The following is a 72089-nucleotide window of genomic DNA, read 5'->3' as shown; positions in this document are numbered from 1 at the left end:
AAATTTGGGAAACTAGTTTTTGGTAATGATTTGTAAAACTCCAACTTTGGCATATTTATAAAACAACTGCTTCAGATGATTGTTAGATTGCTACTCAATTAATTCAAGCTGCAAATCCGACCTCACTGTTTCACAAATTACGTTGAAAGGCATGATAAAAATATCCTATTCTGTTTGAATGGCACTGAAATCTTGAAATATGTGAAGTACAATTCACCTATATTAGATTCCGTATGTCTGCTCCTCGAGAAAGACAAACGCTCGTTGGCGTAAAATCTACGGCTATTCTATAAAGAACTTCTAATTTCAAAATTTTACCAATTGAAGCTGTCTGCTAGCTATTTCCATCAATTTATGTTTTGTAGAAGAAAAATAGAGAAAGTAAAAAGGTCATCAATACTTTGTTAAAAAAGAACAAAAATAGCTTTTAACAAAGTAGACAAGAAAATGGGTGTATAATGTAACTTGTTTATAATCGCCACGGATAGGCAAGATAAAATTCTATCCGCGTGCCGGATAAAACCTTCCGGCGGGCCACAGTTGGCCCGCGGGCCGTAGTTTGCCCATCCTTGATTTAAAGGTTTTTACTTGTACTGTGTTTATTACGTTTTTGTTGTTGTAGTTAATTTACGTCGCACTAGAGCTGCACAATGGGCTATTGGCGACGGTCTGGGACACATCCCTGAGAATGATCCGAAGACATGCTATCACAATTTTGATCCTCTGCAGAGGGGATGGCACCCCCGCTTCGGTAACCCGACGACCAGCACGCGAAGTCGAGCACTTTACGGTAGAACAGTTTAACGAGGACCAATACCGCACACCCTCGGTCCCTACGCAGACTAATCCAAGTGGTCACCCATACGCACACTGACCGCAGCCAGTGATGCTTGATTTCGGTGTTCTGCTGGGAACCGTGTCTTAACGATCAGTCCACTGCGAGACTATTACGTTTTTGATTTTGTTTGTTTTCTTAATTAAAAGTTTAAGAGAATTGTTCTTATTTATTTATTTTTTTATTATAACATAATTCTACGTTACATTTTAAGGTAAAGTTATTTAAATCAGCGTCTGATCTTATTAATCGTTTTACAATTATTATTTTTGGGTGCAAATTACATTGGTATACTCTTATGAATTACGGGTAAAGAGATTCGTGAAATGATTCAGAACTTAACTCTCAGCTTCATGCACAAAGTGATAAATGCGAAAATTGTATTTAAAATACATCCGTCCGTTTTTCAAGCTAAAATATTAAATTACGGTTGTGAACTCACCTCATTTCTTTTAACAATACACTTTTAATTTTAAATGTTATTTCAAAAAAAATGATTACTTAGAAAAATGATTACGTTTATGTTTAAAACATTAAATTACAGTTGTGAACTCACCTCATTTCTTTTAACAATATACTTTTAATTTTAAACGTTATTTCAAAAAATGATTACTTAGAAAATTGATTACGTTTATGTTTAAAACATTAAATTACAGTTGTGAACTCACCTCATTTCTTATAACAATATACTTTTAATTTTAAATGTTATTTCAAAAAATGATTACTTAGAAAAATGATTACGTTCACTAATAGATCTCAATAGTATCATAAGGGAAATATTTGGATGTGGAAAGTGGCTGCACAAGTGATCATACTTTTTTATACACATTTTTAGCTGAATAATTTCAACTGTTTCATGCCAAGAAACAGCAATTATAGGGGTTGGTGAGCGTCAACGAGCAGGATGCTTAGCCAAACTAGAGTAGTATTAATTTTGTTACCAATTTCGAGTTTTTGATTTCAATAAGAGTTTAATTTGGAGTTTTTGAGCCCTGTAGTAATTGAAAATGACGTAATAAAAATAGATTAAAAAGGACAGTGATGGAGAAAAAAAAAAACAAAGCTACAAAATGCACATTTTACAAATAAAATTTATAAAAATTTAAATCAATACTTTTCGCATAAGACTTTTTTCCTTCCTTTTTTTCGCAGTTCATGCTTCTTATCTTAGCAGACAGTGACGCAATAGTTCGTAAAAACTCGAGTTTTCATGCGATAATTAAAAGTTATTTAGTTTTCAGAAATATTTATTTTTTTAAAAATAAATGTTTATGTCCATAAAAAGAATCTTAATCTATAAAAATAACGCTTTTTAATTACTTTATAAATGAGTAAAGTAAGAAGATTAGAATAATTATTAAGTTCCACTAAATTCGGATGAAACATAATTTTATATTAATGCGGTTTTAATCATATTGTAGAGTTTATCGAAGAACTTTATTAATTACATATCTATGAGTCTAATTGAAACATTATTCAATAGTTAAATTAATACAGTGTTTAAAATGTAAATTAATACAATACCCAATAGATAATTTTATGCATTACCTCAGAGTTAATACATTTAAATTGCTGATTTAGATAAACAAGTGCCCTTTCTTTTTTTAGGTAATCAAATATCGAACAAAATAACTTTATGAAAATAATTAGTTTATCTTTTTTTTTTAAATACTAAAATTGATATTTAATGCATACGAGAAAAATATTATATATATTTTTTAGTTTCTTTGCAATACTTCTATGCGCAGTATGCTAATATTGTAAAAAATTCATGCAATGTAAATCATATGGCGAGAAAAAAAAACATTAAAATGAATAAATAATGATATTACACTTTTATTATGTCGAGTGTATAGTATCTTGTTTTATCAATAATTTCGATTTTCATAAATTGCTATAAATAGTACATTCGCAAATTATGAGCATTTTTAATTTATACGTTTCAAATTTTTATTTTACTAGAAACAAATAAATAAATAAAACTAAGCTTACTTTGCTAATACTCTTTTATTTATTAAAAATATAAATTTCTTTTAAATACTTCAGTTATCATTCAATCCTTACATTTATTCATAAATCTTACAAATCAATTTTCTAAACATAAACGTCGCATTAAGCAGCAAGATCATAAAAATCTGTACTTACTTGTCCAAAACGACGCTCTTTTCAGATAAATAATCCACAAGAAGGGATCACAACATAAACAAAAGAATACAAAGTTATTTTTTTTTTGCAGAGAAAACGAAAGCAGGACAAACGGCTTTCTCCTCACTGGTTTACATTCAACACTTTCACTGGTCACTTCCTCAGAAGTGACATTTTGTCAGGGTTCTGGCATGGAGAGGATCAATGGGTTAGTAGCGCCATCTGTTATGGAAGGGAAGAACTATTTAATTCTGAACACAAAGGATTGAGAACAATGAAATGTCGCTTTGATGAGCATAGTAGCGTATTTATTATTTTTTTTTATAGAACAGAAAACAATGAGTAGTAGTTGAATGTGGTAGAGATCAGGTAAATTAAAACTGAGTAGTTGAATGGAAGTATTAATGTATAGGTGGTGTAGGTGTAGGAGTCTTGGGATTGTGGAATAATTTAAATTATAAAACAAAATCATGTAATTTATAATTTAGTATAATAAGCGGATATATATATATCCACTATTGGAATCAAAACATGAATTAATTTTTTAGGGATCAGATTTAAAATATTCTAGTAAAGTTATTAGACTATTAAAAAATATTTTAATAGAATAAAATTCTGCTTCATAGTAACCACTGGACCTTGGTCATCAGGCTGATTATTCATGGAATTCAAACTTCTAAATCATTTTTGAGGATCATTTAAAAAAAATAATTTTGCATAGGGCACACAATGGTGCCGTTTATTTGAGCTGAAATGCAAGAAAAAAAGTTGGGATTCTCCACTTTCTTAACCTGCTTGCGGCTTGCCCTACGCAGACAAAAAAACAAACAAAAAGGAGGGGGGAAAAGTTCGTAAAAATATAACCTTGCACTTCCTAACCCTTTCTCAAGCTAGTTATTTTCCTTTATTTATTGTTCACTAGATGGCGCCACAGTAGAAAATATAAATAATACAAAACATTAGTAATAAAATTATCTTTTTTTAATGTAAAATTATAATTAGTAAAAAAAGTCTTTTTTTTTGTTTAAAAAAAGAAGGAAAAAAAAGCGAATGGTATTTTGTATAAATGAGGAAAACCAAAGATGAAAAAAATAATTTATTTTGTAGAATAGTAGAGGCCATTGGCGTAAATTTTAAAATTTATTGGGGGGAGGGGGACTACCTTATAGCGCCATTATATATACACACCCTATGCCAAAAAATGTAGCAATAAATTTGATACTTACAACTATTATTCCGGTTACTATACGCAATAATTGCACACAATTTTGTCAATAAAGCTTAAATACTTTTAGAGATATGTAAATTTTTATAAGAAAATAAATTTTTTTCTTCTTCCTTTTTTTTTGAAAATATTCAATAAAATTAAACAAATTCATTATTGTTCCTGTAAAATTTGAGTGAAATTCGTTAAAAACTGCACGAGATATGATTAATTAGAATAGTTTCTTTTTATACAGCACAAGTGCGGAAAAAATTTCTTAATGAATTTTACTTGACAACTAATAAAAATAGCGTTTAGTTTAGAATATTAAATAAGGAAGAAGACTTAGAAAAAGAAATTACGTAAAAAGATTTGTTGCAGATTTTCATGCTGCATCCCACATCGCCGAAAATTTTTTATTTCCATCTGAAAATGTATAAAAAGTATCTATTTGCAAAATTTTTCCTTTGTTAGAAGCGCAATTAAAATGGAAAAAAATAAAATAAATCTAATATGAATTGTAAAAAGACATACTTTCGTAATAATTATAAATCTTAAACACGTTACTATTTTAATACACAATTTGCTGTAGATAATTGTTTGTAGACCTATTTTACAATTAAATGATTTTTTAAAATTTTTTATTAGTTTTCTGTTGTTTTTTTGTCAGTTCCGTCCTAAGTTTGTTTATTTATCTTGAGGATAGTCTTTCACCAATAAATTCACTTATCTAATACAACTTTAATTTTAAATTGTAAATTTCCACATGCACTTTAAAAATGCAAAGACTCAAAAACATGAGAGAGAAAAATACCAATATAAAATTAAGACTTCAGTATTGCTTATTATTTATTTTTTATAATTGTTCTGTCAATAGCAAAACATTTGAAAAATGTTGCAAAATTTCCTTAAGTTGGGAATTTTTTTTTTCATTATCTTGGATGTGCCCAATTCTGTCAACATGACTCTGACAATGCAGCGCCACATTACAATAATCAGTCTCAAAAATTCAAGATTATTTGGCAGTTTTGCTGTTTAAATTTTTATATTTAGGTCCAATTATTACTTAGATATTTAAATTTTATATTTAGGTATTTAAATTTTTATTTTAGGTTTTTGTTTTATTTTTCTTTAACTTTACTTTGTTTTCCATTTTTGAAATTCTCATTTTTGTTTATTTTTTTTGTCAAAAACTTTATTTTCTACAACATTTTTATTATTTTATTGTTATTTGATTTGACATTTCATCTTTTCTTTCTTTTATATTTTTACTTTCGTTATTACTTTTTTTTATACTTTTGTTTTCTTTATTTGTATTTTTATTGCAATCATTAACCTAGATTTCCGGAAAAATGTTTAAAGACAAGTTGCTTTTAGAATCAGAAAAGGTGATCAATCTTCTCAGATTTTACATTGCAACCTGTTTAACACAATCAATCACTAATTGAAATCCAATGCAAGTTTTCAAACTTAATATGGTATTAGGTAAATCAGTTTTTAAAACTTAAAATTCAATAGATCGAGCTATTTTTAAAAATTTTTTTTGATCTGAAGTGCAAGTTTGGTTGAGTTGCAAAATACCTTTTGTTTGCTTTACAGTTGCTAATTTTTTCTTTCTTTTTGGACATTTCAATAATTTTAGTTTGGATATTTTTCACAGTATTCTTTTTGTCGACAATTTTATTGGTAGTTCCATTAGTCACATTAGGATATCTGACATTTCTAATGTTTTCCTTCCTATTTTGAACGTATTTTGAGTGTATCCAGATTCCATAGTACACTATCTGGCTAATAGTATCCGGACACCCAGTTTTTCTTCCTATTTTGAACGTATTTTGAGTGTATCCAGATACTATAGTACACTATCTGGCCAATAGTATCCGGACACCCAGTTTTCCTTCCTATTTTGAACGTATTTTAAGTGTATCCAGATACTATAGTACACTATCTGGCCAAAAGTATCCGGACACCCAGTTTTCCTTCCTATTTTGAACGTATTTTGAGTGTATCCAGATACTATAGTACACTATCTGACCAAAAGTATCCGGACACCCAGTTTTCCTTCCTATTTTAAACGTATTTTGAGTGTATCCAGATACTATAGTACACTATCTGGCCAAAAGTATCCGGACACCCAGTTTTCCTTCCTATTTTGAGTGTACCCAGATACTATAGTACACTATCTGGCCAAAAGTATCCGGACACCCAGCTTCCTTCCTATTTTGAGTGTATCCAGATTGCATCACTATCTACCAGATACACCAGGTACACTATCTGGCCAACAGTATATCCGGACATCCAGTAGTATGGACTTACAGCGTCCTGAGGCACATATTAATAGGATGTTGGTCTCCCTTTTACAACGATGACAGCCTGCACACGACTGTGAAGACTTTCCACCAGTTTTTGATAGGTGGTCATAAGGAATTGACTTCCATCACAGCTGAAGTGAGTGCTTTCTGTGAGGATGGTCGATTTGGCTGGCTACGTAATCCGATCTCTAATTCGTCCCAAAGGTGTTCTATGAGATTTAGATCGGGGCTCTGAGAAAGTCAATACAATTTTTGAACACCCATTTCGCCAAACCACGTCTATGCAAGCATATGTGAATGGAGAAGTTATCCTGCTGGAAGAGAAATGCGCCGAAATATTGCCATAGAGTTGAGAGTGCAGAATTGTTCAGAATGTCCATATACATCTCAGATTTTATGTTTCCAACCACAGCAACATTTTGCATGACAAAAATAATTTTTTTAACATTTTCTCGTACCTCGTTTCTTTCGCAGAGAACAAATTACACAATCTAATTCATTTGAATGCGCGATATTCTGGTTCAATATCTTAAAGCGATTTTTTTCGAGCCTGCAAAATTAAGAAACGTTGGTTTTAAGACATCTAATTTCGCAATTTAATAAATTTTATTGCACGATATTGTGGTTTAACCTTAAACCAATTTTTCTGAGCTTTCAAAAATTAAGGAATAATAATGAATTTTGGATATCTAATTACGTAATCTTATTAATTTGATTACGCGATACTATCAACCTTAACACTAGAAAGATTGAAGCTTAGTGTACAGGTATAGGACAAAATAATAGGAACAAATGTGAAAGAATGGAGTCGTTCTCGACCGTCCAATAAGCGGCGGGCACGTGTCACAAGAATGTGCCACCTAGTGGTGATGAAAGGCAAGTTATCTGTCTAGCATTTGGCAGTGTGAGATTTGCATGAGAAAAATCTGTTTTTAGCAAAACGAGATTATGTCCGACCTCTCTGACCTTAAAAGAGGCATGATAATTGGCTGCTCGCCTGGCTGGAGCGTCCGTGTCCAGAACAGCGAACCTTGTAGGTGTTTCAAAGACCACTGTATCAAGGACTCTGTCGGCATACACAGAGTTAGGTAAAGTGTCTTCGGCGAGGCACAACAGCGGCAGGAAGTCGAAGTTGTCAGACCGTGATAGACGGGTGTTGAAGAGGATAGTCGCTCGAAAACGCANAAACAGCATTTTCTGCGAACCTGATTTCTAGCAACAAGTACTAAAAGCATCAAACGAAGTGTCTTGTTATAAGTCGCTACTCGCCAGGTTGGAATTGTATTAGTCTAGTTCCTTTGGAAATAATTTATATTGTTGTTTTACCGAAGTTTATGAATTTAGTAAGCATATTTAAAACTCAGTTTATTAATTAAACTAAAAGGTAAATGTTATTCTTAGTAAGTGGAAGTAGTTGTGCTTTTTTCATATTATACCCAATTGTCCAGAATGTCCATATACATCACAGATTTTATGTTTCCAACCACAGCAACATTTTGCATGACAAAAATAATTTTTTTGACATTTTCTCGTACCTCGTTTCTTTCGCAGAGAACAAATTACGCAATCTAATTCATTTGAATGCGCGATATTCTGGTTCAATATCTTAAAGCGATTTTTTTCGAGCCTGCAAAATTAAGAAACGTTGGTTTTAAGACATCTAATTTCGCAATTTAATCAATTTTATTGCATGATATTGCGGTTTAACCTTAAACCAATTTTTCTGAGCTTTCAAAAATTAAGAGGAATAATAATGAATTTTGGATATCTAATTACGAAATCTTATTAATTTGATTACGCGATACTATCAACCTTAACACTAGGAAGATTGAAGCTTCGTGTACAGGTATAGGACAAAATAATAGGAACACCTGTGAAGGAATGGAGTCGTTCTCGACCGTCCAATAAGCGGCGGGCACGTGTCGCAAGAATGTGCCACCTAGTGGTGATGAAAGGAAAGGCATCTGTCTAGCATTTGGCAGTGTGAGATTTGCATGAGAAAAATCTGTTTCTAGCAAAACGAGATTATGTCCGACCTCTCCGACCTTAAAAGAGGCATGATAATTGGAGCTCGCCTGGCTGGAGCGTCCGTGTCCAGAACAGCTTGTACGTATTTCAAGCACCACTGTATCAAGGACTCTGTCGGCATACACAAAGTTGGGTAAGGTGTCTTCGGCGAGGCACAACAGCGGCAGGAAGTCGAAGTTGTCAGACCGTGATAGACGGGTGTTGAAGAGGATAGTCGCTCGAAACCGCAAGACTACACTGCCGGTGATAACACACTTCAGAACCCTGTATCCATGAAAACTATTCAACGGGAGCTGCATGCCGCTAACATTCATGGCAGAATAGCTATTCCAAAACCGATAGTTTCAGCGTGGAATGCTTTGAAGAGACTACAGTGGTGCCAAGACCACCTAAAATTGACACAACTGCAATGGGAACAAGTCATCTGGTCTGATGAATCCTCTTTAGCACTATTCCAGGCCACCGGACGTGTGTTCGCCGGCAGAAGCATTTCATGTTGACTGCCTGGTTCCAACCGTGAAGCATGGAGGTGGTTCTGTTATGGTGTGGGGCGCTGTATCTGCCCGTGGATTGGGGCCTCTCGTTGTCTTGAGAGGGGTGGTCAAAGGGGACCATTGCCGAAGCATTCCTGCTGATCATCTACACCCTATGCTTCATACTCTCTTTCCGGGAGAACGTCCTGTGTTCCAAGATGACAACGCCCCTGTTCACATGTCTCACTGTGTTCAAACATGGGTAAATGAGCATAATGATGAAGTGGACCATCTAACGTGGTGTCCTCAGTCCCCTGATCTCAATATCATTGAGCCTTTGTGGGGTTTTTTGGAGAAAAAAGTCCGTGCTCGGTTTCCTCCACGCACACTCTCTGAACTCGAGACAGCCCTGAGAGCTGTCATTCAGGCCAAAGGTGGCCCAACTCCTTATTAATAAAATATTTTCATATTTTCACTGGTGTTCCTATTATTTTGTCCTATTATAACTATATTGCCCGAAAGCAGTCAAAATAACTGGGTTGTGAAGGAATAACTAATGTGTAAAGATATTTGTTTGAAATTGATTTTTAATATTTTTTATATTATGTGCAGTTTTATATAACTAGTTATTAGTAAATATTAACAATAAAAAAAATCATATGTTGTACAAAGAGTTACAAAATTCTAAGAAATTGTGTCATCATATACATCATTGTTTTTCTAATTGAAATTAAAGAGCGGTCAAAATGACTTCCTTGAGCAATCTAGTGTTAGACAGATTTTCCAATGGTGTAAAAGTTGCTGATTTTCATAGATTTAATTACGCGATCTAATTAATTTTATTTGGTGATACTGTGGCTCAACCTTAAGCCGATGTTTCTAAACGTGAAAAATTTAAGAAATATCGTTAATTTCAAATAATCTAATAACTCGCTGTAACTAATATTTCGGGAGATTATACTTAACATATTTCAACCTTTCGCGGATTTTCGCTTGAGTGTTAAAATTATGGATTTTCCGAGTTCTCAGGATGGTATACATGTTCTAACTACCAATTAAAACTGTCTGAAGTGTTAAACTTTAAATGAACAGAAAAGATAGCATCTCAGCAAGAATTCCTATTGTGAACTTGTTATCTTTAAGTTGATATTATCTATATCTTCTGAAATACAACTTTGAACTCGCTTTATCCGAGGGCGTGAGAGTTGGCTTTTTAAAACAGGTGTCGGAATCACGCTTGGCTCTCTATAATCACGATCGCAGTTGCATAAAGGCTGTAATATTTACATTTAAATTCTACTCTTTACTCTACAACAGATTAAAATGTCGAGCATCGCTATGGTAACTCAACTTGTTTGACTTTCTTTTAGCGAATCTTCCTTCAGGTTGATCTACGACTACTCAGAATGAGAAAATTTATTCACCTCATTTTTTGGACTAAAATTGACTATTTGTTTTAGCATGACCGTCGTTGAACAGCCGACCAAATTTTGGGTTTATGGCTACTAATGTTCTACTTCGTAGACTTGTAATTTTGAACACGAGCCAGAATACAAGGAAACTTCTGGATCAAGTATCGGGAGAAATTTGCGTTCGTAGAGTAGTTTTTGATGGAACGAACCCACACTTGCGTTACATGGAGAAGAAAACCACAAAACCTTTCACGGTTAGCCTGACGGTAAGAGACTCTGTCTCTTGATCCATCTACCACTGAGGATATTTTACGACAGCATTGTGGTCGGTGCGAGCCGGTTACGGGCATCAGTCACCATTTACTACACGGGAAGTCTTTGGCCGGCGGGGATCAAACGCACGAACTCTTGGACATGGGCCCAGTGCCCTATTTTTCTTGGCTGTTTGTCACGCTGTACTCTATTTCTAAGCGTTAAACATACTAAGTTTAACTCCTCGATACTGTCTTTTCTAAATTTTGCCGCAGTTCCACGCATCTAAAAAGAGTTTTTTTTTACTAGACGTGCCAGCTTTTGTACCAATAACTGACCAAATTAAAATAACCAAAGTAAAAGTGCTTGGTCTGATAAATGAATCCTCTCCAATAATCTCTTATACAGTACGGGTCAAAAAAAATAAATAATTAGACTGTCAGAAAATGCATTAAGTAAATAAAAGTACCTCTTAAGATCTTTATGCAACAGATAAACCAGTAGTTTCTCCTTTTGCATCAATGACTGCTTCAAGTTCTCCAGTTAAATTTTTATTCTTTTTTTTTAATAGAGCTGAGACGATCTTAAAATATAATCGTTTAGTTCCTTTTTAACGTCTTTTATATTAAGAATAAATTGGTGACGAGAAATACCGAAAATGTAAAAGTCTTATTTTCTTGTTGCTCCCTGCTGTATATCGTGAATGACTGAAATCTAGAGAATGTCGACTTTCATCAGTGAATGTCAACAATCACATAACCGCTTTGGTGAAAGTCTGAAATATCAATCATATCTGATTTGATATTAATTTATTCATTGATATTATTATATTTATTGTACTTAACCAGACCTAATATAAATTTCGAACCGTTACCAAAGTGATTATGTGATTGTCAACATTCACCGGTGTAAGTGAACAACCACTAATTTCGGTTATTCACAATAACATATCTATTGTAAAAATCTTTATTATCGATAAAAAGATTTTTCCTTTTTGGAGGCAATTGCGAAGATCAGGAGAGCACTTTGGGAAGAAAATTTTGAAAATAACTGCTTATTCTTTTTGATTCTTATGACTATTAAATTAGCATTTAAATCAATACATTCATTTTTTTCAGCGAAAGTAGCAGAAGCCTTTTGCAAGAAGCATTGCTGTTAATTAACTTTTTGTAGATTTTTCAGTTTTTTTGTTTAATCCTTGATAGTAAACATTCCGATTTGTTCCACTTTATAATATCTTTCGTTAGCAATTTATAAAAATGTGAAGTTCCCCCTTTTTTCAAACAACCATAATGTATATTTTAAGCTAATACTTATTGGGAAATGTTTAAATTCAACGTAATTATATTTATTATTTTTTTGATAAGTTTTATAAATTAAAAATATTACGTTTAAAATAGCTTTTAATAAAATATAGCAAAATTATTAAGAGAAGTATTTTTTAAAAAAAAAGAAAACGTCGAAAATCAATGCAATTATGAGGCTGTTGAAATACTAAATTTTTTTAGATTACAGCAATTCTATTCAAAACTTTTTTTTCTCCAGAAAAGCAGCAATAAACAATTTAAATTGGAAGCGTAGTATGTTTAAACTCTGGAGAAATAAAATATAATATATCTGTAATTATTATATTTTTAAAAATTATAGACATATTTTTTTTTGNGAAATATTTGTTGTATCAGAATTGATATTAAATTATTCGTTGATATAATTATATTTCCTCGATATTTTCATATCTTCTGGGGATAGATTAGAAGAAACATCAGTTTATGGAATAAAGGCATACCGGGCAGTGGCACTTAACTTTAAAAAAACATCAGTGTAGGGTATACCAGAAAGTGGCACTGAACCATAAAAAAAAGCATTGATGTAGGGCATACCGGGCAGTGGCACTTAACTAGACCTAGTATATATTTCAGACCGTTACCAAAGTAAGTATGTGATTGTCAACATTCACCGGGGGAAGTCAACAACCACCCATTTCTGTGATTCACAGTAACCTATCTATTGTAAAAATCTTTATTTGTATATAAAAAGTTTTTTTTCCTTTTTGGAAGCATTTTTGAAGAGCAGGGAAGCAGTTTGGGAAGGAAATTTTGAAAATAACTGCTTTTTTTTATTCTCATGAGTTTTAAATTGGCATTTAAATCAATGTTTTTTCATCGAAAGTAGCAAAAGCCTTTCGTAAGAAGGATTACTGTTAATTTGTTGATTTTGCAGATTTTTCTATTCTTTGCTTAATCTTTGATAGTAAACATTCTGATTTGTGCCACTTTATGATATCTTTCTTTAGCAATTCATAAAAATATGAAATTCCCTTTTTCTAAACAACTATATTGTATATTTTTAGCTAATATTTATTGAGAAATGTTTAAATTCAACGTAATTATATTGATTATTTTTTGATAAGTTTTATAAATTAAAAATATTACGTTCAAAATAACTTTGAATAAAATATTGCAAAATTATTAAAGGAAGTATTTAAAAAAAAAGAATACGTCGAAAATCAATGCAATTATGAAGCTGCTGAAATACTAAATTTTTTTAGATTACAGCAATTCTATTCAAAACTTTTTTTTCTCCAGAAAAGCAGCAATAAACAATTTAAATTGGAAGCGTAGTATGTTTAAACTCTGGAGAAATAAAATATAATATATCTGTAATTATTATATTTTTAAAAATTATAGACATATTTTTTTTTGTTTAACCGCCATTTTGGAAAATTATTTTCGGAAAAATATAAATTGGCAGTCACGAATTCCTATAACTGCAGCTAAAACGACAAATTACTTCCAATCAAATGTATGTCACTTTTTTTTGAAGACAGTTAAAAAAAACACGAAAGTTAAACATTCCTTTCAAACAAAGTTTGTGCACAAATTGCAGGTGTCAGTAGTCTTAATATTTCGATTTCTCGAACAAAACTTGCTTTTTTTTTCGAACTGGTGTTTAATTTCTATTTTGATTGTTCCAAGCAACATCTCCTTCTTTTTAAATTTGTATTTCGTGATTCAAACTCGGATTATCCGAATGTTTGCTGACTGTTTTCCTATTCATGTAAAGCAAATGCTGGTTAGTTCCATAGAAAAGTCCTTCACGAAGGCAAATTTCTCCCAATACTTGATCCAGAAGTTCTCCCAATTTCAAAATCACAAGGCTAAGGAGTTGAACATTAGTAGTCGTAAACCCAAAAAGTGGGTCGGCTGTTCAACGACGGTTATAAAATAAAATATAAAATGTTTGCTGACGTGGCTCAGGGGATAGTGCGCTTGCCTTCCAATGAGGTTAACCAAGTTTGAATCCCAGCGGTGGCTGGTCGATACGAATTCCGCACCCGGCTCGCACCGACCACAGTGCTGACGTAAAATATCCTCAGTGGTAGACGGATCATGGATTAGAGTCGCTTGGCCGTTAGGCTAACCGTGGGAGGTTTTTGTGGTTTCCCTCTCTATGTAACGCAAATCCGGTTTATTTCTATCAAAAAAACTTCCAAGAAGACTAATTTCTGCCCTTACTTGATCCAGGAGTTCCCTTGTCTTCCGGTTTGGGTTCAAAATGACAAGGCTACGGTGAACATTAGTAGTCATAAGCCCAAAAAATTGGGCAGGCTGTTCAACGACGGTTATAAAACAAAATAAAATGTTTGCTGCTGTTGATCACTAAAAAGTGAAAAAGGAAAGTCTTAGATCTTTGGATGAAAAATCCTCTTAGTCTTAGATCTAAGAAAGAGGATTTTTCAAGATAGCAAAGTAAATCTTGCACTTATTATGATAAAATTTTTATGGATTACAAGTATAAACCTCCTTAATTGAGAACGAAAAATAAGGCTACCAACGAAAAATAATACACTCTCTTCAGACACGTGAAATAAAATGCCAAGTAATATGCGATTAGTTTTTCAAAACAGTGCGAGAAGCTTAAACAAAATTTTTGCGGTGGTCAACGAAAACAAAAAAGAGTAAAATTGATTTTGAGTGCGGCAAAAGTGGCATTTTGTATTTGAACACGAAATGCCAACATTTTGATATAGTCATCAACACGAAAAAACGACATTTCGTTAATAAAAGAAGTTTTCTTCTATTATCTGATAAAATTGACGCTGTTACACGTGAAAGAGGATCTGAATTTTGTCTTCCAAGATCTAGTAAAATTAACACAGGTATTCACGCTAATATTTCGAACATAAATTGTAACAATTGAAACTTTTATTCCGAAATCTAGTAAAATTAACATTGGAATATGGAAAAGTGGATGCCTTTTCGAATATTCATTGTAACACCTAAAATTTGCCGAGATTAACGCTGGTTCGCGAAAAAAAAATTCATTGTAACGTAACACATGCAGCTTATTGTCCAAAAAAATAAAAATTCGCGAAAGAGGATGGGCATTTATTGTAATATTAACATTTCTAGTAAAACCTTAAGTCTGTGTACTAAAAATTTCAACTGATCTCCGTGATATTTAACTATTATTTAAACTTTCAAAACTTTCGGATTATTAAACTTTGCAAAACGTAACATTAAACAAATCCTTTATTTCAAAAAGCTGCTGAAATCTATAAAATATGTTGACGTTTTGGCAATTTGACTAAAACATTTTATTATCAAATGATTCAAAAAAACTACATTTCACATTTTTAAAAAGCAACAAATATTTAAAAAAGGAAACTGTACAATAAGAAACCATACTTGAAAAATTGTGACTTGTTCTTTGTAAACAAATGAATTTTTTGTTTATTTCTGTCAAATATATATATATAACGAAATCAACTCACTAAACATATCACAAAATCTTCCTTCATATTTAAAATATAATATTTAAAAATTGTAACAATATAGCTTTTTCCTGTACTATTTTCGTGTCGCTAAGGGTACTAGATTTTATTTATATGCTATTTATGTATATGTAAGTAGTAAGCTAGATTTTAATTTATTCGTTATTTGAGTATATTTAAAGAGTTTGTATCATCGGTTGCTATAGTGATATAATAGAACAAATTTTTTGTGTTAAAATAAAATGTTCTGACTTCATTTTTACAAAAAACAAGAAACATAACATTTTATTTTAACACAAAAAATTTGTTCTAAAATATCACCATAGCAACAGACGATACAAACTCTAACTTACATATACTTAAATAGCAAATAAATAAAATCTAGTACCTTTAACATCAGTAAATAGCTAAGATTGAAAGTAGTTGGCCATATTTATTATCAATACAACAGTTTGTTTTATCGCAAAAAATGATGGCACACTTCAGAACACGTCAATAGTCAAAAAATAAATATTTTAGCCGTATCTTCAATATCTATAAAGTTTCTATACATGATAGATTGAGATAGATAGATTGCCAACCTTGATACATTGCTCTTTTCTCTTATAACCTCATGCTATTTAGTATTTTGGCTTAATTTACTACTTTTTATAATCTTATCCTATTGATTCATTGCTATTTCTGTTGACATTGTTACTTTTTTTTTACAATCGTATCCTATTGCTTCATTGTTGTTCCTGTTGGCATTATTGCTATTTTTTATAACCGTATCCTATTGATTCATTGCTGCTTTTGTTGGCATCGTTACTATTTTGTACAATCGTATCCAATTTATTCATTGGTACCTCTGTTGGCATTATTGTCATTTTTTATAATCGTATCTTATTCATTCATTGCTGCTTCTGTTGGCATTATTGCTGTTTGTTTTAATTCTATCTCATTGATCATTAATGCTTCTGTTGGCTAGGTATATTATTTACAATTTTTATTTTTATTTGAAATTTGCAGCAATTTTTCAAGACACATCATAAAATATAAAATTTGTTGCATTTTCCAGGGCTGATTGTGCTCCGGAAAAAATCTGGATTTCCGGAATTTTCGCTAGCAGTGATGCGGAAGTTTCCGGAGATCGAAGGTCCAGACGTTTAAAAAAATCAATGATCACAGAAGTTTCCGGAAATCAAATTTTCAAAGGTGGAACTTAAAAAAACAGTTTGTTTTATTTGTTTGTGAGGGAGAGCCAGAGAGATACTTTATAAGCTTATATTCATGATTAATATTAATTTTTTATCAGTAAATAGTTGTTATAATCATAAACTCAAGAAAGAAAGACATATTTGCAAATTTTAATTACTTCTTCAGGTCATTATAGGTATGTGTAAAATTTTAATATATTTTAAGTAAACTAAGAAATATTGAGAAAAAGGAAAAAAAAACCTGTTTAAATTTTTTTCTAATTTTTCAACTTTTTTTTTTTAACTCAAGAAATTTTCCGGAATTTTGACTTGGGCTCACAATCACCCCTGATTTTCTTTCAAGATATATTATAAAATGTAACCAAGCTCATCCATTATATTTGCATGGAAACAACTTTAGAATTGAATTTGAGACTAAATACACTTTTTTTCAAGGAACATTATGAAACAAAACTGAGTCCATATCTTTCATATTTGTTTGTGACCATATCTGGAATTAAATTTAGAACTGACTACAACTGTTTTCAAGGTATAATATTGGGATGTATCTATATCACCATCTTCAGAATTAAATTTAATTCTTAATTGGAATTTTAAGAATTGACTACAATGTACATTATGGAATGTAACCAAGCTCGTCTTTTATATTTGTATGGGACCATCTCTGGAATGTACCAGAACCCATGCCATGTTCAACTTGTACTCTAGTAATACCACTAGTACTCGCTAATCGTCCTGGATCTGAGCCCGATTTTCGAATACTGTGATCAGAATGGTACGCTGCTTCGACACCAGAATCAGAAGACGAAGAATTTCGACCAGTTTTTCTATTTCTTCTCCGATGTTTCCTTCGAACATTATGACTGCGTCTGGCTACTGGTCTTTCGACAGCAGCAGTTCTCAGATCATGGAAGCTCCAAGACTGTTGGCGTTTGGCTGTTTTTCTCTGAATGGGTTGGCGAGTTGGCGAAGAAGAGCCTCCTTGTTGACCAGATGGACTAAGGCATACTTCTGAAGTATCATAAGCTGAATCTTCTGAACCATCAGCTGAAGAACGTTTTGCACCCATTAGTTTCAGTTTCATACTAGAAATGAACCTAAAAAAAAGAAAGCAGGATATTATAAATAACCTACAGAGGGTTCAAAAAAGTATGAAAATGGTTACATGTATCGAAAATTACCCATTTTATTTTATAACCGTCGTTGAACAGCCAACCCAATTTTTGGGTTTACGACTAATAATGTTCAACTACGTAGCCTCGAAATTTTGAACCCAATCCAGAAGACAAGGGAACTCTTGGTTCACGTAGTAGGAAAAATTTGCCTAATTGGAGGACTTCTTGAAGTAACTAATCCGCATTTGCGTTGCATGAAGAGGAAGACCGCGAGAACCTCACACGGTTAGCCTGTCGGCAAAGGGACTCTAACACATCATCCGTCTACCACTGAGGATATTTCACGTCAGTGATAATGAAAAAATTTAAGTTTAAAAAATTTATTGAAATATTTTCATAGTAAGGATCTCATAAATAAATACATGTACCCCTGCATTCAAAGCTGTCAACTGGAACACTTTTCGTAAAATATTTCACAGGAGTATCAGAAAATTAAAAACTTAAACTTTCGGAATTTTTGGTTATTTTGCTATCATTTCCTAAGTCTCAACCATGAGTGAGAGCTGGAACAAAGTGGCATTCCAAATAAACTTTTGAATCATTTACATACAGTGCTATGGAATGTAACTTTAAATCAAATTTACAGAACCAAAAAAAAAACTACCCCTAGAAAAAATTTATATACACTTAGAAGGTGGTTCTCTGTTTGATGGACAAGGAATGTTTTCCTTTTAATTATGAATGATTTGAAATAAAAGTCATAGTGGTAGTTATGATTTAATAATTATAAAGATAATAAATGAAGAAAAAAGATTTAAATTTTTATTTCCTCAAAGTATAATTAGTATTTTCCAAAAGCTTAAACACACATTGTTGACTTGATTTGATATGTGTTAGCAATATGATATACTTTTAGGTATGCTTAATTTATTTAAATGTAGTGATGGTCAAAATAATTTTATATTAGACTTATGAATGCAAAAATGAATAAAAAGTACTCAATTTACTAGAAAAGCTGCGTGAAAGTTTTCAGTTTTGAATAAGTGTTTGACTTAGATTTAGCAGATGAAAGAAATTTAAAGCGACCACAACCGATAAAAACTTAAAAAATTATAGAGAAAAAAGTAGATTTCATTAATCAACCAAGATGTAGTCATAAAATAAAAGAAATGTATCAAGCTGTTAACCCACAATTTTGCGTCAAAATTACTTATATTTCTTCGTTAAATTTTATTAAGCATTCGTAAAATTTACGTAAAACTGAAAAGTCGAATTATAGCAAAAAATGGTTATCCAAAAAACGTAAAATTAGACGTAAATAAATTCGCTTTTTTTGCGAATATTTTACCAACCACTTTTTACTAGGTAAGAATGAGTACGTTATTTTTACATTTATTTACGTCAAAATTTATTATCATTAAAAAAGTTGAAATGTCGAATTATTAGCAAAAAATAGTTATAAAAAAATGGAACATTTTTTGTAAAATTTTGGGTAAGTAAATTCGTTTCTGTTACGACTATTTTACCTACCACTTTTTACTAAGTGAGAATGAATACGTTAGTTTTACATACTATTTACGTCAATCATACTTAAAAATCACATTGAAACGTCAAATTATACAAAAAAGTAGTGATCCAAAAAACATTTTTACTAGTTCTAAATAGCAAGCATTCTTTCGTTAATCATTCGTAAAATATACGAAAGCAATCTTACCAAAGGGTTACTGGTAAAATCCATTCCATTCATATTACGTAAAATGTACCGAAGTTTTTTTTTTTACCAAATATCGCAATGGCAATATCATTCCGTCAATATTACGTAAAATTTATATATAAAGCGGATTGATTTTACCAATTTTCCAAAAATTTACGCTTAATTTAGGTATCATGCTACATGGGAGGGATAATTTAAGTATCATGCTACATATTTTAACCGGAGCTCTGAACAGGATGCCAATGTAAACTGAGCAGGATGTCAAGTATTTTCTGACCACTCAAAGCAGAATTCATCACCAAAGATCAGTCAAAACTTTGGTGATCTAGACTGATCAAACAGCAACTGACCGATTAGTGAACCTATGTGTGACCGATGACAATATAAAATCAATTATTTCTTAAAAATTGCACGCAATAATGATCTTCATTTAAACTCCAATTAAATTTTGAGCATCTTTGTGGCATAGACAAATCAGTAGTCAAGATGACTAAAAATAATAAATTTAAATAAAAATAATAAATCTTTTATCACTACCGAAAATTCACCCCACGTCTTTCGAAAGTGATATGCACCCTGTTCAAAATAAAATTATCTTCTATTAGTCAGTCTGAAAAATGTAGTCTTTACATTTTTATTTTATCTTGTAATTTAATCCTAATGTGATTCACAAACGTCTATAAATGATTCCACTTTTGATGATGAAGAAGAGGTTTAGTGAAATTGTGACACTTTGAGACAAGAGGAAGAATGAAGGGAGTAACAAAAGTATGACATGACACATTTTGAATAAATCAAAATTATTTAAAATCTACTCTTTAAATATCTATATATTATTTGTTTAATATTTTTTTAATCAAAATATGAACACATCCAATTATTGTTATTGTTAAGGTCAAAGATGTCATTCAAAAAAGTATCGTTTGTCTACGGTAAGAACACCCCCCACCACAAAGTCTGAGGCCTTCTGCTGCTATGGAAACAAGACTAGCGCATTTCAGGGAGGGTAGCTTCTCTTCACTCTAGGGCTAATACAATAGACCGAAGAAAAAGATCCCCTTTCTCTCAACGACCCAAACCGAAACCTACTTGAAATAGTTATGCCTCGTTACCATACCACCGTTACGGGTCCAGAAGAATGGCTAGGGTGTTCTTACTTTAGACAAACTATAGGTAATGTGTAAAAATAAAATGTGAAATTATAACACGTGTTTTGTTTCTGATCTGCTAGCATATATTTATACGATATAGTGTAACACTAAGTTGGAGTTTAGGGTCAAAAATATAGAATCACTGAAGTATATGGATTACTTACTTTCCGGTTTTGTGTTTGGCTTTAGTAAGTGATTGAATACTAAGTCTTTTCAGGCTCAAGAAGAATCCACCATTTTGCCGCCTTGGTAGTCTGTCATCTGACGACCACCTGATGACTTTCTGAGGATGGTGACTCTTCTGGGATGCCCTGTGTGAAGGAGGCATTGTGGTCATTCCTCTGTAAGACGAAGATGATGACGCTGACGTTTGGCTAAGCGATGACCAGTTGCGGACATGTCCGTNTAGGGGAGTTTTTACTTTAGACAAACTATAGGTAATGTGTAAAAATAAAATGTGAGATTATAACATGTGTTTTTTTTCTGAATTGCTAGCGATATATGATATAGTGTCTATAGTGTGACACTGATATAGTGTGATATAGTTTATATGATATAGTGCGACACTAAGGGGGAGTTTAGAGTCAGCAATATTGAATCATTGAAGCAGATGGATTTCTTACTTTCCGGTTTTGTGTTTGGCTTTAGTAAGTGATTGAATACTAAGTCTTTTCAGGCTCAAGAAGAATCCACCATTTTGCCGCCTTGGTAGTCTGTCATCTGACGACCACCTGATGACTTTCTGAGGATGGTGACTCTTCTGGGATGCCCTGTGTGATGGAGGCATTGTGGTCATTCCTCTGTAAGACGAAGATGAGGAGGCTGACGTTTGGCTAAGCGATGACCAGTTGCGGACATGTCCGTTCTTGTTGAAAGATCTGACACCGTGTGGAACGATTCGAGATGATGAGGACGAATTACGGCTGTCTGGGCGTAAATTGACGTAGGGTACGTTAATCACTACTCTTCCTGTACCATTTCCCTTGATAGTCTCTGCATAGTTATACATAGTTAATATTAAAAGAAGGAAAAAATAGCAAAATTAAAATGTCATAATACATATTCCTGATGTTAATAATATTTCTCTATATTAATAATTTCTGAAATCCAACAGATGGCGCTCTGCGCAGTAACGTAAAAGGATTAATTGTATCCAGTTTCCTCTATGGCACTGTACCATGAACATCATTCCTTGTTTTTGCCATAGAGGAAACTGGATACTATTAATCCTTTTACGTTACTGCGCAGAGCGCCATCTGTTGGATTTCAGAAATTATTATTATTAACGTTGAGAAATATTATTAACACCCTATATCAATATAACACGAAATCTTCATAATAACATGTATAATCACCGAGACATGCATAATAAACATAACACTTAATAATCATCATAAGAATACCAATTGAATACATTGTGGCGAAATATTTCTCTTATGGAGATTTTATCTCTTAAGTGATTACAGGAATGCCAAAAGCGGGCTAAAAATGTAAAATGTGGTGATTAGTAAAAAGCAAAAACCTAATAAACGAGATTTCAATTAGCAACTATTCCAAGAATATTTATTTTCTAGTTTACTATTGACATTGAACACAAAGAAAGTTTTCGATTTAAATATGAATAATTTGCAATGAATGTCACGGTGGTAGTTACGATTGAATTAAGAAATATATATATACAGGTTAAGGGAGTTTCTGCTACTTCTTACATTTTTAGTCGCCAATGGCATTCTTGAAATTAGCAAGGTTTGTGAAGAAAAAAAAAACTATTGTTTAGAAGTTTTAGATTTCAGAGGCAAAACTTTTGACACAACTTGAAGTTTTCAGAAATGATGTCATTTTTACCCGTGCAAAATTCGGATCGACAAAAATGAAAAACTTCTTTCCTTTTCCAATGCCACTTTAATTCGAAAAACATTCTAATAAAAATATTGCAATCCCGGAGAATGGTTTCTTAATCTTCAATATTAAATGTAGTTAATAACTTCCTCTTCTCATTTTGGTCGATTAAATTATGCATGAATAAAAAATAACATAATTTTTTAAAACTTTGAGCACGATCTTTCAATTTGTGCCTGCAGTTTTGCCATGTAAAAACTTTCTAAGCATTTGCTGCAAAAAGAAAAGTGTCCTATCCAACTATTTTAGCATTTGTTTAAAAGGAATTAACATAGAAGCGTTTTCATAATTTTGCCCGTGCATCAGACTTCGATATTTGAAATAAGTTTTTAAATCTTTGTAGTTATCGAGAAAGTTTAATAATCCTTTTTTCAAAAGAGAGAAATGTAAACAGTGAAACCTCCAGGGAAGACCACTTCTATTTACGACCACTTTTGGGGAGGGAGGGAGGGAATTTTTTCTATAGACTTTGTATTGCAGAAAACCTTTAGGGGAGATCATCAAAACCTCTCCCAGCGACCGGGCAAACATTTGCACCAAATGCTGATAAGGTCAAATAAGGGAACACAAAAAAATATCAAAACAAAAAAATTAACAAAACAAATAAGTAGATTCAAATGTATTCAAAATATTTGAGGCTCTTATTCAGAGAGCTCTTTTTGATGATACAACCTCATGTTGCAGTCAGAGTACACTCAAGATGATGCTATCAACGATTTACTTTTAGAGTTGAAAGTAAAAATGTAACTGAAAACGAAGCAGCTATGTTTGGATTTAAGAGAAAATTTTAGTTTTAACTAACCTGGCAACACTGCTTTTTAGTTAACTATATTTTAAAATCAGGCCTTTATACTCATTCTTAAATACACACTGTTTATACACACTTAAATTAATGTCTCTTAGTAATTGGTTAGTCACCCATGCAGAAAGGGAGTACTACTTTATTTTTTAATCGTCATTGTTTTTTTTTAAAAAAGAAATAGCATTTTTAAAGAAAAAAATAATTAAAAAAAAGCAAGATTAAAATATAATAATAAAAATTAAATAATAAAAATTAATAATAAAAATTAAAAAACAAAATAATGAAATGATAGCCCACATAATTATATCCACAAACTAAAGTGCTTTCGGATATTGTATTAATATATCCTAAGCAAAACATATCAATATGAGGGACACCAGAAAAATGAAAAGAAATCGATACGAAAATGAAATATATCAAGCAGAAAACACAAATATACAAGAAAATACAAAATAAGATAACAATTTAATAAAAATACAAAACAAAACACAAAAAGTAACATACAAAGCAAGGAGCAAAATCAGACGTCCGTGACACCCGGCAAAAATGATTTAAAAATATTTTCTTAGCTAATTCGATAGATTACAAAACATAAAACCAAAGCGTAAATAGGAGGGTAGTTATATATATTTTTTAAGGTTCCGACAGAACCGCGTTTGATTTGTTTGTTTCTTTGGATTTTCCCGAAACTGGATTTGCGTAAGGTAAATATATATTATACAAAATAGTTCAAAATTTATAATTAATAAAAAGTTGAATTTTAATTAGTTATAACATTTTAATTTTGATAATTTTTCGAGAAATTATTAACATTGATTAAAAAAGTCGTTTATTAAACATTAGAAGATTTTGGGTTATTACATAGTAAAAATATCAGTTTAAATATCAAACAAAAATTTAAACAAATTTTACACAATAAAATCAGTATCATAAATGCAAATAAAAAAAGTGGATTTATTCGCAAGAATAATTCTAAACCGGATGGAAAAAAACAGCATTGTATACAGTTAAGAAAAAGAAAAATGGGACATCAAAATATGATTTAATTTTAAATAGAATTTTTTTAACTTAATTTTAGGTGAATATTTATTTACTAATGTTTGAATAATAATAATGTGATTTATAATAATATTTAATATTAAAAAAAAGAAAAGGAAATATTATTCATAAATTAACTATTTCGATGAAAAATATTTCCCATTTTTCTTCAAATTATAACTTTTCAAAAATATTAAATCATTTGCAAGCATTAATTCTGATATTCAAACAAAGAACAGGTGTGTTGAACCACGAAAGTCTGTGGTTCGAAATTTACGAGATAACAAGACTGCCGTTCATATTGTGATCGAGGTTTAAAAAGTTAAGAAAAGGAAATATGAATCTAAACCAGTGATCGGAAAAACTACATTTTCTTTGTAGTTAACTATAACTTCAACTACTTTATTACAAATGTAGTTAACTGCAACTGCTTTTTTTTTAAAAGTAAAGACTACTAACCACTTTCGAAATGTAGTCACTACTTTTAGAAGACAAACTTAACTGGAGAACTTAATTTTCACCAATATTCAAAATGAGTTTGAATAACGAAATTGGCTTAGTTAAATATGAGGAGTTATTAAGAAGTTTTAATTCATGTTTGCATGAAATAGTTTTTTATTCTATAGCACTTTTTACGAATTTGTTCTTTTAACCTTCAAATTCTATGGTTTTTCTCGTGACTGAATATTTAATTTAAGAAATGCTAGGAAATTATCAAATATTTGTGATTTAAATGATCAATGCTTTTTTTTAACTCCTTCAAGAAAAAAGTGCAGTGCGAAAAACAAAAAACGGATCACCCTGAATAACTTTTGATCTTATGATCAGATCTTCACGTTCTATTTCTAAATCGTAATGATTTGAGGGGGGTGACCTCAAATAGGCTAATTAATTAATGCAGGCGATAAATTAAGTTACGAAATCAGACAAAAAACGTACTTTATAGTTCCCGTGAAATCGAATTCGGAATCAAAAAAAGTCAAATATTTAAAATTCGATTTTCCAGGAACAATTCGCTCGACTTCGCTCCGACTTTTCCGAGCATCAAACGTAGATCTCATTAACACGTAGATTTAGACGTAGATCCCGACCACAGAGGCATTCTCATTGCATACGTAGACAGGCCCACGAAGGCCAATCAATTCACGAATTGCACCAATCAGATTCGAAAAGTTTTTTGAGTTTTATTTAACTAACGTTAAAAATAGTTGCCAAGAATCGCTACAAACAACTGTTTTTTTTTTCTTTGTATCGCTCCACTCACTTTAGTACTTCTTTTAAAAAGTAGCCACTACGCTACAAACTACGGAAAAAAGTAGCTACTTCAGTAGTTTCGCTCCTTGTAACGCGCTACTTCAGATCACTAGTTCATATCGTGATCGAGGTTCAAAAAGTTGAAAAAAAAAAAAAATTATAAATTCGAACCAAGTTCGAATCGCGTAGAGCCGTAAAACCATACAGAATACAGAACAGAACCATAAAACCATACAAAACAGTACAGAATACAGCAGCAAAAACCATACCTGCTTTGGAACTTTCTTCAATACTTTTCCTCGACTTTGCCCTCCGCTGTTCTACCATTCTTTTATTGGACTCGCATCCAATCAGAACAGCAGGTCTAACACTGTTCCGACTCTCTACATGCGATGGTTTAAGAATAACGCATTTGTTCGTCTCATCAGATCCAGATGTCGGTTTGACGTAGGTCTCATAACCGAAATACGTGTACTTGATGAGTGGTGAGTCCTCCACAGGTAAGACGGGTCTCCAACCCACGGACGAAGAGGTCGTCTCCTCGCTGCTCAGGTCAATGGTTTCTGCCAACTCTTCTGTTGGTTCGGCTGTCATAGTGGATATGCTTTTATAACGAGTTTCGGGTGATGGAGAATTGTTTAGAAGGTTTCCTGTGGAAGAATTGTTTTGATTAATCAGGGGATTAATGTAGGTGTTAAAACAAAAGTTATTTTCCGTTATTCAGAGGTACTCGCGTAATTGTTACGGTGAATGACCGAAATCGAGAGAATGTCGACTTTTACCGGTGAATGTCAGCAATCACCTAGTCGCTCTGGTGAATGCCCGAAATATTTGTTATTTTCGATTTGATATTACAGTCAAACCTCGCTATAGTGAGCATGGCTTATAGTAAACTCCCGGATATAGTGAACGAAATGTTCGCTCCCGTGCATTGCTATACACATATAATATTATTTTTTGTGGATCTAGTAAACCTAAAGAAGAGAGGAAATTGGATATTATGAATTTTTTTCTGTTTTCAAATAATGTTTTTAATTTTTTTTTTTTTTTTTGTAATTTAGTAATTTCTACATAAAATATATATACCGATTTTTAAAACCATCTCTTGAGTGGAATGTAGACTTAAGTATTTTTTCTTGTTTGTTTCTTCTATCTCTGTTTCCCATCCCTAAATAAAAACCATGCCTGAATTTTTTGTACGCAGGACGAAGAGTAATAAAAAATAAAAGTTAACACATTTTTTGCTACTAAATATTGTTTTTTAATTATTTTTGTATTTCCTTTTATGGGTTATTTATATGAATAATGCGTAATAAAAGGAAGCAGTTCGGAAAACTGAGTTAAAATTGTTTGCAGTATGGATATATGGAACTCCCGGTTATAGTGAACCGAAATTTCGGTCCCTTGAAGAATCACTATAGCGGCGCTTGACTGTATTTAATCCGTTGATATTATTATATTTATTCGATATTTTAATATCTGTCGAGGATAGATTAGGAGAAACATCAGTGTTCGGAGTAGTAATGGTTAAATACATACCGGGCAGTGGCACTGAACCTTAAAAAAACATTTATGTAGGGCTTACTGGACAGCATATATGGCAACGTTACTTTTAAAAAGTAACGAGTAAAAGTACAATTATTTTTTAAAAAAGTAACGAGTAAAAAGTAAAAAGTTCTTATTTTAAAAAGTAACGAGTAATAAGTACAAGTAAAAGTACAAGTACTAAGCAAAAAAAGTAACGATTTAAAAGTACATTTNAAGCGACTATGCGGTTGTCAACATTCACCGGTGGAAATCAACAACCAATTTCGGTCATTCACAGGAACATAATTACAACACTTTTTTTTTATTTATCAGGTTTATTTGAGGAATTACAGAAAAGTTACTTTGATAAATCAGGGCTATCAGTGGAAATGAAATAATATATAATTTAACAAATCAGGGTTAATGTGTCAGTACAATGACAACTGATTTGAAAAATCAGAGTCACTTGTGGAATAACCACAGAAATTGTTTAGATTAATTGGAGTTAGCTGCCGAAGTATAATGAAAGTTGTTTCGTTATTCTGGGGGTATTTTTGCAGTTGAAATAACAATATTGTTTTAATTAACCACAAGAGAGAGAGAGAGGTTACTTGAAGAATTTCAAGGAAAATTATTTTGATTAATCAGGATTTTCTGTGAAAATAAATTAAAGTTTGTTTTGATAAATCAGAGTTACACGTTGAATTAAAAAAAAATCATTTCTATTAACCCAAAGTTACACGTAGAAGGCAAGGGGAAAACATTTTTAGAGGAAGAAAAACATACTTTCTTAATGTGTTTTTTTAATATAATAAAATAATTATACCATTTAAACTTCAAATATATGAAATACAGTCAAACCCCGCTATAGTGAGCCTTTAAGGGACCGAAATTTTGGTTCACTATAACCGGGAGTTCACTATATCCGTTACTCAGGCAATTTAACCAAACTCCTCCCTTTTATTACACATTATACAAATAAATGGCTGAAAAATATTATGTAGTCGCAAAAAATGTGTTATTTTTCATTACTCTTCGTCTTGCGTACAAAAAAAATTTTTTGTAATCTTTAGCTGATGAGCAATCTTCAACAACAGATATGGAAACACTTCCCGACTCTCAGATAATTTTTCCTGAATTTCTGTTATTCCGCTTTTTAAACCTGTCTAACTAGCCATTCGAGCACATAAAAGTAATCTCATAAAATCGCTTAGCAAATTCATCGACATTTGTCCAGATACTGGAAGATTGCGGCTCCTTCGAATGGTGAACCACTTCAGTAATGCTTCNACTGCTCGCCATAGTTAAGTTTGAGACACTTGTTTGCGAACACAGAAAAAAGTTCCTTATATCCAACTTCCTCACTTTTTTGGTTCACTATATCCACAAAAAATAACATTATACGTGCATAGCAAGGCATGGGACCAGACATTTTGTTCACTATATCCGGGAGTTCACTATAAACCGTGTTCACTATAGCGGGGCTTGACTGTAAAATGTTTTCTTCCTGAGTAGTATTTCTTGTATATGTGTATTGGTTACCTGATTTATTATTTTTGTTTAGAAGAAGAATCTTTCTAAGAATCGTCATTTCAAAACGTAAGAATTGTCATTTGAAGAAAAGAATGGTTTTAAAACACTTCTTACCTTGTCAACAATATGCCAACTTCGAAATTTAAACCTAAATGATAATTTGTTAAATGAATTAATCTCGCTGCTCGAACAATATGCTAACACCAGGATGTGACGGTGCACTACTTGAAACAAAATCAAATCATAATAAACAAGTAAAAAGAGGCCAAATCGAGACTGCCAAAAAAGCGAGTACTTTCTAAATCTAGCAATCATGTTGGGCCGGGATAGCCTGGTCGGTAGGGAGCTGAGCCCATGTCCGAGAGTTCGTGGGTTCGAACCCCACCGGCCGAAAACTCCCCGTGTAGTAAAATGACCGATGCACGTTAAATTTGTCGAGTCGCAAAAATTCCTCCATGTTCCCATAACAAATCAATACCTCTGAGGGTACTGGATTGGAGATCGATCGTTCTCTGATTCAGGTCAAAATTACGATCTGTGGATGAATGAATGGGTCCGCCATATAAACGGGTGCGACGTATGGTGTGGTAGAAGTCGAATTTTTGGCCATAGATGACTCCACTGCAAAAACAAGAACAATCGCACCCCCTCTGTCAAAAACAGGCATATGTCAACAACAACAGCAATCATGTTACCTTTTTTTAAAAATACATCAATAAATAATTAAAGCAAATTTTCACTTCAAACTCAGCAGAAATACTTAATTATCATTAATATCTTATAAAATACAGCACAGTTATAAAATACTTATCTTATAAATAGATATCTTATAAAATACAGCAGATATGAGCTCAGAAATTATGTAATTTATTTCTTTTACTGAAAACAAAATTATCTGTTTGAAAATATAGCCTCGTAGAATAACCGAAAGTAGAGCAGGACAAGAGCTCGAGATTGCTGTTTAAATTTATATTAAAAACACCATCCATTCGCGTTTTGCATGTTTCATATATTTTAAAACAATATCCAGCCCTCGCCGATCGGAGCTTTTTATTTGCATGGAAACTGCTCTAGTTCTTCTATTACGTACATATAAAACAGCAACTCCAAGTCAAAATTCTTGCTGGTCCTATCGAAACATTTTGGCGGTTTATGTTGGTTTTAGTGCGATTCTTGATGGTCCAGCATTATTTGATGGTCATCATCATCTAACATTTTCTACTATGCGTTCATGGTTTTGCATTTGCCAACAAACTTTCATCATTCCATGATGGAAAATTCTACTTTAATACTATGATGGTTCATCATCAAGAGAAGTTTGATTCTCATGGACCAACAATACATGATGATCTTTGATGTACATGATGGTTCCAACTATACATTACGATGATGGTTTAATGGGATTTTTTGCTAGTTCTCAGGAATATACCATCAAAAAAATGTTGGACCATCATAAATCAGTCCGAATTCCTACATTGAGATGATGGTTGCTCATGATCGTTCCAACATTTGATTTCTGGTATAACTATAAGGGAAATTCATAATGATCTATAACGGTACAATGCATTTCTATGATGGTTTAATAATAATTATTGTTGGTTCAGCAGGAATATACCATCAAAATAATTTTATTTATTTTACATTGAACCCTCAGAAAACAGTCCGAATTCCTACAGTGGGGTGATGATGGTTCATGATCGTTCCAACATTTGATTTCTAAGAAACTATGATGGAAATTTCTGATAGTTCAACATGAACAAACCATCAAAACAAGTTGCTATTCTTATGTAAATCAGCCCGAATACCTACTTTGGGGTGATGGTTACTTACGTTGGTTACTGTCAAAAATAAAATGGTTCATGATGGAATTATTGATGGTTATCATCAAGATTATGTTGGCCCATCAATGGAAAACCATCAAAAATTTTGACTTGGGTAAGACGATGAACAATTCCTAATCTAAATCACAAAATTGCTACGATATTTAAGTTTATACATTTAGTGAACTTCTTAGTTATAACTGTCTGGGCTAGTTATAACTAGTTACAGCCGGATAGTTATAACTAGTTACAGCCGGATAGTTATAACTAGTTTATAACTGTCTTGAAATGTTATACTCACCGTTTTCATAGTTAGAGTTCACCCTTCCGCTTTCCTCTGCCAATTCTCTTCTTTGTAGAACAGTTTCACGCCAAACAGCTTCATCTTCCGGAAGTGGTCTTCCTGGTGTACCACATTTCCCAATCAGAGCTCGAGCTTCTTTGTGATTGGTGAACCTTTTGCGAGTTCTTGGAGCTCGCTGGGGCACGCGAGCTCCCATAACATATCGCCTTTTGCCGATACTTGGGGAGGATGTTTTATTGATGACACTCGCATACGAATTGGATTCCTGTCATACAAAAGAAAAATAACCTTGTTAAGTTTTTTAAAAGGTTCAGTATACAAAATGAATAAATTGGAATAGCTACATAATTTGGAAGTTAAAATTTTTATGTTTTTAGAGGACGCCATACAGCTGAAGAACTTTTTTCTTGCAAATTCTCTTTCTCCTTCATAACTAATTTGAAATTTAAAATGCAGAAAAAGTGAGTTCAGGCAAATCTAGAGTAATCTATGAAGTTTCAAATACTGAAAGGAAAATTTTAAAATATACAAATGAAAATAAATTATGAGACTATAACTTAGGATTACGCAACGGAGAAGTTTTCTTTTAATAATTTGTTTGCATTTTAATATTTTGAAGTATTTTTTTCCAGGAATTGAAACTTCATGACAAACTCTAGAATTGCCTAAACTTACTTTTTTATTCTTTTAAATTTAAAATTAGTAATAAAGAAGAATTTACGACGAAAAATGTCTTCCGCTGTAATATGAATGCAGGGTTTGGATTTAAAGCAAACGTATCTTACTTTCACACATATGTCAGGGATACCACAAGCTACTATAAATGTAAAAAGTGGTAGAAACTCAATTCTTTTTTGTTCATTTATTATCCCTTTTATTATTTTATAGTAACTATGATTTACATTTCCAATTATTCATATTTATAGAAAAAAAAACGTTGTTTGCATTCTCTTTTAATAGTAAACTGAGGAAAAAAAATGCTGAAAAATGTATCTTTTAATAAAATATTAATCCCCACTTTTTCCATATGGAGTCACCTACGCAACCCTGATATTTATAAAACTATCACCTAGTTTCATAATCGTGTTTTTCCGATTATTTATCACTTTGTCGGGCTCCAGATCAGAAGGTTGCGTGTTCAAATCACGTCCGGGTCACCAGATTGTCGGGCTCTTTTGTGAAGGCGTATGCAGAGTAATAGATAGATAACTTCTTATGATAGCAAATGACAATTTAATAGAATAAGCTTGCTTATTATCAATAAATGGAATTCAAATTTTATCACAACAAAATAAGTTTTTTTTAATAATCTTAATTCTTTTATTGCATTGCCACTCACTGAGTTGAAAACTTTAAAAATTAAAATAAAATAAAACAAATCATACTTATGTCTACCCTACAACTTCAAATCTGAAAACTTCACTTCATTAATAGTTAGTCGACTGTGTGCTTGCACTTCGAGAAGAAGAAGGTTAAACAAACCCACACATGTGACCTATGACGTCAGCGCCAGCTGATCGTCGATAAACAAAATGGCGTGTCAAAGTTGAGATTTTTCCACACAAGTTAGAATATTAATTACTGTGAAGTCAATGAAATACAGGGCCGTATCGCACATTGAATTTGTTGAAAATAATTCTTTTTTAAATTTATTATTGGTTTATGTATTTTATTGTAATACGTGATATAATTTTGTTTTGTGTACCTGGCAACTTCGATGCATAATTAGTTTGTTTATGTTCTACTTAGGTTAGAATGCTAATTAATGCGAACTTAATTATACGAACGATATGAATTAATGCGAACTTAATATATAATTAAAAATGCAGCGTTGTATTGCACATTGACTTTGTTGAATAATAGTTCTTTTTTAAATTTATTATTTGCTAAAGTATTTTATTGTAACAGTGATATATTTTCATTTCGTGTACCTGGCAACTTCGATGCATAATTAGTATAATTGTTAATTGTCTACATAGCTTCGTGCCTGTCTTTGTGTTAAGTAAGAAATATGTGTTGAAAGAATTGAAATCATTGTGCAAGAATCTTTGTAAAGGATTATAGAATGTATCACTAAAAAGCATTTGATACTTGACGGGGTAAGTTAACTCGAAACAGATTGGAAAGAACGATTGCTAACGTAAACAAAGCCACGTTTTAACAACCAATTAGGCTCGAGGTACCCACTCTACGTCACTTAGAGGTACCCCATTCATTCATACATAAATACTAATCCAAAGTTCCATCTACCTACAATATTGGAAGATATTAAGATGAAAAAATTAAGGTGAAATTAATTTTGTGTGCAATTAAAGATTACATTGTGCGATTATTGGTCAGGTTAACAAAGAAAAGTAAAAACTATACGAATCTTTTATTAATTCTACACTGGTATAAAAAATGAAGAGAATTTGCAGACTTGGCCGATTATCTCGAGAACTACAGGACCGATTTTAAGGAAATTTTATCTGTACATACATTGATACGATACAAAGCAAATAATCATTCAACAATTAGAATACACATTCATGATCACGCGTAATACTCTTTGGAGTCGGAAAGTATTAAATTACCACAGGACAATTCAGGCCAATTACCACGAGATAAACTGCCTTATTTCAAGTATGAAATCAGGCTGCAAGACCTGTATATCTGTAAGAGGGGTCCCTATTTACTGATTTTTTGTTGTTCATTCTGCAACCGCTGTTTCATACCTTCTGACTCCAACGTATGTTACGCACTATCATGCGTGTGTATTACAATTGTTGAATGATTATTTGGTTTGTATTGTATAAATGTAGTGTATTTTATTAAAAGCAAATAACTCACAGAGCAAAAAAATCCCTTAACCGAATAATAAAAATGCATTCATTTGATCGCCAGTAACACTAAGTTATATAAAGTAGTCCTTGAAATTTTTTTCAACATGAATAGGTAAAGCAAATCACAAGTTTGTTGTTAATTTGTTTTCATCAGAACCTTGAAGGTGCTAATAAATTGTATATTTGTATGGGAATTAATTCTATTTCATGGTCAAGTAGTTGTATTGTTACAGGATGTTGAACAACTTTTTTTAGAGATATCACATTTGCGTTCTCTAATAATAGAAATCTCTTTTCAAGAAATCCATATGCGGGTGTTAATTGCATAAAGGCCACTCGTGAGAAAACTTTGGACATGAACTTGTTTTGTGATGATTGTATCCATTAAACACTTTTAAATTCTATTTTATGAACAAATCGAAATGCATTCTAAATTTTTTCGGAAAGGGATTTTATACACATTTCATGAGAAAGATCGGATAAACGGAGTGCGCAGTTAGTTTTGAGTACGCTTGGATGACTTTTATTTATAATTAAGTGATGGTATAGAAAACAAGGCAAAGAATTATAAGCCCCCCGTCTTATAAATCTATAAGAAAATAGTTCGGATACCCCTTATTTCCTTCTTACCCTAATTTTAGCCACTCAGAAAATGTCACTTACCTAGTTCATCCACTAAGCTCTTTATATAATAGTCTTCATACCTGACAACTCTTTCGGATTTTGCGGTAGATTTTATTTTAATATTTAATTTGGTAGCATAAGTTTTCCATTGATGCTTCATTCCAGTTTAAATAAATTTTATTCACTCTTATTTTAAATACTATCACATTTAAATAGCTTGAAGATGCATAAAGAAGACCTGATAAACATCTTATTATATTTTAGGGTGATGGTGAAAAATGAATTAAGTATTTGTCTTTATTTTACAACTACTAGGGAATTAATATATATAATATTATAATATATATATATTAATATAAGNTATATTATAATAAGTTAAATATTTTTTTAAAACTATTGAAATTAATGCAAATTTCTTTTTAAAATTCTGTTTCGAATAGTTATGAGCTAACTCCCATGTAGCATGATAAGTAAATTAAACATACATTTTTGGTAAATTGGTAAAATCAATACTCTTTACACACAAATTTTATGTAATATTGAGGGAATGATATTACCATTGATATACCTAGTAAAAAAGCTTCGGCACATTTTACGCAATGTTAGCACATTGTATTTTACCAACTACCCTTCGATGAGATTAATTTCGGTACGAAAGTTTTTGTACATTTTACGTATAAATGTTGACGAATATTTCACAGTTTAAATTTTGGTAACAAGCTTCCGTATATTGTGCGTAATATTGACGAAATGAAATTTCCCATTTTATTTCGGTCAGAATATTTTTGAATATTTTACGTAATATTGACGAAGTGAATTTACTATTTAGATTTAGTAAAAATGCCTACGTGCATTTGACGTATTACTAACGAAGAAAATTTAGCATTAAAATAATATGCAAAAATAACGTACTCATTCTTATCTAGCATAAAGGGGTTGATAAAATGTCCGCAAAATTTTTGTTTACGTATAATATTACGTGAATTTTACGTTTATCCATTTTTTTGCTATAATACGAAGTTTCAGTTTTTACATAAATTTGACGAATGCTTAGGAAAATTTAAAATTGAAATATACGTATTTTTGACGTAAAATTGATGGTTCTCTGCTACATGTGAAAGTTTTGGCTGTAGCAGGTAAAAATTTTAGCTACAGCACATATTGCTACAGTGTGCAGCAGCTACACATTGTTATATTCCAGTAAACTTCTGTCCAATATTTTTCGAAGTCTAATTTTTAATGAGGCAGGTTTCAGATATTTTTAACGTTATTTGCTTATTAACTGATAACTATTTATTATTTCTAATATATATTTTCAATATTAGAATGCTAGTTTTACATATATGTTAGTTGCATTGTTAAAACTTGATTTCAAAAACGATTTTAAATACGTTACTGTAAATGACAGAAATGGGTGGTTGTTGACTTCCACCTGTGAATGTTGACAATCACATAGTCGTCTTGTATACATTTGCCCGGTATGCCCTACAATGTTTTTTTAAGGTTGAGTGCCACTGCCCAGTATACATTTAACCGGTACTCGGAGAACTGGTGTTTCTCTTAATCTATACTTAGCAGATATTAAAATATCGAATAAATGTTATAATATCAACGAATAAATTAATATCAAATCAGATAAAGCAAATATTTCGGACATTCACCAAAGCGACTAGGTGATTGTTAACATTCATCGGTGAAAGTATAACATATACATTCACAGGAACATATATTTTCAAAACTAGAATGCTAGTTCTATGTAAATGTTAGTCTCATTGTAAAAGCTTGATTTTAAAGATGTTTGTTATTTGAAAATTATTTCTATAAATATAAAATGTTTATGAAACAAAACAACCAAAATGTAACATCACTTAGAATAAAAAACGGATAAATCCTTATTCTTAAATTTTATCACACAATTATCAAATAATTAAAAATAAATCTGTTATCTAAGCAGATTTTTATTTAACGAAAATATTCAAAATTACTCTTAAAAACTAAAAAAACAAGAAATTCCATAGAAAATTGCACATGCCTATTTAAAAAAAGAGTTTTTTTAGTTATTTTTGTTTTATTTATTTTTTTAATCTCAAAAGACAAACTGATTACTTTCTCATTTCATTAATTTACAAATTCAAATCACATTTATTTTTAATATCCTTTTAGTCGTGTTGAAATCCTTAAATGGAAACTCATTGTAAATAAAATGAAAAAAAAAGAGAAAAGAAAGAGAAAAAAAGCACCTAAGGGTAAATGAAATCGAGAGAACTAATTCATTGCTCAATTTGCCCTACATTTCTTATTAAATCTGAATAAATTAACCCGAATTATCAACTAATAATATGTTTTCGATGTCCTATTTCAGAACAAAAACCCATCGTTTAAGTTTTCCATGAAATAGGACGTTTCTTTATAAGAAATTAAATAATATATTATTGAAGATGTTCATGAACTTTGTAGACCTCAAGGTCGAATTGTGGGCGATTTGCAGTTCAAATCAAGGAGTTCAATGCCTAAACAGAATGCGAATAATAGCATTCAATGTTGCCAATCTCTTTTCCTAAGAGAAACATAAATTTTTTTAAAATATTTAAAATGAAAGAAAATTCAATGTTGCCAATATCTTTTTACTGTAGCTAAATACGTTTCTAAACACTTAAATTGAAAGAAAATTCGGTGTTGCCAATATCTTTTTATTATAGTTGGATATTTTGCAAAATATTTAAAGAGACAGAAAAATGTATACTGTATAATTTTATTTATGGTTTAAAAAGTTTGACTAGAATTATTTTTACAGCAAATTGTTCACTCAATTTTGTATTCGGGTAGGTATCACACAAATTTCTGGAATTTCCAGTTATTCGCAAATACAATAAACAAATACAATTAATTGTTTTCATGGAAATTTCACTACCTTCTAAGTAATTTGAAAATTTTGTTTATCATTATAATGCCCCAAAGACCTCAATACGAACGTAACAAATTAAAAAATCATGCTTCAACTTAATTATTATTTCTTTGTTATATTTAAAAGGAAAATTATTGATTGAAATGAACTTAATTATAGATTGGAAGTTATTCAATATCGAGTTGTAAATAAGTCGCGATCGTTCGGTGACTGTCATTCTGACCCCATTAACAAAGTCATGCTGTTTGTCATGAAATTATGGAACCTCCACGACCATTTTGGTCCACAGCTTTCAGTTGCAGGAAAGCTTTTTTTTCTTCTTTTATGCAATCAATAATCAATATAGAAAAATTTTTTTCCATCTTTTAATTTTGTTGTGATGAAAAAAAATTTTAAATACTAAAATAGTTCTAATTTAATATTTTAAACATGTTATTTTAACACAAAATATGGAAATATATAGATACACGATTAATAATACACGAAATATTGAAACCAGGCTGCGTAGCCAAGTTATTCAATAAAAAATAAGCACCTTTTAAGCACTTTTCAAGCACTCAAAAAATATTTTTTAGCACTTAAAAAAATCATAATTAGGCTGGGTTGGAAAGTTTTTGACAATTGATGGTTTTAGCTTGTTTTTAACGTCATGTCAAAAAAAAAGGAAAAAAAAAAAAAAAAAAAAAAAAAAACATTTGGCATTATTTTTGACAATTGTCAAAAATCATGAAATTTTGTTGTTGTTGTTCACTTACGTCGCACTAGAGCTGCCCAATGGGCTATTGGCGACGGTCTGGAAACATCCCTGAGGATGATCCGAAGACATGCCATCACAATTTAGATCCTCTGCAGATAGTATGGCACCCCCGCTTCGGTAGCTCGACGACCTGCACGCGAAGTCGAGCACTTTACGGTAGAACAGTTTAACGAGGACCCATACCGCACACCCTCGGTCCCTACGCAGGCTGATCCAAGTGGTCACCCACTCGCACACTGACCGTAGCTAGTGATGCTTGACTTCGGTGATCTGCTGGGAACCGTGTCTTAACGATCAGTCCACTGCGGGACCATGAAATTTTGAATCATGTACAACGAATAGCGTTTTTACACGCTACGGACTGACAATACGCCGAAATAGATTGGGGTTGAATTAATTGTGAAAACGTTAAATAGAACAAACTGTGTCTTTTTGCATAATTCGAAGAGAAAATAAACATGGTAAGGGAAAAATCTCATTTTGAAAAAGGGAAAATTAAGCACCTTTTAAAATCACTCAATGAAAAAAAGCACCTTTAAGGGCTTTTAAAAAACGAAAATAAGCATTTTTTAAAAAACACTACGCACCCTGTGAAATACATATAGTGAGTTAGATCACCTTCCACGGTTCGAAATAAGCGGTCACACCTAAAAATTTAAATTTGACTCCAATAAAATTCCACCAAAGAAATTCCATTCATTTTTGCCACATAACTTTTTAAAGTACCATGTTCGCAGTAGAACATTAAGTCAAGCATTACTGGTTGCGGTGATCACTTTGATCAGCCTACGTAGGGACCGAGGATGCGCGGTATCGGTCCTCTCTAAACTGTTATACCGTAAGGTGCTCGAGGTGGCGCGCAGGTCGTCGGGCTACCAAAGCGGAGGCGCCATGACCTCTGCAGAGGATTAAAATTGTGATGGCATGTCTTCGGATGGACCGCCGCCAATAGCCCATTCTGCAGCTGTAATGCCTACCATTGCTCCTGCGATTCAAATTGCTATATGACGGACAAGAAGTTACGAGGATGACGTCACGCGTTCTCAGTATCCGCGGGTATCCAAACCGCTAATTTACAATCCAACAGACTTTAACAGACTTAATGTTGTACTGTAAAGCGTTAGTATGCTTAGTGTTAAAAATGATGAAATGAAGGCAAAGTTAGTTGAGCTGAAAATAGTTCATTTGGATAAGAAGATAGTGACCATTGTTTGCTAGGAAAGGATAATGAAAGCTTAAAACTTTTCCTTTCAAAAAGTGGAAGGACGTAACAGTTGCTCAAAGGACAATTTAGGCTGTGAATGAAAATATAATTACTGCCTCCAAAAAACTTGCAACTATTCACTATGATATAACTAAAATAAAAATAATAAATATTATTTATTCAAGTTTCCATGTTCTTAATTTGATTTTTGAATACACAGTGAATAGTTAATCATATTTTAATTCTGCCCCACTTATTTATCAAGCTATTATCTTCATCAAGTATATGTTTATTTTTCAAGTTGGAGAGTATTTATGTATTTTGTATCATGTCCATATTTTCATATATTTCAATTTTAATTAATTAAATTCATTTGTAACATGCTGTAAATATATTTTTGATTACTTATGGAGTGAGTAAATTATTTAAAATCAGAGTCCTTAAATTTGGAGAAAAAAAATTTCTCCTTAAATTTAACTTTTTGGACATGCGGCCCTGATTTAGGAGTTGTATATGTATTATCTTTTCAAATATAAGTTTAGGGGTTTAAATATGCTTTTTCCGAATATTCTTATTTAGAAAAGGTTTTTTCTATCTACGATTTCCGTAAAAATTTATGGTATACATTTATTCCAGTGGTAGCTAAGTTTCTGTTTTAATGTACTATTTTTTATTCATTTAAACTTATTTTCCACACCACTACATACAAAACGATTTAACAGTTCATATGCAACGCTACTTTGTTCCAGCTCTCCCATGTCGTAGCTTTTAAAATCTTGGCAAAATAATAAAAAATTCTGAAAGCTTTGGTTTTTAAATGTCTATCTCTCTATAAATTTTTATTTTTATTTTATTTCATAACTATCGTTGAACAGCTGACTAAATTTTGGGCTTACGACAGCTAATTTTCAACTCCGTAGTTTTGTTATTTTGAGCCAAATCCAGAAGACAAGGGAACTCCTGGATCAAGTAATGGGATAAATTTATCTTCGTGGAGGACTTTTCGATGGAACTAACTCGCATTTGCGTTACATGGAGAGTAAGACCTCGAGAACCTCCCAACGGTTAGCTTGACGAAAACAGGACTCTAACCCATGATCCTTCAACCACTGAGGATATTTCACATCAGCACTGTGGTCGGTGCAAGCCGGATGAGGAATTCGACAAGCCATCGATGGGATTCGAATCTGGTTGACCTCAATGGAACGCGAACGCTCTATCCCCTGGTCCATTACGGCTCTGTATAAAATATGTGCAAAAAGCATAGTAATTGGCAGGCCTGTTATGATAAAAAAGGATGAATATTTTAATTAAAAATATAATTTTAAAATTACGCCTAGCTGAACCGTTTTGGTAATTAAAAAAAAATTGGCGACTGACTGTCACATTCTAATTTCCAACCCTATCCTCTTCCCTTGCTGATCTCCTTATTGTCCGTTTGTCTCCTTATTTTGTATTCAGAGTTAGACACGGGTTCGCTTGTTTATAGAATTAATAGCTATTATTCACAAAAAAATATTTTTTGGGTATTATTTTATGTGCTCTACATTTTTATACATTTTTTTTCCGGAAGAGCCCCTGCCAACATAATTTGTTTGGAGCAAATATATTTTTCTTATTGTTATTGAAAATATGAAGGTAAGCTGAGTCTCATCAGAGTTTATATAATTAGTATATAAACCTAATGAAAACTTGAATAAAATTCTTAAGGTAGAAACGTACTTTATTTACGTCACACTAGAGCTGCACAATGGGCTATTGGCGACGGTCTGGGAAACATCCCTGAGGATGATCTGAAGACATGCCATCGCAATTTTGATATTCTGCAGAGAGGATGGCCCCATTGCTTTGGTAGCCCGACGACCTGCGCATGAAGTCGAGCACTTTACGGTTGAACAATTTAACAAGGACTGATACCGTTAATTTAAAATTTTAAGATAAAATTAGATAAAAATGTTAAATAAAAATGCATTCGAATAGTAAATTTATATGGGAACAAAATTTAAAATGAAAATTAAAATGAAAATTTAAAATGAAAATATAAAATAAAACTGATATTCCAAAGCAGTTACTAATAATACGGATAATATTAAAATATGTGATAGTTCAAAAGCCTCTAGCATGGTTGTGACGTCATAATTTTGTTCGACTATTCTTCTGGTAATTATTATCTATTCAATTATTAAATTTTTATTGCAAAGTCATTCGACTTATGAAACACATTTAAAGTACAGGAAAATTTATTTTGTAGCCTAATTTTTTTTCTTTCATTTGAAACTACAACTTTAATTTTAAACTTCATCATTTAAAACGATTAACGTTCGATTACATATAAATCGATTATGGAATTATTTGCTTAAATTTAAAAAAAAACTAATGTAACCAAGAATCTAGTCGATAACTGAAAATTACAAACGTTAATAATACTAAAAAATATTTTTGACGCCTAGAATTAAATATACGCATCAAACATATTTTCTTTTTATTCTTACTATTTATGTACTGTATTATGTATGTATTACTTACTATGTATGTAAACTTACTATTTGAATTGATGTATATAAAGGACAAAAAGTTAAAATGTATCAACTGCAGCCTAAAAAATAATAAAAATAAATCTATCGAATAAAAGCAAAATCCTGAGAAGATTTAAACAATATCAGCTTACGACTGTCAGATCTGCTGTTATTTCTGCATTAAAAAACAAGAAATTGAAAAGATAACACTAACTACAAACGAAGTATACAAATTCTAACGATTCTAAAGCATTATCCTTGGCTTTAAATCTGTGTGTTGCGTTTAAACTTGTTGTTTGTAAAAAATTGCGTGATTCGATAATTATTTTTTTCGCTCATCCCACTTATTGGTGTGTCCACTTGAAAAACCAGTCCGATTTCTGTCAACAAACTGCTTTTTTTCACCTCCATTTACTTTATCCGGCTTTAGTTTAAATTTGTACTAATAATAAACAAGTAACATAAAAAAAAATAATTTAAGGTCTATTCCTACTTACGTCAACAAATTTTTTTTTATTTCAGTCACTTTTTATTAAATAATTACAATATAAAGCTAAAATTAATTAATTAAATTTAATTAATGTTAATAATGTTTGAAAAAACTAAAGCTTTCAGAATTTTTGGTGATTTTGCCAACGTTTTAAAAGCTTCATCACAAGACCGATGATACTACGATACATGATGATGTTATTTTTTTAATGCTAACGTAGTAGTGTACAAAATTTACTTTAAAACATAAAATTACCATCACTTCCAAAACGGCGTAGAGAGTTGCTAACCCTGTTTACATTTAACAAAATAATACCCGGAGACCACTAAATAAAGTGGTCACTAAACAAAAAGTGGTAATTTTTAAAATAAAACAATGATGTTTGTCCGTAAAAAGTGTCTACATTTAAGAAATAACATAAGTTTCACATTTAGGCGAATAGTGGTATAGTATTATGGTAAACAAAGTGGCAGTCGTTAAAGAAGCAATTGTGTTATTACTTTTTTAATTTTTAAAACACCGTCACTTTAAAAGGCATGGTTGTGTTAGGATATTTTAAAATCACAACTAGTTTTCAATTAAATTAATTAATTACCTTCTATTTGTATAAAACCCGAAAAAAAACGTAAACATTGCTAGTCAGCTAATTTATTGTTAATGCAAATATGACTCAACGGGATACCTGCAAGTGACGTAATGTGGGTATCTCGATCTTGATTGGTTGTTGAAATGTGGCATCTGTTCACGTTATTAACTGTTCTTTCCATTCTATTTCGAGTAGGCCAAGCCCGCAAGTATCAATTATCTTAAGTGACACATACTATATTCTTTTACAAAGATTCTTTCTCAAAGATTTCAATTCTTTCACTATATATTTACACAGACTTAGCACAAAGACAATTATGCAGTGGCGTTGCCAAGTACACAAAACAAAAATATGTCATGGTTATAATGAAATACATAAGTTAAGTAAAAGAGGTAGACGAGAAAGAATTATATTTCAACTAATTCGATGTGCGATACGGTAATGTATTTATTTAACTTATCGTTAATGAACATTCTAACTTATGTAGAGTAGCTTAACTCAACTTTACGCCATTTCGCTGATAAAGATTAGCTGGCGTTGAAGTCATAGGTCACATGTGTGGGTATGGGAGGTATTCCTCTTCTTGAAGTGCAAGTACCTAATACGCGAGAACTATAATATGGAAACAATTTCATGAATTTAAAAAAAAAAAGAAGAAAAACTTTCCCTAAGACTGCTTAAAATTACATAAAGTTAACTTTCAATTTTATAATTTTTATATTTCATAACCGTCGTTGAACATCCAACCCAATTTTATGGGCTTCCGATTACTTATGTTCAACTCCGTAGTTTTGTAATTTTGAATCCAATCCAGAAGACAAGGGAACTCCTGGATCGAGTATTGGAAGAAATTTTGAGTTCGTGGAGGACTTTTTTATGGAGCTAACCCGCATTTGCGTTACATTCAGAACAAGACCGCGAGACCCTCCCACGGTTAGCCGGACTGAAAAGGGAATCTAACCCATGATCCGTCTACCAATGAGGATATTTCACGTCAGCACTGTGGTCGATGGAAGCCGGATGCGGAGTGGGATTCGAGCCCGGTTCGCCTCATTGGATTGAGCGTTCGCCTTATTTTCAATTTGGCTTTAAAAAGTGATTTTTGAAGTTTACACAACACGCGATAAACGAAATGAAAATATATTTAGTAATTATAAATTCCAACCCTATCCTCTTCCCTTGCTGATCTCCTTATTGTCCGTTTGTCTTCTTATTTTGTATTCAGAGTTAGACACGGGTTCGCTTGTTTATAGAATTAATAGTTATTATTCACAAAAAAATGTTTTTTGGGTATTATTCTAGGTGCTCTACATTTTTATACATTTTTTTTCCGGAAGAGCCCCTGCCAACATAATTTGTTTGGAGTAAAAGTATTTTTCTTATTGTTATTGAAAAAATGAAGGTAAGCTGACTCTTATCAGAGTTTATATAATTAGTATATAAACCTAATAAAAACTTAAATAAAATTCTAAAGGTAGAAACGCACTTTATTTACGTCACACTAAAGCTGCACAATGGACTATTGACGACGGTCTGGGAAACATCCCTGAGGATGATCTGAAGACATGCCATCGCAATTTTGATATTCTGCAGAGAGGATGGCCCCATTGCTTTGATAGCCCGACGACCTGGGCACGAAGTCGAGNATTCTCGTCCACTGAGGATATTTCACGTCAGCACTGTGGTCGGTGGAAGCCGGATGCGGACTGGGATTCGAGCCCGGTTCGCCTCATTGGAAGGCGAGCGTTCTATCCCCTGAGCCATCGCGGCTCATTGGACAGAGGGTTCGCCTTATTTTCAATTTGGCTTCAAAAAGTGATTTCTGAAGTTTACACAACACGCGATAAACGAAATGAAAATATATTTAGTAATTATAAATATTTCAAAGTATACATATTTTTCAAAAATTAGCTACCGCGTTACGATCCGTACTTGGGACGTTGCCATTGTTGGTCTGAAGAGGTTAAATTTGTCCTGCGGACATTAACTTAATGCTTGTTCAACAGTTTTATACCAAATATTTGTACAGGATTCCCACCGCCATGAACCAAATCTTAATAGTGGTAGTAAATTTACATTAAATATATCTGAGTAGGAATGTTTTTTTTAGAATAAAATATTCTAGCAGATAACAGTTTACATGCCACAATTTGAAAGATCAGGTTTTTAGAAATAGTGTCCTTTTTACCCATGCTAAATTTTTATTCACTAAAATAAGGAAATTAAAAGCTTTTTTTTTCAGTACCACTGTAATTACAAATTACAAAAAACATCACAATATAAAAATTGCAATGCTGAAAATTGGTATCCGAAATGCTGGTATTTCAGTTAAAAAAGAAGTTCCTCTCCTCATTTCGGCAAATTTTGGTCAAAAAGGACAGTTCTGTGTTCCGGTGTGTATCCCTCCTCTTTTGTAATGCTTATGAGGCGATGTGAGAACGGGTTAATATTCTAAAACGTTTTATTATTGTAATTTGTGATCAAATTTACGCATAATTTTACCATTCGTAAGAGTTTCCCGTAATTTACCAATTCTAACTGGTCTGTGAGCCTAAACAATTTTAAGAAAATTAATATCAAAACATAAATGAAGAGGAAAGTTTGCCATGTTTGGAGTGTTATCCCTTATTTGGCCATGTTTGTGTAAAATATCACGGTTTGATATTTTTTGGGATGCATCATAGAATGTGTAGTGTGTCTATAACTACAAAAATACAATTCCAATTCACAAATAAATATGATCGGGAATCTTTTCATAGTTGACGGTTGACATTGTCTGTAACAACTATCTTTTGGTGAACTTCAGACGTGATGTGAACACGCCTACCTTGACAGAAAATCCCACCGCGATTTGAACACGCCTACTTCGATGGATGGGCTACATTGAACAGTTGACTTGCTACTTGTGACTGCGACATTGTCCAACTCCTCGTACTGTTGCTACTCAGTCTCGATCACACACAACATCGGCCTATATACACTCGACTGCTGATGGCAACACTAGAGCAACCACAAATGTGAACTTAATACAGTTCTTATGATGAGCACTCAAAAGTACGGTGATCTTAATACAGCTCTTCCGGCTTTTCACAAAACAGCAGTGAATCAACTAGTGTCATCCCATTCATCGAATTCTATCACAGCTATAAGTCTGGTGGGGTAGTACTGTAGTGTGTCTACCACTACAAAAATACAATTGCAATTCACTAGTATATAAGACATGTTTTCTCGATTCTATGTTGGGCCACCTTTTAATAGATGAAGGTTGACATTGTCGATAACAACTCTCCTTACAGAATGCTTGCGAACTCTCTCGAATTTATTTGCTGATGGTTTCGTTGAAATTTAAATTCAAAAAACGCGTTATAATGTTTACACTAATAGTGTAATAATATTTGATGGCGCCCTTTTTCAAACTTAGGTGTAAAAATCAATCGGAATTAGTAACCCGGAATTCTTACTACGAATTTTAACCCTTAGCGCCATCAGTCCTTAGCTTTACTCTATCAATCATCTACAGAAGCTTTTAACGGAGCGAGTTTCACATATTTATCAATAAATGTACTTCGAAATTTATCTTAAATCTCATACACTATATAATGAATGTTTTGAAACAACATCAGCATGATAATCTGTATGGTGTCTCATTACGGAAAAAAAAATCCAGACAACACTGGAACCGTGACTGGGGGAGGGGGGTTATTTATCAATAGACCTTCTGATCTACCTTCAGACTGCATTATTTGCATTTTCTCTCATGTATATCATACTCTTAAAACCTCCTTCTCTACTTTCTCGTTTGTTATTATCTATTACGAATCCAATCTGGTGAATACTAATGATTTTACTGGCATGAGATCTCAGTGTGATATTCAAACGCGTGTGAGAAATATTTTTTTTACATTAACGAAACAAGTTTTAGTCTCTATCTTTTTTGATCATTGCTCGGTGTTATAAGGAAGTGAAAAAAAAACTTCAATTAAAGAAGTAAAAAAAAATTTTTTTTAACGTTACCCCTAAGCTAACGCGTTAAGCTGTGGTTGCGTCACGTGTTTGTGAGATTTGAAACACGAGGAAATGAAATTCTGAATTTTAATTAACTTTTTTTCAGGTGCATGTTTTTTGATCTTTGTAAATATCCTTGAGAACGTGTGGAATTTAGAAATGAACGTATGTGGCCAATTTAAAAGCGAAATTAGTTTATGTATAAATTAAAAAAAGTTTTTTTGACTTGTTTGTTATAATAATTAATTAATTCGTTAACATATCGTCATATGTGTATGAATTTTTGAACATTTTGTTTATTATAATTAACTTTCCTAAGACAATTTTTCTTATAATTTAGAGGTCGAAAAATTTAAAAACAAAGTCAGTCCATGATACGGGGTTACCAAATAAGTAATGATTAATTAGGTATGAATTTTTGAATATTTTGTTTATTATAATTCACCGGATGCAGGTTTCCTAATACAAATTTTCTAATAATTTAGAGATTGATAAATTTAAAAATAAAATCAGTCCATGATGCGGGGTTATCAAATAAGCAATGATTAATTAGGTGCATTTATATTTTTAAGATTCAATCGAATAATAATAATTAATTTTGTTATAATTAATCCGTTGATATACAATCATACATGCATGAATTTTTGAGCATTTTGTTCATTACGATTTATCGTATACAAGTTTCCTAAGACAAATTTTCTTAAAATTTAGAGGCAGAAAAATTTAAAAACAAAATCAAACCATGATACGGGATTAACAAATAAGTATAATGATTAATTAGGTGCATTTATAACTTCGAAATTCAATCGAATTATAATATACAAAGTGCCCTAATATAGGTTTTCGTTTCAAATAATATAAGTTTATAATATAGTTCAAGTAATATAAGTAATATAAGTTTTTTCCTGGTCAGATATGATAGTCTGCAAAATACATTTTCGGATATTTTTGCTTCCATTGAATACTAATGAAAACATAAGAATGTTCTTACATTTATTCGGTCGTAAGAAATTACATTAAATGCATTTTATCTTTTTAAACACTTTTCGTAAATAAATCAGAAGTAATAAGTAACAAAGATATTTTACATAAATTGAAATTTTACATGTTTCGGTCAATATAATTTTCGCACCCTGCAAGGTACCCATATAAATGCGTACAAACTTCTTTAAATTTTTTTGAATCGTGATGTGCCAAACACAGGATTCCCTGCATTTGGCAGAGTATAAATAGTACAGATTAAAGTGTTCATAATTTTAAAACTTACTTGGCATTTTAAATGACGCAGATACCAACTTGCTTCAGTTTTGTGGGGAAATGTTTCTAGTGGTAGCATGTTTTAATAATTAAATCTCGGACTTGTAAATTTAATTTAAAATGAGTTTGCCTACCATCGCATTTAAATAACTAAAACACGTATCTAAAATGCCTCTTAACTTAAATTTTCTGGAGATGAAGGCCTTCAAAGCATTTCCAGAAATTATTAAAAAATTATGTAACCCTCATCACGGGGTTACTAAAATCTTATTATTGTGCCCTCGCTGGGAATCTATAATATTTATTCCAATCCGAAAAACTGATTGTCTCGTTTTGGTAATTTCAGTCCAAAAAGTTATCCACCTAACTGGAAGTCTTGCGCCGCGATGGTTCAGGGGATCGATCGTTCGCCTTCCAATGATATGAACCAGGTTCGAATCCCAACGATGGCTGGTCTAAACAAATTCGCATCTGGCTTACTCCAACCACAGTGCTTACTTGAAATATCCTCATTGGTAGATGTATGATGTGTTAGAATCCCTTTGCCGTCAGATTAACCGTGTGAGATTCGCGTGGTTTTATTATCCATGTAACGCAAATGCGGGTCAGTTCCATAAAAATGTCATCCACGAAGGCAAATTTTTCCCAATACTTAATCCAGGAGTCCCCTTGTCTTCTACATAGGGTTCAAAATTGCAAGTCTACGGAGTTGAACATTAGTAGTCGTCTACCAAAAAATTGGGCAGGCAGTTTAACGACGCTTATAAAATCAAATAAAAAAAATGAAATATGTAATTGCTTCAAACAATTGCAAACAATGTTGTAATATGTGTGTCCAAAATAATTGCAAACATCTTTTTGAGAAACGTATATTTTCAAACGATCATTGGGTCTTGATGAATGTAGATTAAACGTTACTCACCTCTTCCGTATCAGTCCTCAGTGGGCCATTTTCTCGGAATGGGGGACCATAAATTCGATCCTCCTCCTCTCTCGGAGCAGGGGTAACATCAGACGGAGTGTAATAATCCGTGCCAGAATCAACAGAGGTCGCAATCCGCCGTCTGGTCTGATGCTGGTTCATGTACAACTGTCTCTGAACGTCTAGCAGATCAGTCTGCTGACTGGCCATGGTGGCAAGTCCGGCGACTGCTAGCGCGTCTTCAGCAGTGGCGCATACGAAGGCATGGCACTCGTACGTACTTGGTGCGGAGACACTTCTATAGATACATGCGAAGACAGATGGGTGCGTCAGGCTGACCAGAAACCTCTGTTTGGACGCGAGGCAGATGTAGGACTTGTGGTCTAGGACGCCGTCCGAACAGGCAAGTGGAACAAATGCTGCACCAAAAACCTAAAAGAATTAAGTGAATTGATTTTGTTTTCTGATGTGATTTAGAAAAAAAATATTCGATGGAATTCCCACGCTTATTAGAAAAACTAATGACAAGCGAGTCTCCAAGGTTGAAAGATTAGATTGGCGCTTCTGGCTTTGCCTTATATCAGACATGGCTTTAGGTTATGAGAAAGCTTATTTTGGAACGAATTTTTCTCCTTTTACGCCTTTTGAAGCCTTAACGCCAATCCTACTCATCTCGCCAATTAATGTCCTTGCAAATCACCAAATAGAGTTCGTGATTTCAATGATAATGGATTTTCTCTTTTGATAAAAAGTAAAAATGCTCATAAGAGTGTTTTTAATTTTAAACGGAAGGTTAGTTACAATAAATACATTGTGTAGTAAACTTTTAAAAAATATCTGTTTCTGGTTTATAGTCATATTAGTGCTTTGGAGCTGGGCACCTGGGCCGGGAAGTGACCTCTATCTCATCTGTTGTTTTCAAGTTTGTTTTAACACTGTGAGGTCAGCTGTCCGTGTGATTGCTGGATGAGTGTTTCTGATTTATAAGTGTTTAATTGTGTAGTAAATTTCTAAAAAACATCTGTTTCTGGTTTATAGTTATAGTTGTGTTTTTGAACTGGGCACCTGGGCCGAGAAGCTGCCTCTATCCCATCCTTTGTTTTAACACTGTGAGGTCAGCTGCCCGTGTGGTTGCTGGATAAGTGTTTCTGTTTTATAAGTGTTTAATTGAATATGTATAAAAGAGTAATTACTTTCACACTGGTATTTACATCATAGCTGCCAACTTGTTTGTCTGATTTATAAGTCTGATACTAATAAAGATTTGTTTTCTAAGTCTTGACCACAGAAACAAAACTTTTTTGCATAAAATTATTTTTTCCTCTTCTTTTATATGATTAAAAAATGATAACGATTACCCAAACACAATCATAATCTTTATTAATCAACTTTGTTAAACTGAGATATTAAATCATAATGTTTCAAAACCGCTTATATTTAAAAAAAATCTATTTCAAAAATCAAAGCTGTTATACAATAGGTTTCAAGTATTGTTTAATTTGTTCATTCTGTAGGTAATCTAATTATATACTGTTACACGCATACAAACAGGCTGCTTTTTAAAGATGCCTTATAAGTTTTTTTTCAAGATGAAGAACAGAGTACTCAAATTAGAGAAGGGCATCACAAAGATATGTTTCACGATTCTGGCGGGTTTCGAACCTGCTAAATCTCCACGCTACCGAGAGTTTGGCGGATCGGCGATTAGTCAGAGAAGCACTATCATTGAATTAGCTGTGTGCATTCTTATACATATGTTTAATTTCTTTACATATAGTACTGATCGCCCATGATGGCTCAGGTGATAGAGCGTTCGCCTTCCAGAGAGGTGACCGGGTTCGAATCCCAACTGTGGTTGGTTGATACGAGTTCCGCATCCGGCTCGCCGCAGTGCTGACGTGAAATATCCTCAGTGGTAGATGGATTATGGATTAGAGTTCTTTTACCGTCAGGATAACCATGGAGGTTTTCGTGATTTTCCCCTCCATGCAACGCAAATGAGGGTTAGTCCCATTAAAAAGTCCTCCACGGAGGCAAATGTCTCCCAATACTTGATCCAGGAGTTCCCTTGTCTTCTGGATTGGGTTCAAAATTACAAGGCTACGGAGTTGAACATTAGTAGTCGTAAACCCGAAAATTGGGTCGGCTGTTCAACGACGGTTATAAAATAAAATATAGTACTGATCAAATTTATTTAAAATTGTGAGAGCTAGAAGTGGATTAAGCGAGTAAGTAATACTTTCGTATCTGCTCCAATCAAAGGTAAGAAGAAAAAGTGCGATTCGAGCAGTTTTATAATATATTTGTTTGACGGCGTGATTCGTTGTTTTATTTTGACGTTGACTTTCTGAGCTTATACGGAAACGACCCAAAAACGTCAATATGGAAATTAATTTTTTTTTTTTAAGTTAATGGTTGGAAACCATTTTTTTAATGTCTCGGATGTTTTTTTTAAAAATTTCTCTAATGTTTTGTCTTATACAGATATGTAAAAATTATCTGTTAAATTCCATCTTAACTATTTTCATTGAAGTAAAGATGTTTCACTCAAATCGTCAGCTTTATAAAAGTGTAATATGTTTTAAAAATGTGTAAAAGATTTGTTAACACCCACGAAGGGATAGTTAACGAACCTATATTTTATTTTATTTTATAACCGTCGTTGAACAGCCGACTCGATTTTTTGGGTTTACGACTACTAATGTTCAACGTCGTAGTCTTGTAATTTTGAACCTAACCCAGAAGACAAGGGAACTCCTAGATCAAGTATTGGGAGAAGTTTGCCTTCGTGGAGAACTTTTTGATGGAACTAACCCGCATTTGCGTTAGATGGAGAGGAAAACCTCTCACGGTTAGCCTGACAGCATAGGAATTTTAACCCACGATCCGTCAACTACTGAGGATATTTTATGTCAGCACTGTAGTCGATACAATCCGGATGCGGAATTTGTATCAACCAGCAATCTCTGGGGTTCGAACCCTGTTTACCTCATTGGAATGCGAACTCTTATCCCTCAACGAACTTATATTGTAATTATTGTGTAAGCATTTTCTTGGTTTGATTTTCCTTTAACTTCATTAGAAGACATGCTAAATTTCAATGAAAATGTACAGTGTGCAAAACAAAAAACGAACCACCCTGAATAACTTTTGATCTAATGATCAGATCTTCCCGTTCCAGGACTCTATCTTAATTTTTCGAGGGTGTGACCTCAAATATGTTAATCAATTAATCACGTACTTTCTCTGAATAAAAATGCAATTTTTTCGATTGATTCGGATTTCTTGCCCTTAAATTATCGAAGGTAGCCGCTATCGAGGTACAAAATAGACTTACAGTGGAATCTGTGCAAATTGATCTCATTAAAAAGTGATAACTCAAATTTGCAATTCAAAATTTTCAAATTTTTTTATTTTTTTAAGAAAAAAAAATCATTGTGTTCAGGGTTATCAACCCAATTTATGATAAAAAAAACATCATTAGAAGCTCAGAAAAGTCTCCCAATAGTCTCTTTTTCCTGGAAATAGTTGCTTTATTAATCTTTTCAGGCGAAAAAAAAGTTGCCATAGTTGCCCCAGGTTGAAAATAGTTGCATATAGTCACATTTTAGTCACCTGTAGCAACCCTGGATTGCTAGATCAAAAGTTATTAAGGGTGGAACGTTTATTTTACTTTATTTTATTTTTGTACACTGTACAATGCATTCATCTGAAAACGTTCTACCTTGAATAACGCTTTAATTAGTATTTTTTTTTTTTTTTTACATTGCTTAAAATTCAATTTTGTTTCGGAGAGAATATTTAAAAGACCCTAATCTTTAGTTGGAAATTCTTCACCGAAGAAGAAAAATAAATAAAAAGTTCAATTTGTTTTGGTGGGATATAAAATTTTTATTCAATTTTTTAAATTTTTTTTTCTAGTAGGATATACGGTTTGATTGAGAAACGAAAAACTACCAACAACGAATACCAGCTGCTCTAAAAAGTGCCAAATATGATTTATCGACTCACCCTTTTCTTTATAATCCTCGCATGGAATCTCACAGCTGCCCACAAGATGACATTCGACAAAGGTGTGATGACCTTGGTAATGACTGTCTCACCACGGTTAGTCCCTTCCGCGACCACCAGGCCGTAGTCACATATCTCAAGCTGTTGAGTCAGAGCCAAAGGATGGATACTACGATGACTCTCGCCTCTTCGACGGGCACCAGTATACAAGTCCAGCAACGGCCTCTGCAGGGACACTATTCCTTTGAGTGGTTGCCTCTTCTTCCGGACAAAGGACACAGATCCCAGGTACTTGACCTGGAATCTGGCCGTCAAATCCAAATCAAAGGACATTTCACTTGAAAATGAATCGGCAGTCCTTGGATTCGGTGTCTGTTAGATTCAAGTTAAAAGGCATTTTTAATTGAATTGCCAATCCTTGGTTTTTATTGAGGTAAAGTGCCATTGCACTAAGGACATCATGCCAGGTTCGAAAGTACTTCAGCTGGTTAGTAATAATCTCAAGTTCCGAACGTCCACAGTCGGTGCATCTTGGTTTCGGTGGTGAATCACATTGACCTGCTTTGTTTACTTTGTATGTAATAAAATGATTTCATTTTAATAATTATTTTTTGAATTCAGCTGTAATGTATTCGTAGAATCAAGATCAACCTGAAAAAAAATACAGTAGCATATTAATGAGTGCAAAATATTATCAAGACTTGAGAATTTTATTAACAAATCAAAATGATGCATTGTGGGATTTTTAGACTCCGACGGCAGTCAACATTCCGTACGTTCGCGTAAATGTGTTCCACACGTACGCGCAAGCTCTGTAGAGAACCGAGATTGTTCTAATATCAATTGTTTCAGCAGGACATACGTAAATAAAAATGTGGAAGTGCCAACTGAAACTGCCAATTGTCTCCTATAGATAAAGAAGAGGTTAGCCTGATTGGTAGGACGCTGGGCCTATGTCTGTCTACAGAGCTTGCGCGGAACGTGTTGTTTCGCGTGTTGATACGAACAATAACGGAACCGATATTGTTACGCTTATCAGGCGAAAGTGCGACATTCAACGTGCAAGTACAAAATCTCACTAATGAAAAGAGATTTAGCACTTTCACAAAGCATGCCGCACGTTCAAATACATATGTTCTACATAAGCTCTGTAAAAGACATGATATATAGTCGGACCTCTATTTAACGACGTCTCTAAATCNTTAGTTATTCTTTCACAATCCAGTCATTTTGACTGCTTTTGGGCAATATAGGTATATACTAAGTTTCAGTCTTTCTAGTGTTAAAAGTTAAGTGGCTGAGAAATTCAATTTAAGGTTATTTTCCCCATAAAATGGGTTAACAAGTTTGAAATATTCTGAATTATTTGGGGAAATAGAGTAAGTGAATCTCAAAGAAAAGTTCATTAAATAGAAAATTTACTTCTCTATTTAAAAGATATTTTACTAAGAAATTTCCAAAATATTCTTGGTTCCTCAGCAAAATAAATAAAATAAAAACGCAAAATAGAAAAATTTGCAAAATGGAAGTTCGTTGAACAGAAGTCCGGCTGTAGTTCTTTGAGTACCAAATCTCTCTGGGATAGCTGATATAGTTCTTTGTAGCAACTATTCTGTATAGGACATTTGTACGTTAAAAGTGCCAAATCTCTCGAATAGAGATATAATCACTTTCAAGTAGCATTTGGCACTTTCGCGGACATATGTTCGGTGCAATCTTAGCAGAGAACTGAGATTGTTCTGTAGCAACTACAATGGAGCAATCGTTGATAAGAGTGCGGGATTCAACAAGAAAGAGCCAAATCTCACTATTATCATTTCAGATTTTTTTATATTCTTCTTTTTGAGGAATTTTTTTAATTTAATTTTAGTTCGTTTGTGAAAAAGTATATTTCAATTTTTGCTAAAACGTAGCGCGTAGTTGCTAGATACTCAACTTACCGCAATCTTTTTTTCCTGGATAAAACGCAAATAATAAAAAGAACAAAAACAAATTCAACTACTTTATCGCATTCTGGTGAGAACAGTTTAGAAGCAATAAAGGTTTTCGTTTGTCATTTTAAAATGAATAAAAAAAAATGTCTGATTCTCGTATGAGCACTGCGCGAAGAAAAATAAATTAAATAAGAATAGAACGAATAAAATGTCTGGAGAATCATGATATTTTTCATGAGGAGAAACATAATATTTTGAGCACGAGAAAATGTTCATGATTTAAATTGGAGTGAAAACCTGTTATCGTTACACGTAAATTGATTACCAAATTTTAATTTTTTTATAGGACGCTGTGTTTATTGGTTTAATAATTATCTTTGTATACATACTAATGAGACTAAAAATAAAAATTCTGGAGATGATTATCTTAATATTAATTAAAGTAAATGAAGAATTCGAACAATTAATTTGAAAAAATGAATTTTATGAGCTACATTATTTATAAAAAAAAAATACATTGTATGAATTAAAAGCAGTGATCGCAGAGTCTTTCTAAAAATGAAATAGTGTAGGAGAATTAAGAAATTTTTCACCTATAATAGGAATAAACGAAATTTTTTAACTACTTCGGCATATTAATAGTTTAAGTAATATTATTGAGTTTTCAAATTAAAATTTAATAAATTTAAGTGAAAAATAAAAATTTTGCATTTTGCAAACCTTAAAATTAAATTAAAATTCTGTTTGTTTGTATAAAATAAACTGACTATAACCATCAGTTTCTAATTGTTTATAGAACACTGCGAATACAGATTAAAAGGAATAAGATAAAATTAAAAAAATATATTATCTGTGCTGAATTTGAGCACTAAATTCATTTCAAAACTGAATGCTTGGTCTACATTGTTGTTCGTTTTTGTAAATTTTAGAAGTAAATCCTTTCTTTTTTTCTCCTTTTTCCAGATAAATTTGGATTGCGTTTAAGTTCCTCCATATTCATTGAGGTTATTGGGTAGAATTTTTAGCTTTATATTCATAAAAGATTTCGACTCATATTCTCAAGTTTGATTTAAATTAATTATGTATTGAGAAAATTATATGGTGTAGCACAACAATTTCATGCTTCAGAGCATGGAAACGACCGCTTTCGCTTTTCACTCCCATAAGAAGAAGAATATAATCAACCTAAATCGCCCTTTCTTCAAACTATTTGTGATGCGATTTTCAGCTAATTCTCCGAAATGTTATAAATATAACCATAACAACCTCAATTTTATACTTGCAATTTGAATTGTAAATTTAGAAATTGGATTACTTCAATTTTCTCTATAATGATTAGCCGTCATTTTTTCCGATCGAATTTTTCTTAACTGTTTTTAAAATAGAAAAAAAAATGATATAAAACTACGTTTGCATTTTTACTGTCTCATGTTCTTTTTTGAGTAATTTTTTGGGGAAAAAAATTGTTAGCTCAATTATTTAATTTTTTTTTAAATTTTAGAGATGCCAACTGCTACGCTTTCTTCAAACGTTTCAATAAATTGGTAGTGAATTAATCAGTAAAACTTGTTGAATACGGATAATTAAGTTTACTTTTTACCGTCCCGCAGTTGAATGATCGTTAAGACACAGTTCCCAGCAGATCATCGAAGACAAGCATCCCCGGCTGCGGTCAGTGTGAGGTTGGGTGACCACTTGAATCAGTCTGTGTAGGGACCGAGGGTGTGCGGTATATTGTCCTCGTTAAACTGTTCTACCGTAAAGTGCTCGATTTCGCGTGCAGGTCGCCAAACTACCAAAGTGGGGGTGCCATCCCCTCTGCAGAGGATCAAAATTTAGATGGCATGTCTCCGGATCATCCTCAGGGATGTTTCCCAAACTGTCGCCAATAGCCCATGGTGCAGTTCCAGTGCGACGTAAATGAACTACAACAGCAACAACAACAGCTTGCTTTTTACGAGCGTGACTACGTAATAATTGCACAAAAGTTGCATTTTATATGATACCTTGAATATTTGATACATAGTGATTGAAAAACTACTTAAAATGAAAAATATTAAATTAAAAATAAATCTCATTACAATTAAAAATATTTTTTAACAAAGCGGAGCTGGCAACTCTGAAATTTATTAAGGTGAAGCTATCATTTTAAGTATGTTAAGTTTAGTTCGTGGACGTTTCGATAATTCGTATCAAAATGATTTTCACGAACTTTGCAATTACGGAACTAACATCAGTTTTCATTATTCTGATCACTTACTATTCGTTGTTGCGAAATATTTTATTCAATACTTATCATGTCCTTGCACTATTTCTTAAAGTGGTAGTAACATAAGAAAATATCAGCTTAGCTTAAGCTCCAATTTTCTACCACTTTTTACAAAACAGTAGGGGAGAGTGGGGTAAATTGTAACAGGGTACGATTGTAACAGAGCAAAAATTTCGAGTGTCGGGTTCTAGATTTGATTCCTAGGTGGCGCACAAGGTGTATTTAATAAATCTACATGTACACACCTGCTGGCAACCATTTTTATGTACTTTTGAAAGAGTTACATAACAAAAGATATTTTCACGCTACGTAAGTGCTTTTTTTGGTATTAGAATATTATATTATAGCAAAGTAATTTTATTTAAACAAATAAAAATTATTAACCGAATATGTAAGTGAACACCTTAATTAACATTTCAATAAAAAAAATTAGTTTTGTTAATTAACTAGCATTGTTTTTAACAAATGAAGCTGAAATGGCGTCATGGGGACGTTTGTAACAATAAGTAAAGGGGCGATTGTAACAGCTGAAAATAAATAATCTTATGTTTACAAACCATTACTTAACTCTTTAAGAACCACCAATAGTTTCCTATATCATTCATATTATGTTGCATGTGCATTATTTTATTTGTTCCCTTTCACAGCATAAATTAAAATTTTTAACCCCTTAAAGTTAAAAGCCCTTTAGGTCTCTGCTCATAATTATTTTTACTATTTTTCCTCCTAAAATATCACTACTATTTTGATCAATAAAAAAATATATCACAACTATGATAATATATATACTAATTGACTATGTTTTAGTTGAATTTATGAACTGTTACAATTGACCCCGTAAGTGGGGACAATTGTAACAACTGCACGACTGTCAAAAATTGTTAATAACTAATATAATAACATTTAAAATAAGGTATATATTTATTTTCTAGTAGAGGATAGTCTACTTTATTCGTCTGTCAATTAATACTAATAATATATTGGATTTTTTGTTAGTTAAAAATAGTTAAGTAAAAAATGTTACAATTGACCCCACTCTCCCCTACTGAAAAAAAAGGAGTGGCACAAATGTAACGTCAATGCGAAATGAATGAAATAAGAGGATTCTATTTTGCTTTGATATTCTGACCCATTTCGTTACTTCTAAATGTATAACCATTATTTTCATGTACACACCAAATGCAACCTGTGAACATCATCATCATCAATGGCTCAACAGCCCAGGGTGGGCCTTGGCTTTTTCAAAAGTTTTTTCTGGGCCAACCTTTTTCCTGGTAGCGTTTTCCAGTTTTTAATTAATTGTTCAATTTAAGACTAAAGGGTCTTTTTCTAGGCCATCTATCCGTCTCAAATTCGGCCTGCTAACTGGTCTGGCATTGAAAACTCCTTTTGCGGAACGGTTTTCATCCATTCTGATAACGTGGTCTGCCCATTTTGTTCTTTGTCGTTCAATGAAGATAATAATGTCAGGTTCATTATATGAGTGATAAAACTCTACGTTTGTTCTTTTAAGCCACACCATTTTTTTTAAACTTTTTTTTTTTAAAAATTGCACCAAAAATTCCTCTCAAGACCTTTCTCTCAAAGGTACCCAACCTAACCTAAACTGTGAAGATTGTCAGACTGATTACTTAGAATGATAGAAATGAAATTCCGACAGTTAGTAAGGCTATCTTTTCTGTTATGAACGCACCCAGGCCAAACCACGAGAAAGACCCCCCACACCATTATGCTCCCACCACTATAACAACCCGGATGTCCGAATACTTTTGGCCAGATAGTGTAGATGACAACGCACATTTTTGTAAAAAAATATTTTGAACTTTATAAACTAATGTAACTCGTTAAAATATCCCGTCATGAGGTGATGTATTAACAAAATTAAAAAATATAGCGCAAACTCGCTAGCTGGTGCGAAAGCGCTGTTAAAAAGCACAGTTGAAACAACTCTGTATAATAAATTAGCCATGTAAAAAATCAGCGAAAAAAAGCATCAGCTAAAAAGCACCATTTAAACAATTTGTATGAATTCAACAACCCATTTGATTCTGGGCATTGAATTAAAAGTTGAAAAAAAGTATTGATTTGAATGCAATTAGATATATATTTAAAACTGATTAATAAAAAAGGATTAATTTCAATTTAGTGGAAAGGAACTTTTATTAGTTTATATATTTTTCAATCGTAAATTTCCTAAAATAGTTTTATCACAAATAATGCATCATTTTACAATAATGTGTCTGTAGGGGAAAATATTAATGTTAATGATAAATACAATTCATTTTATGCAATTTTGAATGAAAGAATGCATTTAAAAATTATGATTTGTGTATGATTATTATATCATAATATAATGAGTGTAATTATTGGAATTTAGAAAATTTTTATAAACGCTAAATAAACCTAATAAATTTTTTTTTCAATAAATTTAACTTATTCTTTGTAAATTTAATTCATTTTTCAAATAAAATTACAATCCCATTCAAATAAATATTTAGTTGTATTAAATTCGGGTTCAAAGCCCCAAATTCATACAATTGTTAAAAAAGTTCTTTTTTCGACTGTTTTATTACAGTTTTTTCTTTGTGCTTTTTAAAAGCTTATTTATTTTGGTGCTCTCTTTTCCGTTTACCAAACGCGTAACAAATACCGTTAACCTCACTAGTTTTCGATTGTCGGGACAAACGTTCTTCAAAAAACGTCACATTTATCAGCGACGCTATAACGTAACATCGAACGTTATCAGACGTCAAAAAATTTTATATTATAATAGAATAAGTGTAATTATTGGAATTTAGAAAATTTTTATAACAGCTTAAATAAACCTAATCAATTCTTTTTTTTAACAAATTTAAATTATTCTTTGTAAATGAATTCATTTTTTAAATAATATAAAATTCTATTCGAATAAATATTTAGCTATATTTATTGAGTTCGTGTTCAGCTCACCAAATTCATACAATTGTTAAAGTCATGCTTTTTTTCAGCTTTTCTATAGTTTTTTCTTTGTGCTTTCTTAGAAATTTATTTATTTTGGTGCTCTCTTCTATGTTTACCAACTGCCGTAACGGATGCCGTTTTGCGTTAACCTCACTAGTTCTCGATTGTCGGGATAAATGTTCTTCAAAAAACGTCAAATTTTTCAGCGACGCTGTTACGTAGCGTCAAACGTTATCAGACGTCAAGAAATTTTATATTATAATAGAATAAGTGTAATTATTGGAATTTGGAAATTTTTTATAACGGCTTAAATAAACCTAATCAATTCTTTTTTTCAACAAATTTAAATTATTCTTTGTAAACTAATTCATTTTTTAAATAATATAAAATTCTATTCGAATAAATATTTAGCTATATTTATTGAGTACGTGTTCAGCTCACCAAATTCATACAATTGTTAAAGTCATGCTTTTTTTCAACTTTTCTATAGTTTTTTCTTTGTGCTTTCTTAGAAATTTATTTATTTTGATGCTCTCTTCTATGTTTACCAACTGCCGTAACGGATGCCGTTTTGCGTTAACCTCATTAGTTTTCGATTGTCGGGATAAATGTTCTTCAAAAAACGTCACATTTATCAGCGCCGCTATAACGTAGCATCGAACGTTATCAGACATCAAGAAATTTTATATTATAATAAAATAAGTGTAATTATTGGAATTTAGAAAATTTTTATAACGGCTTAAATAAACCTAATCAATTCTTTTTTTTCAACAAATTTAAATTATTCTTTGTAAATGAATTCATTTTTTAAATAATATAAAATTCCATTAGAATAAATATTTAGCTATATTTATTGAGTTCGTGTTCAGCTCACCAAATTCATACAATTGTTAAAGTCATGCTTTTTTTCAGCTTTTCAACAGTTTTTTCTTTGTGCATTTTTAGAAATTTATTTATTTTGGTGCTCTCTTCTATGTTTCTCAACTGCCGTAACTTCCGTTAACCTCACTAGTTTTCGATTGTAAGGACAAATTTTCTTCAGAAAGCGTCAAATTTTTCTGCGACGCTATAACGTAGCATCGAACGCTATCAGACGTCAAGAAGAAAGAAAAAACATTCAACTCGTGGTTTCAAATAAAGGGATCTTATTAAACGTCAGGAATAAAATTAATCGAAAAATATTACCGAGTTTTCGGAGAATATTACACTTAACATGCGCGTAGGTGTGAAGTTGTGAGGTTTAACAACCTTGTCTTACAGTAAAACCAAAGCCTGAAGGTAATAAACAAGAAAAATGCGTGGGGGGTGCCTCAAATTGGATAGCATAAGCATAAATAAGCGTTTTCTTAATGACATCCACATTTGAGCCAGTTTTACCCTTTTGCATTATAAGAAATTTATTTCCCGAAGAAGATTAAAATCAGAGAAAATTTTTTTTTCTATGAATAAAAAGAAAGGGACAAATATAACTGCGTTCGTATTTTCTGCATTCTTCTGATTTACTAATTGAATAATTTGAGTGTAGAATAGACTCGTTAAAAAGCAAGAAAAAAATTAATGCAAAAAATATGAAGAAAAACTGTTAGAGAAAAGACATTTTGTAACAAAAATAATGTAGAACAATTTCTTTTAAATAGGATAAGGAGAAGATTAAAATCAGAGAAAGTAAAATTTCTATGAACAAAAAAAAAAAAAGGGAAAATATAACTCGTCGTATTTTCTGCATTCTTCTGATTTAGTATTTGAGTAAGTTGAGTGTAGAATAGACTCGTTAAAAAGCAAGAAAAAAATTAATGCAAAAAATATGAAGAAAAACTGTTAGAGAAAAGACATTTTGTAACAAAAATAATGCTGAATAATTTTCTTTAAATAGGATAAGGAGAAGATTGAAATCAGAGAAAGTAAAATTTCTATGAATAAAAAAAAAGGCAAAATATAACTCGTCGTATTTTCTGCATTCTTCTGATTTACTATTTGAGTAAGTTGAGTGTAGAATAGACTCGTTAAAAAGCAAGAAAAAAATTAATGCAAAAAATATGAAGAAAAACTGTTAGAGAAAAGACATTTTGTAACGAAAATAATGTTGAATAATTTCCTTTAAATAGGATAAGGAGAAGATTAAAATCAGAGAAAGTAAAATTTCTATGAATAAAAAAAAAGGGAAAATATAACTCGTCGTATTTTCTGCATTCTTCTGATTTACTATTTGAGTAAGTTGAGTGTAGAATAGACTCGTTAAAAAGCAAGAAAAAAATTAATGCAAAAAATATGAAGAAAAACTGTTAGAGAAAAGACATTTTGTAACAAAAATAATGTAGAACAATTTCTTTTTAATAGGATAAGGATATTTTTCTGTTTAAAGGGTACTTTTTTATTTAACCTTTGGCGTATTCTATTTAAAGTTTTTGAATAACAAGATATTTTTATATCTATATATTTTAATGCAAATTTAGAAACTTATTTGATAATAAATGCCAAAAATTGGCGAAAATTAGCTGTAAAACATAAAAATAATAATTTAATTCACTAATCCATTGTCTATTCCGTAGATATTATGTCTAGAAAACATTCATGCAAAATTTCATGTAATTTAATTTCTAAGTTTTTTAAAATATAGAATTCTAAAATTTTTAAAAATATTTCTCTTAGAATGAAGGAAAATAAGCAAAAGGTTTCATATAATTTTAACTAAAATATTTTAAAATATTTCTTTTAGAATGAGGAAAAATAAGTAAAAAATTTCATGTAATTTTAACTAAAATATTTTAAAATATTTCTTTTAGAATGAGGGGAAATATGCAAAAACTTTCATGTAATTTTAACTAAAATATTTTAAAATATTTCTTTTAGAATGAGGGACTATTTAAAAAATAACTACTTATAATTCAGTAACTTCAAATATTGTATTCTCTTTTTCTCTCAATCGATTAGGGATTTTGAATGTAGTTTGTTTCTCATTTATTGATCAAAAACTTCGGACATCTTATTGTTAATTTTGAAACATAATTTAATTTCGAAAAACGTGTTGTATTCAGCTATCGATAAATATCTAATCAAGGTTTTAAACATAGTTTACATTTTTTTAAAAAGTAGATAAAAGGAAAATGAAATTAAGTCAAAAATTTGATTAAAACTGCGTATTGATGAGCAGCATACGTTTAAAAATTTCAGATATAAAATATTAGTTATCAAATTTTGAGTAAAAATGTTTCCAATTTAAATACATTGAAGCTTAGGAAAACTTTCAATAACTCTGAAGGCATGGTTATCGAGGTAAATCATAATAAAAATAAACTGAACTCAGTGGCGCGACAGCCCATAGAGGGCCAAGGCCTACTGTGCCCATCTCAGTTTTCTTGACCTTGGGCTCTGGGGGGCAGGAGCAGTTGTACCGGTCAGGTGGTCAGCCGAAGGCAGAACTCCCAGTGTTTAGTTCCCAAGCATGCTTGGTACTCATTTATCGACCCACTGAAGGGATGAAAGGCTGAGTCAATCTTGCCTGGCCCGAGGATCGAACCAGGGACCTTGCACGACAGAGCGAAGCGCTACCGCTCAGCCACCAGGCGTATAATAAAAATACTAAGACCAGAAATAGCATATTTTAAACACATTTTAGTAAGCACGCATTTTGAGCAGTTTTCATTTTTGTAAAAATGCATTTTGAACTAGGTCCTAAACTAGTCAGTACTGTGTCATTTCTTAAGAAAGAATTTTGACCCGAGTCCATTTCTATAAACACGCATTTTGACCTGTGGTCAGAATAAAAAGATTCGATGATCTTCAATATACCTGATCTTCAATGTTGTTATGAACTTGAAACCTCTTTTTATGCTTTATCAAACACACAAATAAGTCGTTTTTAAAGCCATCATTGTTAAAACGTTAATATTTTTGCTATATCGTGCGAAATATAGTGCAGTTTAGTATACCGATTTCTTAGTTATTATTTTTTTTAAAGAGGTTAATGACGGGACAAACTGAATTGATAAGCTACTTTAATTTCTTTTTACTTTAAATATGAATGAAACAGTTTTATTTTCCTTCATTATATACAAAAATGTTGCAGGCGTAGAAAATTTTTTTTCTTCTTCTTATGCTTAAAATATTAAATGATGAGTGAAGAGCAGGACAAACGTAAATAACTATAATAGGGCTTAAATAAGCCGTGGTGGCTCAAGGAATAGAGCATTCGCATTTCATTAAGGTGAACCGGGTTTAAATCCCAGCGATGGCTTCTGGATTGGACGAATTCCGCACCCGGCTCGCACCGACCTCAGTACTGAATTAAAATATCCTCAGTGGTAGACGGTTCATGGGTTAGAGTACCCTTGCCATCAGAATAATCGTGGGATGTTTTCCTGTCCATGTACGCAAATGCAGGTTAGTTCCATCGAAATGTCCTCCACGGAGGCAAATGTCTCCCAATACTTGATCCAGGAGTTCACTTCTCTTCTGCATTGGGTTCAAAAATACAAGACTACGGATTTGAACATTGGAAGTCGTAAACTGAAAATTCGGTCGGCTATTTAACGACGGTTATAAAATAGATTAAAATGTTACTGTGGATTGTGCTGTTATTTATTAGAAATAAACTGTACTCCGTTGCAAGTTAAGAAAAGACCACTGCTGTATTGAACTTAAGTAATCATATCCGCGACTTTTCTTTTCTTTTCAAATTATAAAAATATGCTTTCAAAGCAATATAAAAGCTTTTAAAAAGTTAAACACTTCAGACAACGTGCGCTATCTTTTACGATATATCTAATATATATAATTCTCTTACGCGGCTCCCAATTTTTGGCTGTATTTCTTTTCAGCCGGTGGCAACGTATGCTTTGTTTTGTTTACGTTACTATTTCTATTACACGGCGAATCGACCAATGATTGCCGCTAAAAATGTCGCATGCCAAATCTAGTTGAGGTGACTCAACATATAGCGCTTTTAAAAACGGAGACTGTAATAACGAGAGAGCATCAGCTGCGGCAATCTCATACTATTAAGGTAGTCAGAAGTGAATAGTCTTTGTCGATATATCTCTATTTTAGTATTTTGTCGAAAGCGCTTTTTTTCGCGAATTTATATATTACGAATTTATTTGACGATTTTTGATTTATATTACGAATTATACTATAGCACATTTCTAATAGGTTTAACGAATTACATGTCATTTATTTGAATTCAAATTTATTTTAGTGACTTAGTATTTACTAAAAAGATGTAATTTTTTTTTAAAAAAAAGTTTTTATATGGAATTCAATCATTGTTTTGAATTCTTAGAATTTTGTGCAGTTGCAATGTACCTAAGTTAGTAGCGAGAGAAGCGAGCTTGACTTGCGAAGCAAACCATATAAGATTGCGTAGCAATTTTCGGGGGTTGGCGAGCGTTAGTGAGCAGGGGGCGCAGCCCACTAGTATAATAGAATTATTTAAAAAACGTTAGCGAATTCATATCGACCAGCGATGGCTGGGAGATATGAATTCCGCATCCGGCTTGCACCGACTACACATGACGTAAAATACCCTCAGTGGTAGACGGATTATGGGTTACAGTTCCCTCGACGTAAGACTAACCGTGGGAGGTTTTCGTGGTTTCCCCCTCCAAGTAACGTAAATGCGGGTTAGTTCCTTCAAAAAGTCTTCCACAAAAGCAAATTTCCCCCAATACTTGATCCCCTTACCTTCAGGATTGAATTCAAAATGACAAGGCTACTGAGTTGAAGATTAGTAGTCGTTAGTGCCCAAAAATTGGTTCGACTGTTTGACGACGGTTATAAAATAAATAAATAAAATGATTCTGACCACTCGTCTCCCGATGAGATGATCAAGGTGTCTGATCGATATGAATGTGTCCCTGTACGCACCAACTGCAGTACTGATGAAAATAGCCTCATTAGTAGACGGTTAAAATTCAGAGAGTTCTCTAACGGCTGGTACAGAAAAATCGGTCTTCTACTACGCTGCAAAAGTCGTCAAAATAATTACGATGTCTTAATTGAAACTTTAAAGCCATATAAGGATGCCACGATTGACTAAAAATGTAAAAAGTGGTAAAAACTCAATTCATTTTGTTTATTTATAATCTCTTTATTCAATCGCAACTATCACTCTGTGATTTACATTTCAAATTATTCATATTTAAATCAAAAAAGTTCTTAGCGTCCACTTTCCACGGTAAACTAAATAAAATATGCTAGTAATTGTTGCTAATTTCAATCCCTTTAAATAAAACTTAGAAATCTATCTGCCACCACTTTTTGCATTTTTATTCAGCCGTTTGTGTGCAATCATTTCCATGGTGACTGTTACAAAGTACGTTATATATGGGAACATCGGGTGGCAGAGGTAAATAAAATGATACTATACTTTTTGCAAAATATTTTGTAAAGACAATCAGAATTTTGGTTACTTTAACCAACATTTCAAAAGCCTCTCGGTGAAAAAAGTGGAAGAAAGTGACCTTTTATATGAATTTTTCAATCATTCACAAGTTATGGCATGGAAAATATGCTACCACCAGAAATTTTTTCTCCGCAAAACGTACAAAATTAGCCACCTTGAAAAGGGTGACAATTTTTTAAAAGAGTGAAAAAGGGAGTGACGAGAAATGTGACACCACACATATTTATTAAAGTAAAAACATTTAAAATTGGCAGATTAAATAATTTTGTATTGTTTTTATTATTTTTTTTATTAAAACATGCAATCATTATTATAGTTATGCTTACAAATGTCATTAAAACAAAATAACTAAAATTTAAATTTAAAAAAGAAAATTTAAATATGATTTATTAATATGCGCTTGCGTCGCATGAATATCGTTTTTTATAATTTAGGGTGTCATGAGACAAGGGTTTGGGTATAGCAAAGTGTGACACTTCGTTACAAAGGGGAAGCGAAGATTAAAAATTTTGAAAAAAATTGTGACATCATTTCTGAACAACTGCTATTAATTTTTTTTNTGACTTAGTATTTACTAAAAAGATGTAATTTTTTTTAAAAAAAAAGTTTTTATATGGAATTCAATCATTGTTTTGAATTCTTAGAATTTTGTGCAGTTGCAATGTACCTAAGTTAGTAGCGAGAGAAGCGAGCTTGACTTGCGAAGCAAACCATATAAGATTGCGTAGCAATTTTCGGGGGTTGGCGAGCGTTAGCGAGCAGGGGCGCAGCCCACTACTATAATAGAATTATTTAAAAAAAACGTTAGTGAATTCATATCGACCAGCGATGGCTGGTAGATATTAATTCCGCATCCGGCTTGCATCGACTACACATGACGTAAAATACCCTCAATACAAGACGGATCATGGGTTAGAGTTCCCTCGTCGTCAGACTAACCGTGGGAGGTTTTCGTGGTTTTCCCTTCCATGTAACGTAAATGCGGGTTAGTTCCTTCAAAAAGTCTTCCATAAAAGCAAATTTCCCCCAATACTTGATCCCCTTGCCTTCAGGATTGGATTCAAAATTACAAGGCTACGGAGTTCAAGATTAATAATCGTTAGCCCCAAAAATTGGGTCGGCTGTTTGACAACGGCTAAAAAATAAATAAATAAAATGATTCTGACCACTCGTCTCCTGATGAGATGATCAAGGTTTGAATCATAACGATGTCTGATAGATATGAATCCCTCCCTGTACGCACCAACCGCAGTACTGATGAAAATAGCCTCAGTAGTAGACGGTTAAAATTCAAAGAGTTCTCTAACGGCTAGTACAGAAAAATCGGTCTTCTGCTGGGCTGCTAAAGTCATCAAACCAATGACGACGATGCCTTAATTGAAACTTTAAAGCCATACAAGGATGCCACGGGTGACTAAAAATGTAAAAAGTGGTAAACTCAATTCATTTTGTTTATTTATAATCTCTTTATTCAATCGCAATTATCACTCTGTGATTTATATTTCAAATTATTCATATTTAAATCAAAAAAGTTCTTTGTGTCCACTTTCCACGGTAAACTAAATAAAATATGCTAGTAAAAGTTGCTAATTTTAATCCTTTTAAATAAAACTTTGAAATTTATCTGCCACCACTTTTTGCATTTTTATTCAGCCGTTTGTGGCAACCATTTCCATGGTGACTGTTACAAAGTACGTTATGTATTGGAACATCGGGTGGCGGAGGTAAATAAAATGATACTACACTTTTTGCAAAATATTTTGTATAGACAATCAGAATTTTGGTTACTTTAACCAACATTTTAAAAGCCTCACGGCGAAAGAAGTGGAAGAAACTGACCTTTTATATGAATTTTTCAATCATTCACAAGTTATGGCATGGAAAATATGCTACCACCAGAAATTTTTTCTCCGCAAAACGTACAAAATTAGCCACCTTGAAAAGGGTGACAATTTTTTAAAAGAGTGAAGTGGGGAGTGACGAAAAAATCACATCACACATTTTATTAAATTAAAAACATTTAAAATTGGCGGATAAAACCTTTTTGTATTGTTTTTAATTTTTTTTATCAAAACATACAATCATTATTATTGTTATGCTTACAAATATCATTAAAACAAACAGTTAAAAGTTTCAAAAGGAAATTTAAATATGATCTATTAATGAGTTTGTGTCGTATGAATATCGTTTTTGTAATTTAGCGTGACATGAGACAAGGGTTTGGGTATAGTAAAGTGTGACACTTTGTCACAAAGAAGATGCGAAGATTGAAAATTTTGAAAAAAATTGTGACATAATTTCTGAGCAACTGCCATTTTTTTTTTTTTTTTTTTTTTTTTTTTGTTTTTTTTTTTTNTTTTTTTTTTTCATTTTTAAAACATGAAAGATGTTTGAATTCTTCTTAATATTTCAGGAAGAAAGAAAGGGACTTCCACAATTCAGGACTATTATTAAGCAAAAATTATAGGTAAAAAGGTTTCTATCTATAATTTATGTTTTCAAACTTGAGGTAGTTTATTTACGTTGAAAAAACGCTCGATTTCTAATAAAAAATTAAAGGAGTATTCAAGTAATTATATATTACTGTCACTGTGAATATTACTGTTTAAGAATTTTCTGTGACATTGTAGAATGAGCTACAAATCCGTCATTGATATTTCTTGGATAGTAGATTTTTAACCACATAAAATATCACTGAATTTTACGAAATTAGTAAAAAATTACGCGTCAATAAATTTTGGTAATATTTGTACTTTTTTTTGAAACTTAAAAAAATATTATTTAAAAATTCTCAGTGAAAAATTATGTTTAAAATTTAAAAACTCATCGCTGATAGTGCATTTCGGATGCAAAACTAATTTCAGTTTTTTATCAATGTGAATTCAATATTTTTCAATCAATATGAATTTAATATTTTTCAATCAATATGAATACAATATTTTTCAATCAATATGAATTCAATATTTTTCAATCAAAATGAATTCAATTTTGCATCAATATTTTTTATCAATATAAAGTTTATGCTCCAAAAACTTTTATTGCACTCGTATTTTTTTAATTCGAAATTTAAAATATACTGTTCAAAAATATATAATTGATACCATTGATAATTTAATCTCAAAATTTACAATTCCCCGAATCATAATTGATATTTTCCGATTAAAAATTTTTAATTCGTATAAAATTATTCTAACATTTCTCTATAATCAAAAATTTAAATCATTACTTACCTAAAAAAAATTATGGGTGTATGTTATCCTTACTCGCATAACTTCCCTTATCCTTTAGATATATCCAATTGGCACAAAAAGAAAGAGAAAAATTAAAATTGATAAAATTCACACACTGGTTGAAATCCTTAATTCTGTTCAATTCGATTACTACGCACATCCAAACACGCCTAAAATAAACAAAACTTTCCTTCGCAGAACGTTCTTTCTCTAGTGTTTAAAGAGTTCTATTCCCGTATCGTCCGGTTCGGGCTGAATTGTTTCGAAAGTGAAGAAAGTCAGCAGACGACATCCCTCAAACGAGAGAGAAAGCTATTGCCCTACTTCCCAAATACGGTTTGGAGCTGCTATTGCTATTACCTTTCTTGGCCTATATCGTTCTAACACCTTCCCCCTTCTCCCCCNAAACATAAAATTTTTCATAATGTAATAATAGGCGTAGCTTCCGTTTTGGTTTTTATGTAGGATATCGTTTGGTTTTATGAAGTTAGAACAACAAAACACTACTCTCGCAGCGCTTTTATCCCACTCTCGTGATTTGCGTTACGTCTTTTAAACCTAATGAGAAATATAGATCATCCAAAATCAATAAATAAAAACATTTCCGCATTACTGATTAAATTAACTGATTTTTATCTTAACAATAACCCTTACACAATTTCCATAATACTAACTTTTATTTTTTCCAATTATTTCCAAAAATATTGATCCAAACAACATGAGGTTACAAGAGATTACCAGAAAAATCAATGTGTGTTTGCAAAGGATAAACGACATGAAAATAAGCAAGGGACTATGATGCAAAGATAATGTCAAGTACTTGACTCGACACATGATGTAAGGTAAATGGTACTGGAAATTTATGGTACTTTGAATCCTAATAATGGTACTTTGAATAATGATTATAGGACATTCTACGATCTAATCCTAAAATGGCACACAGATCTTAGCGAAGAGGATAACTTTACATTTTAGTCTCTTGTTTACTCAAGAGAGATGACCTGTAAGACCAACATAACACTCCAAATTTATGACTCATTGCAAAATATAAACGAAATGGAGATGAAAATAGGAAGATAATGTCAAGTACTTAAGTATAATAATCATTATAAATATAAAAATGAAATGTATGTAAAAGTGACTGCATTTTTTACGTTAACTAAATAAGTAGGTAAGTACTTTATTTACGTCGCACTAGAGCTGCACAATGGGCTATTGGCGGCGGTCTGGGAAACATACCTAAAGATGATCCGAAAACAAGCCATCACAATTTTGATCCTCTGCAGAGGGGATGGCTTTCCTGCTTTGGTAGTCTAACGACCTGCACTTGAAGTCGAGCACTTTACGGTAGAACAGTTTAACGAGGGCAGATACCGTTCACCATCGGTCCCTATGCAGGCTCATCAAAGTGGCAACCCACCCGCTTACTGATCGCAGCCATTGATGCTTGATTCCGGTGTTCTACTGGGAACCGTGTCTTTACTTTGGCCATGGTCTTTACATTCAGTCCACTGCGGAACTTGACTAAATAATCTGTCCTTTTAAAAAGGACGCTGGGTACAAAAGCGTTAATAGAGTTACAAAGTTACTTCAACTTCATCAGAGAACTAATAATTTAAAAAAAAAACACAATATAAAAGAAGTGACAAACTACTAAAAGTAACTTATTTTAGGAAAGGAGTAAACTATCCCTAACTGTTACTATTTAGTAACAGGTAATTACTAATTGTTAAACATATGCACTGTTGTGTGCTCATAAAAATGTACGGTGGTGCAAAAGCAAAGGCAGATGGATAATGAATTTGAATCTTGATGAAAGATGAGCATTGAGTTAGGACTACGTAGTTATAAAATACAATGTGGTGATACAAAGTGATAAATTATATTAAATCCTTGGCGTTTTATATGCCCTTTTGAATCATTTTTACGTAGTCGTGTGAGAAACATATCTTTAAATCAAATTTGCAAGTCAAAGAATCACACACACTCAACTACCATTAGAAGAAATTTTTCTAAATAGCGTAGAAATTTGGTAGCCCTGCAAACAGCACAAGTAAGTAAAATAAGTCATAAATACTCATCCAGGACAACGTAGGGATTCGAACCTGTTACCTCCACGATAATGAGAGCTCAGCAAATCGTGAACGGAAATTTTGCATACAATGTCTGGGATGATAACTGCTTCGCTTTCAGCAAATGCTACCTTAGTACTATGGTTAACCATCAATAGAAGTTTTATTCTCATGAACCAATAATCCACGATAATCCGTGATGATTCCAATTATACATTTCTATGATGGTGTAAAGTAAATTCATGTTGGTTCTCCGAAATATACCATTAAAATAATTCGGTTTTTTATTGGTCCATCATAAACCAGTCCGAATTCCTACATTAAGATGATAGTTATTCATGATAGTTCCAACATTTC

General features: G+C 32.1%; 1 protein-coding gene across 1 annotated transcript; it reads right to left on the bottom strand.

The window, feature by feature from the left end:
* Nucleotides 1-15234: 15234 nt before the first annotated feature.
* Nucleotides 15235-70058, bottom strand: LOC107448529 (uncharacterized). The gene is made up of 7 exons (XM_043048852.2): nucleotides 69661-70058; nucleotides 52888-53538; nucleotides 48877-49308; nucleotides 30786-31053; nucleotides 25874-26254; nucleotides 21235-21604; nucleotides 15235-17728 (listed from the first exon to the last, which is right to left on the bottom strand). The coding sequence occupies exons 2-7, from the start codon at nucleotides 53218-53220 to the stop codon at nucleotides 17248-17250; spliced, it is 2265 nt and encodes a 754-aa protein (XP_042904786.1). The 5' UTR covers nucleotides 53221-53538; nucleotides 69661-70058; the 3' UTR covers nucleotides 15235-17247.
* Between the last annotated feature and the right edge of the window lie 2031 nt (nucleotides 70059-72089).

This window comes from Parasteatoda tepidariorum, chromosome 9, assembly GCF_043381705.1.
Source record: "Parasteatoda tepidariorum isolate YZ-2023 chromosome 9, CAS_Ptep_4.0, whole genome shotgun sequence".
Lineage (NCBI taxonomy): Eukaryota > Metazoa > Arthropoda > Arachnida > Araneae > Theridiidae > Parasteatoda > Parasteatoda tepidariorum.
This window is presented reverse-complemented; position numbering and strand designations above follow the sequence as displayed.

What these genes read in the sequence shown, in the direction of transcription:
- LOC107448529 (XM_043048852.2), bottom strand. Translation starts at nt 53,220, where the DNA reads ATGTCCTTTGATTTGGATTTGACGGCCAGATTCCAGGTCAAGTACCTG. An exon ending in TGAGGACTGATACGGAAGAG is followed by an intron (nt 31,054 to 48,876) that starts GTGAGTAACGTT and finishes TTTGTATGACAG; the next exon opens with GAATCCAATTCGTATGCGAG. An exon ending in TGAAGAAAGTTCCAAAGCAG is followed by an intron (nt 21,605 to 25,873) that starts GTATGGTTTTTG and finishes ATAACTATGCAG; the next exon opens with AGACTATCAAGGGAAATGGT.